Below are 71,384 nucleotides of genomic sequence, written 5' to 3' on the forward strand. Positions count from 1 at the left end.
TAGAAAAACAGGTAAAACGTATGATTCTAGTAAATATCGATAACTAGTGAATAGATCTAAATGGAACAACAGCGATACGCCCGAAGTTAAAGCTTAGAATGTATTCGGTAAACGGAACTTACAAGATTGGCCGGAGATCAGGTTGATGCAGCTTTGCCAACTCGTACGAACTCGTGAAAAGAGAAAGTATTTGGCGAAGTCGCCTGCTTGAAAGTAAGTACGAGGAAAAAGTAGTTGGTTGTATTGATTTGTTGATGATTACAGATTTACAAAGGTAGCTATTTATAGCCCCGTACAGATGACTCCTTAACTGACTAGAATTCTATCCCTAATTCAAATAGAAAACGAATATTTACAAGCACGATTCGTGCTAGGTTGGTTACTATACGCTTCATGGGTTGATCTCCCCCTTATCCTTCTGTTCCTTTCCAAGCCCATACAGGCCCAATTAAACCAACCTCCTAATCGGCCGATTCCTTATCGGCAAAAGGCAACCGATTGGGACCCCGACGCGTACGATCCGAAGCGAGGGAGAAGTCATCAGCCGATCTTGTACTGTAGCACCATTCGGCCGATTCCCAACTGTACTTTTCCAATTCCCTCTCTTCTTGGCGCCGATCTTACTAGTGACGAAATTTGGCGTCAACACATGCCCCCCAGTTTCAGAGTAAAACATAGTCTTTTACTTCGAAATTCTTTTTTAACCTCTCCTCCGAAATAGCCGCAATGAAAATATCCTTGCGTTTCGCGGTCTTCCAGCTGATGATTGCAATCTTTTCGAAACGGGCGCCCACGACAACCACTACTCCCGAAAAACTCGAAACGCCGGCGCGGTAAAAATTCCATTTTTACCCCTCTTCGGGCGCCCTTTAAATAGCGGTTCACCCCGCACTTCATCTTCAAGCTCACGTCTTTCTTCCTCAGCGCGCGCGCCTTCTTCTTTCCTTAGCACCTTTCCCTTGCCGCCGAAGCTTCCTAGTGCCATCCTCCTGTTACTTCTTCTCTCCCCCTCCAATGGCGGCTCCTTCTGGCAGCTCTCCAGCGCGCGATGCTCCGGAAGTAGCACCTCCGGTGGTAGTGGCGACGGCAGTTGCTCCATCGACAGAAGAAGGAGCTTCATCGGAGATCCCAATGGCGATCCCCATCGCGGCCTCATCGTCCGCATCTGCACCGGCGACCACGCCGACCACACGGAACTTCATCCCAGAGGTTATTACCGAATCCTTCTTCTATCGGCAATGCATTTACTTTAGATCTGTTTCTTACCTTTTTACACCCCCCTTTCCTTTTTTAGGCGGTTAGGCATCGCATTACTATCCATCTTACGGGAAATCCCGGCCTTATTTGCCTCGGACCTATGGGGAACCCAGATCCAATAGAACTTATCAATTTAGAAACCCACAGAATCCCCTTCAAACAATCCGGCATGGACCTGGATCACTGGTTGGGCACTTTCAGGTCCTGGCCAAATGAAACCCCAGGTTGGAGGGAGTGGTACCAACGGGTAGCCGCGTCGAAGAGTGTCTCATGGGATGAGCTCAAAATCGGTCAGTGTATCAACCTATCTTTATCCCAGATGGAGAGAAATGAGCCGTTGGTAATAGCGACTTCTTACTTTTGGTCTGATGCCCTCAATGCTTTCTTATTTGGTCATGGACCTATGACTCCAACACTGGCCGATGTGGTTCTGTTGACCGGCCTTGACATTTCTTCCCCGGACACACCTTTCCGTCTTTTAGCCGCAACGTCACATCGGCTGGACACAAGGGGAATCGGCGGGTGGAAAGGATTCATCAGATGTAATAAAAGAGCTGGGTCTGTTGAGAATAGGGAACACACGGCTTTCTTAATGATGTGGTTAGAAAAACACTTCTTTTGTGGAAGAGCAGCCGGCCCATCAACCAACACCCAGGCTTTAGCCGAAGCACTGTCCGGAGGAACCCGTGTTCCCCTTGGGAAACACTTGCTAGGGGCGGCGTACCACATGCTCCACCAAATCGGCATCAAACTATCAAAGGGAGAGCCGATCGGAAATACAGGCGGACCCTGGTGGTTCATCAACTTATGGCTGAACCTCTATATGAGCAAGATCACTCAGCAGAGGGTGGACCGTATGATGTTCCCCAACATCGAATCGGCAGAAGATCCTACCGATCGTCGCCGATGCATGTCTTTTGGTGAAGCAGCATCGGCCTTTCCAAGTTGCACGTATTCTGCTACAAAAGTAGCCGAGTACTTCCGATGCTTTTACAACGGCTTTAATGAAGATGCAACCGTTTGGTTTCCTTATCAGCGGGATGATCCAATCTTTGAACTCCCAACCTGCTTCGACTCAAGCACTGGCCGATTCGACGAAGAACTCAAAGATGAGTTAATCAAGCCAAGAATCTACAACCCCTCTGTTGCAGCACGTCAGTTCGGCATGGGTCAGCTGCCGATTCAAGTGTATTTTGCTGGCCGAGTCAAGTTCAGAGATGAGCTAACAACCGGTCTGGACTACAGTCGGGTACGAGACCGGATTCCGGACTCCAACACCATTGACCTGAACAACTGGATAGTAGCTCCCTTTGCTGTCCAGCCATTCAAACTCTGGTGGGCCGATTGGAAACAATTCCTCTTCTGCAATTCGGCATCGGCATACTGCAACCTCCTGGATCCAGCCAACATCGACCCGAATGCCGAGGTATTTTCCTTAGCCGATTTTTACTCATCTTAACGCGACTGAACACTAATGGTTTTACTATTTCTTCAGGCCGGGAATCGTACTCCTCCAACACACAGCCGGAGTGGTCGGCTAATAGAGAGTCATCATCCATACACCTCCTACCCTCTCATCGGCTATGATGCTCCGTCCGTGGACGTGATTGCCGGCCGATCGAAACAAGCTCAGAAGAGAATCGCCAAGAAGACCAGTCGCCGAGTCCGAGCCCATATAGAATCAGCGGATCCTCCTATGCTTGTACCGGCAGAGACTCCGGCCGCGCCACCCCCTCAGGCCACCAAAGATGACGATACTCAAGTCGTCGCACAAGCTGGGGCAGCCGCCGCGTCATTGTTGTTAGAAGCCGTTCAGGTAAACTTATTTTTTATTCCTCCCGATTGTTGTTCTGATATTAATCCTTCTTATCTTAGACTGCACAGAGCACTCCCATGGACACACAACAATCAGCAGCAACCCAATCGGCCATCGACGCGCCCCCGCTTCCATCCGTTGAGGTATAGCACTATTTCACCGATTTTCCCTGGTATTTGCATAGTATACTTATTCAACCTTCTGACACAGGTCATCGGCACGCCAAGCGCTCCTCAACCACTGGTCTTCTCTCATGGAGCTGGTCCAAGCACCGCGCCGATCATCGTGGAGTCTTCCTCTTCCGATGAACCCATGGTACAAGCCCCTGAGCAAGGCATGACGGCTTCCCAAATGCAACATGAAGAGATTCGCTTCAAAGTGGTAAGTTATATTCCGGTTTTATTTAGCCGATTTGCTTCCACTCTCAGCCGATTTATTTTTCCTCTTTATTATCTCCAGGAACAAGACACCCCCGACAACAGCCTCTTCTCTTTTGCGGTTGCCCTCTCCGACGATGAAGAAGTCGCCTCTCGTCAAATCGCCCTGAGCTCCATCCCTGACGATGTCCGAGCCAAGCTTACCTCCATCCGATCCCTTCTTCAAGGAGATATCGGCCGATTGGTAGAAGACGCTTTGCCGATTCGTCAGCTGTTTGGTGACGTCAGCGGACGAGTGCCCGAAGAAGCGGAGGAAGCATTGGCACCGGCCGCTTTTATTGAGTCCATGAGGATCCAAGTCTTCCGAGCCCTTCGTCACATGGCCGATCGCGCCAAGCTGGCCAAGACTCGTGAAGAGGAGGACGCTTTCAAATGTCAGGCTCAAGAGGTGCACCAGCGTATCCATTTTCTGGAAGACTCCCGCCCAGGGATCGTCGGTGAGATAGACCACCTCAAGCGCCGGAGGGCAGAGCTTGCCAAGGAAATGGAGCAAGTGACCAAGGCAATCAACGCCGAAGAGAAAAGGCTCCAAGAACTTCCTTCAGTCATTGCCGAATTGAAACAGGAGAGGCAGCACTTGGCCCACGAAGCCCTGAAGCTCCACCGTAGTGCGTCAGAAGTCCCTGGATTGGCGGATGAAGACCAACGGGTCCTGGACTCTGCCGATCAGATCCGGCGTCGGGCGATCGCGGCTATCGATACCCTTCTGGGTAATCTGTAAAAGCACTGACTATTTGTACGAACTTTTAATAACTGGTTTGACCGTCCTTCGCGACGCCTCCTTCACTTATTGCCTTTCCTATTTCCGACGGGACGCATCCTTACCAAATTTCCACGCCTCTTTTTCTTATAAGTACCGGCCTAGGCACTTCCTTCCGAGAGTACCAGTTTGGCTTCGGTTTTATTCTCTCACCCTTCTCGTCGGCGCGACCTTCTGTCATGTCTTCATCGGCTTCCTCCTCCTCTGTCAACCAGGTGAAACCTTGGCTTTGATTCCCCTTTCTCTTTTTAGCTTTCGGGAAGAGGATGCCCTTTTTTAATCTTTCTTTGTTTCAGCCTCGGCGTCTTAGCCCCGAGCTCGAACGCGCCATTGAGCTCATACACTCTGATGACCCGTTGTCGTCAGAGGATAAGGACCTGATCAGGGCTCATCGTGACGAACTTCAAGAACACATCACTGCGGAGGCCCGTGTGGTCTTGGACTTCCTGGAGAGCAACGGTCGCCGGCGACCTCCAACTGATAGGAGTCATCCGCTTCCCCCGCAAGTTGCCCTTGAAGACATGGCGGCAGGGACGTCACGTCTGGTGGTGGACCGAAGCCACCCTCTCCCCCGTCAAGTCGAAGCGGAGGCTTCCATGAAGGAAATAGAGGAAGAGTACCTTCGTCTTATGATAGAGTTGGGTCGAACTGAGAGGGAGCGCAAAAAGAAGAATAATTAGTTATTGTATATTTTTGTTCTAAGGGCGACTTGTATCTTGTCGGCCGTGTAATCCATCATCCGTACCGAATGAATACATCGGCCGATTTGGACGACTATGTGTTTGAACCGTTTTGTATCGGCTATGTGTGATTGTATTACGGTCAATCCCTTATGCTCTGACCCATATACTAGGGTAGTATCTTTTTAAGTACCTTCCGTTCAGAGCCCTAGTAAATTCTTCTCCCTCGATTGTTTCCAAAATATAAGCATTTCCTGGAGCACATCTGCCGATTTTATACGGCCCTTCCCATGTAGGGGACCACTTTCCGAACTTAGGATCTTTCGACCCAATCGGCAATACTAGCTTCCAAACCAAGTCCCCAGGGGAAAATTGTTTAACTCTGACCTTCTTATCATACCACCTGGCTACTCTCTTTTTGTTTTCCTCAATGCTTATCAAAGCTCTCAATCGCTGGCCAGCCAAGTCATCGAGTTCCCCCTTCATGAGCGATGAGTATTCATCGGCCGTTAACTAGTCCTGGAGCGAAATGCGCCTCGATCCCGCCCTTGATTCCCATGGTAGTACTGCATCGTGACCGTACACCAACTGATAAGGAGATAACTTAGTGGCCCCATAACAAGCCATCCTGTACGCCCATAAGGCCTCAGTCAAACATAGATGCCACTTCTTCGGCTGCTCTTCGATTTTCTTTTTGATTAACTTAATTATCCCTTTGTTGGAGGATTCGGCCTGACCATTAGCTTGGGCGTAATACAGAGAAGAATTCAACAATTTGATCCCCATATCGGTTGTAAATTCTTCGAATTCACCCGATGTGAACATTGTTCCCTGATCGGTCGTTATAGTCTGGGGAATACCGAATCGATAGACGATATGATCCCTTACGAAGTCGGCCATGATAGCCGATGTCACGGCTCTTAACGGAATTGCTTCCACCCACTTGGTAAAGTAATCAGTAGCCACCAAAATGAATTTGTGCCCTTTGCTTGATGGAGGGTAAATCTGGCCGATAAGGTCTATTCCCCATCCCCTGAACGGCCATGGCTTGATAATGGGATTCATGGCCGATGCGGGTGCACGCTGGACATTCCCGAATTTCTGACAATCCTGGCATCCCTTATAATATTTGAAACAGTCTTCGAGGATCGTTGGCCAGTAGTACCCATTGTTCCTGATCATCCATTTCATCTTATGGGCCGATTGGTGTGCTCCACATACTCCTTCATGGATTTCTCCCATTAGAGTTTTGGCCTCCTCTGTTCCCAGGCATTTGAGTAGGACACCGTCGATCATTCGGCAGAAGAGGTCGTCTTCGAGCAATACGTATTTAGTAGCATGAAAACGTACTCGTCGTTCCACCTTTTTAGCCGGGTCTTTCAGGTAGTCGGCAATTTGTTTCCGCCAGTCATCGGCCGTGAGTTTTAGAGCCATAGCGCCTAGAATTGGCCGATATCCAGATGCGTGCTGGGCAAGCTTGTTGGCATCCTCGTTGTGGTCCCTTGGGATGTGCTCGATTACCGCCGATTTAAATTCTTTTAAGAGCTGTAAGCAATCTTCGTAATAAATTCTTAATACGTCGTCCTTGCATTCGGACCTTCCGGTTAATTGATCTACGATAAGCATGGAATCCCCGAAGACTTCAACAGAATCGGCCTTTACTTCTCTTAATAGTTGTAGGCCCTTCAATACAGCTCGGTACTCCGCTTGATTGTTAGTAGCGGTGGCTTCTATCGGCAGAGAAAAATCATAGCTTGCCCCCCGAGGCGATATGAGAACGATGCCGATTCCTGATCCGACCCCACATGACGACCCATCAAAATATAAAGTCCAAGGTGCCGGCTCTACGAGGGTAATCTCCGGTCCGCAGTGTTGGGCGACGAAATCGGCCATGACCTGACCCTTGACGGCTTTTGCCGATTCATACCGCAGGTCAAACTCTGACAAAGCTAAGATCCATTTGCCGATTCATCCTTTCAAGATCGGCAGTGATAGCATGTATTTTACTACGTCGTCTTTGCATACGACCATGCATTCTGCCGACAGTAAATAGTACCTGAGTTTGGTGCATGAGAAGTAAAGACATAGGCACAACCGCTCCACCGGAGGATATCTTGTTTCAGCATCCAGAAGTCTTCTACTAACATAATAAATTACCCATTCCTTGCCTTCGAACTCCTGGACTAGAGCCGACCCAATAGCCTTTTCATCGGCTGATAAGTATAACTTAAACGGCTTACCAGTTTGAGGAGGAACCAATACCGGCGGTGAGACCAAGTATTGCTTGATATCTTCCAATGCTTTGCGCTGCTCCTCCCCCCATATAAATTCTTGGTCAGGCTTCAACTTCAACAGTGGTGTGAACGCCTGAATCCGCCCAGATAGATTAGATATGAATCTTCTGATGAAATTCACCTTGCCGATTAAAGACTGCAATTCGGTTTTGTTCTGCGGGGCCACGACTTTGTTGATGGCCGCTATGGTCTTTTGATTGATTTCAATCCCTCGTTCGTGCACCATGAATCCTAAGAACTGTCCGGCGGATACGACGAAAGCACACTTATTGGGGTTCATCTTAAGCCCGTGTTTCTTGGTGCACTCCAGGACTCTTCGCAAATCGGCCAGATGCTCTTCATGTCCTTTGGACTTGACTACGACCTCATCGATGTAGATCTCTACCAGAATGCCGATAAGTTTGTGAAATATGTAGTTCATGGCTCTCTGATATGTGGCGCCGGCGTTCTTCAAGCCAAAAGTCATCACCACCCACTCGAATAGACCAAGGTGCCCCGGGCATCTGAAGGCCGTTTTGGATATATCCTCTTCGGCCATAAGTATCTGATTGTATCCAGCGTTTCCGTCCATGAAGCTGATAATCTTGTGTCCCGCGGCAGCATCGATCAGCACATCGGCCGTTGGCATGGGGTAACCATCCATCGGTGTGGCCTGATTAAGATTCCTGAAATCAACGCAAACGCGTAGCTTTCCGTTCTTTTTGTACACCGGTACAATGTTGGAGATCCACTCGGCATAACGGCATTACCGAATAAATTTTGCTTCGATTAGCCGAGTTATTTCAGCTTTTATGTCTGGTAGAATTTTAGGATTGCAGCGCCGTGCAGGCTGTTGGTACGGCCGATACCTTGGTTTTATGGGTAGCCGATGTTCAACAATAGATCGATCTAAACCGGGCATCTCATGATACTCCCAAGCAAAACATGCCCTTAAATTCTCTTAACAAATTTGTCAATTTACATTTGTATTCTGGGTCTAAATTTGCACTAATATAAGTCGGCCTTGGTTTGGTACCATCGCCTAAGTCTATCATCTCTAATGAATCGGCCGACGTGAACCCGTACCCTAGCTTCCCATCTTCTCAGGTGAACTGATCCATCTATTCTGAGTCTTCGGAGCCGACTGCTCGGATCAGCTGCAGGCCAAAATCGGTGACCTTCAGGAAATCGGTCTCCCATACTCTGCCGGATATGCACCTGACGGTTTCGTAGCTCCACTGCTGCGTGTCGGCTGCCGCGATGCTGTATGCGGAATCGGCGTTGACTACCTCAATGTTGTTGCCGACCTATTGTACAAGACATTGATGCATTCTTGATGGAATGCAGCAATTTGCGTGTATCCAGTCCCGGCCGAGTAGCATGTTGTAGGATCCCTTGCCATTAATAATAAAGAAGGTGGTGGGAAGGGTCTTACTGTCGATGGTGAGGTCGACGCAGAGAGCGCCGCGAGCGTTTGACACGTCGCCTTCGAAGTCTTTGAGCATCATGTCTATCTTGGTCAAGTCATCATCGCTCTTCCCAAGCTTCCGGAGCACGGCATATGGCATGATATTGACTGCAGCTCCTCCATCTACCATTAATCTCGTGAGGGGGCGACCGTTGACATGTCCTTTGAGCAACAAAGCCTTCAGGTGTTGTCGTTTGTCATCCTCGGGCTTCTCGAACGTGGCCATCATTGGCTCCAAAGCCAACTGTGCCATCTTCTCTTCTACCGCCGACATATCCTGTCGATCGGCCGGAGTCATGAATTCCATCGGCAGTATGAAAACCACGCCGATATCGGCTGCCGATTCATCACCTGTCGATTCGTCGTCCCCTTTGTCGTTTCTTTTGGGGCGCCATACCCGAGGCCTCTCTTCCTTCTTGTCCGTCTTGTTCTGTTGTTCTTCTTCCTGTTGTTCCCATTGGCGGAGACGTTGGATCCTTCGTTTTTGAGATTTGGTCAATCCGTTGGGACACCATCTGGGGTTTATTGATTTGCCCCCTGACTTGGCGCGTTCCCACTCCGGTTCGCGCCCTAAAGGGTTCTCGTCCGTCACCCGAGCGTCGGCCATCTCTTCAAGCCGACTGTGAATGTTGGCCCTGTTTTCTGACCAGTCATATCGATCAGTCCTGCCCCCCTGCCTGTCATGGCGTCTATCTTCCGACCGATCATATCGGTCACTTCTGCCCCCCAGCCGATCACGCACGGGAGGGCGCTGGTCATCTTGGTTGCGCCAATTCCTGCTGATCGGTTCTGGCCTTCCGTCCCTAGAGCGAGACCTATTGAATGGCCGATTGCCACGATACGGACCGTTGCATTCTGAGCAATTATCGGCCGAAGGTAGCCTGAGGTTGTTTTCCCAACAGTGGATGAAGAACGGGCACCTCCAGTGATCTTCGTGCCGTCGCATCGCTTCTTCCCGGGATCTTGAGCGTTCATGCTGGCGCTGGTATTTCTGGAGCAGGAACTGGGAAGTAATGCGTGGCTCTTCCGATTCGCCATCGTCGTCCTCCATCCGCCGCTTCCCCTTGACATCTTCAGGCGTAGCTTGATTTCTGGGGTCGACGGCGCCACTCTTTTTAGCCGATTCGGACGTCAGCACCTTTGTTTGGAGTGAATTCTTCCCCGTATCAACCATGTTGGTGGGAAAGGGGTGCTGGTCGATCTTCATTGGTTTGGCCGATTTTGTCGGCACTTCAAATTTAAGTCTGTCTTGCTCAATGGCTGACTGTATCTGCTGCCTGAAGATTTTGCACTCATTAGTATCATGGGATGTGGCGTTGTGCCACTTGCAATATTTCATCTTTTTTAGTTGTTCGACAGAAGGTATTGTATGATAGGGCGAGAGGCCTGGAGGAGAAGGTCGAAGATTTTATCGACCTTTGTTGTGTCAAAACCGAATGCTTCTGGCTCCTTTCTACCGAACGGGCATGATATTGGCTTCTTTCCCTTGACCCATTCCGCAAGTCCGACTTCAACGTCCTCCTCATCCTCCATCTGTTCCAGGAATGCCACTTTCTTCTGGAAATTCCTTCGTGGATCGAAAGATCGTACCTCCTGTCCAGACAATCAGTGGACGATTTGGCTTAAACTCTCGAACTCCTGCGAGGCGTATTTTTCTTTGATGTGGGGCAGAAGGCCTTGAAAAGCTATATCGGCCAACTGCGCGTCGTTTAGAGCCAGGGAATAGCACTTGTTTCTGATTTCCCGAAACCTCTGTACATATGAGGATATCGGCTCGTCACTTCTCTGCCGGAGGCTGGTCAAATCGGACAGCTTCATCTCATGCACCCCGGCGTAGAAGTATTTGTGGAACTGTCTTTCTAAATCAGCCCACGTGATAATCGAGTTTGGCGGCAATGTCGTGAACCACTGAAAGGCCGAACCAGATAAAGATGATGAGAACAATCGCACCCGTAGAGCATCCTGCGTAGCTGCCTCTCCGCATTGGATGATGAATCTATTTACGTGCTCCACGGTTGAAGTATCATCCATCCCCGAGAACTTGGTGAAGTCAGGAACTTTATACCGATGGGGAAACGGCAGTAGGTCATATGTAGACGGGTATGGTGTCCTATAGGTGTAAGTTTGTACCTTCGGCTTTAAGCCGAATTGTTTCTGAATCACCTCCGCAATACGTGCCGACCAATCTGGCTGTTGCTGGTGAACCGTTGGCTGAGGCATTGGCACGTGCTGGTATACCGGAGGTGGAATAGCCTGATGTTGAGTGAAAGCAGGTGGCATCTGAGTGAAAGCCGGCTGTGTATTAAAAATCGGCTGTTTGAATGAGCCACTTGTTTCATCATACAGCATGAGCTCTGCTGTTTTATTCATCTCTGGTGCGACAGGCTGGTATGGCGGCACGGTCGGCCGAATGGCCGCTTGGAAAGATGCCTGGAATGGAGGGCTTCCTTGACTGGCCGATTGATTCTGACCGGCCGTGGCTGATGGTGCCCCCCAAGGTGATGGGCTAACTGGAGGGAATGGTGCAGAAGACAGTTGGATGGAGTTATACCCCATAGGAGCTGATGATGAGGAAGCACCTGAACCCCCGACAGAAAATTGGATCGGCTGAGAAACCGAATTCAAATAACTCTGGTTTGGTGGAATCGGCTGAGTATATGCCGGTCCCCTGTATCCTTGAGGTATCCCACCAGCGAAGGAGTTGACAACGGCGTTGTACACTGTATTTGAAAGTACCGGGGACTGATCAACGAAGGCGTGATAAACGGACTGTTGAACCATATCGGCCATTTTGGCCGAGTCCTCAGAAATCGTGATCTGGCGGGGAGTTGGAAACGGAGTCTTCTTGATCGTCTCCCCGCTTCTGGAGCGACTGAAAGACTGTAGGCAAGCTTTCCGGAACTGTGCTGTATGCTTATCCAGTTCTTCCTTCTGGTCGTCCTTTAGATCTGCTTCCGTCACTTCGATGACGTTATCTTCGGAGACTTCAGCAGCTTTCGACATGGTGGCGGTTGTATTAGTCCCACTGGGCGTGCTAAAAGTGTGTTGGCGCTAGAAATCGGTCAACCGAATCCCAGCGTCTGACACACGACCCGGGAGAATCTGCTTAACTCCTGTTCGGGTGATTGCCCTGGTGCGGTTCGCGCGGCGTGCCAGCCAATCTGACCTATTGATTGGCAAGGAAGAATACGTGTCAGGTCCAGAAATCACGATCGGCTAAATTTCCGATCTCGAGAGAGCTTATCAGCGAATCGGCCGATTTGCCGTAATAAAGAAATCGGCTATAAGACAGCCGATCACTGTAGCCTTGTAGATAGAAAACTACTGGAGTAATCGACACAATGCTATAATAACAACACTAGGAATAGATCTAATCGGCAATATGTAGAATAAATGAATTTAATAGCAGAACGTGAAGAAAGCCGAAACCACCGATTCCTAGCTGGATAACTGGTGATAAAACTAGAAAAACAGGTAAAACGTATGATTCTAGTAAATATCGATAACTAGTGAATAGATCTAAACGGAACAACATCGATACGCCCGAAGTTAAAGCTTAGAATGTATTCGGTAAACGGAACTTACAAGATTGGCCGGAGATCAGGTTGATGCAGCTTTGCCAACTCGTACGAACTCGTGAAAAGAGAAAGTATTTGCCGAAGTCGCCTGCTTGAAAGTAAGTACGAGGAAAAAGTAGTTGGTTGTATTGATTTGTTGATGATTACAGATTTACAAAGGTAGCTATTTATAGCCCCGTACAGATGACTCCTTAACTGACTAGAATTCTATCCCTAATTCAAATAGAAAACGAATATTTACAAGCACGATTCGTGCTAGGTTGGTTACTATACGCTTCATGGGCTGATCTCCCCCTTATCCTTCTGTTCCTTTCCAAGCCCATACAGGCCCAATTAAACCAACCTCCTAATCGGCCGATTCCTTATCGGCAAAAGGCAACCGATTGGGACCCCGGCGCGTACGATCCGAAGCGAGGGAGAAGTCATCAGCCGATCTTGTACTGTAGCACCATTCGGCCGATTCCCAACTGTACTTTTCCAATTCCCTCTCTTCTTGACGCCGATCTTACTAGTGACGAAATTTGGCGTCAACAACAACATAACAAAATATACGTAAAATAATAAAAAAAACAATATCATCTTGCCGAATCAGGACCATCACGCAGTGTCCAGTGGTTAGCGGCGGTCAAATCTTGGGCCAAACCGGTCTCTCAGGCATGGTTGGCCGACGGGATCCATAGCTTTTCGGGGTGGTTGTATTGGCAGGGTTGATTTAATTTCGATAATGTTGGAAGAAGCCATGAGCAAGAAGATGATTGTATGTGGGTTCTAAGTGGGCCTGTGAGGAACGAGCAGAGCAGATTGACGGTTATTCATAGGAGTGGGATGGACAAGCTAAAGCAAAGTTAGCTACAATTTTGCACTTACCTCCTCATGTAATTTGGTTGACCATGATTTGGATAATGCCCATCCTCATCTTCATCTATAGTAAAATTTTTAGAATGTCTGCAAACTCTTTTGCACTCCAGCACTGTCCTAAAAAGAGTTTCAATTGCACCCAAGAATCTGTCGATACAGTAGTTTTTCCCCCTTTGGACGAAAAAAGAGAGGCACTGCTCTCCCGGCACAAAAACAATAATTATGCACTCATAATCGCAACCCACAGTTTCTTTTTTCTTTGTACTGCCAGTCAACAAATAAATCACTGACCAATTTCACCATACACCTGTTGGATCATCGTCGATCCCAACTGCGTGGAAGACTGAAGGCTAGTACTCTTTGCTGAGGAGGAGGTCGTAGTGCACCTTGGGCTTGCGGTGCTCCCTGGCGCAGGCCTCCTGCGTGGCGTAGGCGAGGTGCAGCAGCGTCGCCTCCGACCATGGCCTGCCGATGAACTGCAGCCCGACGGGGAGCCCTCCCGTGTCGTACCCCACCGGCACGGTGATCGCCGGCAGCCCCAGGAAGTTGCCCGCGATCGAGTACCGCACCAGCGCAGCTGCACGCAACCAAGAATTAATCATCGATGATCATGACCAAGAACTTTCCCAACAACAATGGCAGCTGATTCTTTCACTCCATGGTGAATCATTTTCTTCAATTATTCCTCGTGTTCGATCAGGACATTACCTCCGTTGATGTAGTCGAGCTCCCCGGTGCCCAGCGCGTCCTCCTGCAGCGGGTACGCCGTCACCCTGCAATGCAAGCGCAACGAGTCAGGTGACGAACTGAGTAACTGGCAGCGGCAGCCATGGCGTCACAGAGCAAGGCAATGACTTTTTTTTTTGCAGACTCAGAGATCACGACGGACGAACCCTGTCATCGGCGTCACGATCGCGTCGGCGGTCTCGAAGATCTTGTTGTGGAAGAACATCTGACGGTTCCTGCAAAAATCAAAACATGAATGTGTTGCAGAATCAGATTCAGATACATTTGTTGTTCGTCTGAGGGATCAGACAATGGTGGCTTTGAGTACCGGAGGCGCTGCGCGTTGAGGTAGTCCCTGCTGCTGAAGGATCGGTAGGCGCTCAGGCCGATCCGCACGTCCCACCCGATCTCAGACTTGCTCCTGCCACACACACATGGATCACTGATGAATCACTTGATCGATCGATCGACGACTGATTGATCTGCCAACTGCTTACATGTTGTCGAGGTATTTAGCGAGGGAGGCCGTGCACTCGGAGCCCATCGTCACGTAGTGCGCCAGACGCATCTCTTCGATCTCAGGGACAGTCACGTCCACACACTTTTGCAATGAAAAAAAGTTCAGAAAGTAAAAATTTCCTCTGTCAGATTGTGCGTAGCTGAGAAATAAAATAGCATTGATTCTCTGGAACTGTACAGTTCTTTTATGCCATCCGGCTCTATACACACTCTACTCCTACAAGGACTTCACTCTAGAAGCTTTAATTTGTTTGTTGCAATAATTTTATCTAAAATACTAGTAATATCATCCAATGACATGCCACTTCATACATTCTACTTGCAGACAGGCCAACGTGATTAAAACGAGTTCTATTGCGCATTCCAAGCTTTGCCATGGAGCGGAGCAATAGACTCTTACAATGTCTCGATTTCTCTAGAGCATTCTCAAGTATACACATATTATACTCAGGTCACCTCCTCACCGCTTCCATAAACACATTATACTCGAGTCTTAGTCCATTAATGATGGTCCTTCTCATACGACCGATCAAGCTGTGATATCTCACGGCATATAATCTTTACCTTAGAAAAATATTGATTAATACTCAAAGTTTGTTGGGAGATACTCTTTTTCTAGGAGCTAGGAGCTAGAGGCGCACTTCATTTGTTTTCACAACGTGCATTGCTGAGAAACTAGAGCCACAGATTGTTTGTTGTCAGATTATGCATTGTTGAGAAAATGCCGGCCTGGTTATTTTATAGAACCTATACTCACATTACTTTGAGAGGGTCTTCACTTTAACACCAACACATGAGAACACCTCCCTATGTGTGGCTAGCTACAAATCTTTTCTGCTCACACAATCCAATCACTCTAGGACTCTCTACATCCACCATGGCATGGAAGGCTGGCATGCCTTTATATAGACCTTAGGCGAGGTATGGCAATATAACAAGTGTCCATGCTCTAGAAATTTCCTAGGTTCCACATTATTCTAAACTTGCCATGAAAACATGTTCTAGTGCATTCCTAGCTTTTGCCATGATACATGGCAGCAAGACTCATCCAAGATCTCAATTTCTCCATAATGTTCTCAAGCACGCATTGCTATTTCCACCGGTTTTGTTTTTCACAAGCATTCAGCCTGTTCGCTTCAGCTTATTCAGCCGGCTTATCAGCCACCAAATAGTATTTTCCTCTCAAAATAAATCAGCCGTTTCAGCTTTTCAGCCGACTTATAAGCTAAAGCGAACATGTCTCTTATTACAGCATTATTGCTATCATGAGCCTGTGTTGCTGAATCATGCTTACCTCCCAACCGTACTGCGTTCGCAGCATCTGGAGGGCCTTGCCGCAGAGGCTCCTGATGTCCTCGGAGCAATCGTCAAACCACTGTTCATTTGCCGCAACGATTTCAGTACAATGTTCAGGGACCATAACAACATTCTCGATCGGAATTCAGAGACTGACCTTTGCGTATTTGGCTAGCCTGATGTTAGGCATGGATCTCGTACACGTCAGCATTGGCAGGTTCAGTTCAGGCTGATGCAGGGTAAAATCGTCAACCAACAAGTCAGTCAGTCAGTCAATCTTCACTGAACACTGGAGTAGCTCAAATTGGCGTGAGCAGAAAGAAGAAACAAAAGTGATCAGACCCTTTTTTATCACCTGTAAATGACTTGGTTTAGACTGATCAACAATGGCCGCATAACTGAAACATCAAAGACAAGGCAACACGTGTGTTCAGCACTTTCATTACGCAACGTGAAAAGATTAACTTTGGTAAACAAATGCTTTTCTGTGGATGATTTTTTGGTAAACAAATGTGGCACCGACGCGATGAGCGCATCCTCGACGGTTGCTGCCAGGATCCCCGGCATGCCGACCGTCCAGTTCAGAGGAAGCAGCCTGAAAGAGCAGTACGTGTCACTTGTGAGCTGTGGCGGAGATTTGGCACAATTGGCTCTGAACAGAGATGGATACGCACCCGGAGTTGGAGAGCCTGCCGGCGGTGGGCTTGAATCCGACGACGCCGCAGAGCGCCGCTGGCATGCGCACGGACCCTGCACGAACGGGACGGTGACAGTGTCAGCACTGCACAAATATCCCGGTGGTTGACGACATCCTGATTCTTACCGCCTCCGTCGGCGCCGAGGGCGACGGGGCATAGCCCTGCGCAGACTGCGGCGGCGGATCCGCCCGATGAACCGCCGGAGACCCTGGCGAGGCAGTAGGGGTTCCTGGTGGCGCCGTGGTGCGGGTTGATGCCGCTGGTCCCGGCGCCGAGCTCGTGCATGTTGGCCTTCCCCGCCATGACGGCGCCGCATGCCCGCAGCTGCGCCACGCACGCAGCGTCGCCCGCGCCGCACGGCCGCCGCGCCGCCGCCAGCCACCGCGTCCCGCCCGTGGTCGGGTACGGCGCGCAGTCCAGCTCGTCCTTCACCGCCACCAGCACCCCGTCCATGGCCGACAGCGGCGCCCCTGCATGCAGATGCAGGAAGCAGTGATTCACCAGAACACCATTGCATCATCGAAATCCAATCACTGGTTTTCAGTCGATCGCAGTAACAATCCTACAATAAACTCTGCATATACGATACAGTAAGTGCCAGTGCAGGTGACAGCGATCTCTCATCTCTCTCCGGCCTTCATTTTCCTACAGATCAGCAGCTGGCGGCCGACATGGACAAGGAGTCTTGGCCCTGCATTTGGCCACATGCGTCGACATGGAGCGGTAATGAATGGCGCCGTCCGTTCCAGGGATCCAGGACCATTTTTCAGCACGGATTCAGAGCCGATCCATGCCGTTCCAGCAAAAATCTTCAGCAAGACCAGAAGAGACGATTCAGAGAGCACGGCGGCTTCTACCTGTAAAGGAGCCGATGCTGCTGGCACTGTTCATCGAGCTGGTGGCATACTTGTCCTCACCACTTCTCTGGGCCCTGCTGCGAATGGCAGGCAGCGGCATGCCTCACTGGCATAGCAACTGTTTCCTGACGCACCGATCTGCCATGCATGGTGGCCAAGCTAGCTACAACTGCGCATGCAGTAAAAAAGCTAAAACTGGTGCCGGGTTTCGACATGTGACAGCTTCTAGAAGCCAAACGCCCAAACCTACTGGTGGCCTAATAATGAATGAATGGCTGAATGTCAATGGCGATCAAGGGCTCAAGGCAAGACAGAGAGGCAAATAGGAGTACTGGCTACTGATAAGCACTGTTGAGTACTGTGCGATCACCATGAATTCCTACGATGATCCATTGGTTTGTGCCTAGCTGTTTAATAGTACACCGCGCGGAATGCGATCTTTTCGGTCATGACCGAAATCAATCATTGTTCATCTGAAATATGGCACTGCTCATGAAAGATCTACCTTTTTAACTCAAATTTCGCTCGTTCCGATGGAGACCCAAGAAAATGCCGAAATTTAAACTTAAAACCCTGATTAGTAGTACTAGGATTAGTACCTTGCTGGTATCTGCGTGTGGAGTCCTCGGCCTGCCGCATCACGTCGGCGGCGTCGCAGCTGATGAACAAGGCCATGTTCACCTCCGGGCCGGAGCACTCCTTCACCGCCGCCAAGAACCTCCGCGCCACCTGCGTGCATGCATGCGCCGGCAAACGAACACGGATTATTGTTGCTTTTTTTTTCAACGGGAATTGTTGCTACTCATGGATTGCCGTTCTTTTTTTTTCTCCCAGGGATTGTATATAATAATAAAAAATAAAAATAATATCTGGATCCAATAATTCGTCAGGACCAGCAACAGTTCGCGGCCACCTAGATCCGATCGCTGCATTCAACATTCTGTTTGTCATATATATAGAGGAAAAACTGGTTTTACTGCCTCCCAAATCTTGGTGCAAGGTTTACAAATTCTAAATTTTGGTGTAAAGGTTTTGCTTTGAACATCAGAATAACCTACCATGTTCATTTTTCAGATAAAAACAGAGGCTTTACCATGACAGGGGTCGTCTGCCCCGAGCTGTAGGCCTCGTGGAAGTCCCGTACCGTCCAGCGCCTGAACCCCGGCGACGGATCAGCGAGCGCCGCCGCCGGCTCCGGCAGGGGAGCAGTGAGGCAGACGACGGCCTCCTGGACGCGCTCCGGCGGCGGCAGGCCGGGCTTCGTCAGCCTGACGTTCTGCTCCGGGATGTCTGCATCGGCATTCACAAGGGTTTCAGAGTTCAGACTGTGACCAAGAGCGAAATTTCTTGCTGAATGCATATTAGCGTGGCATGAACGCAGGTGAGAAGAGAAGATGACCTTGCCAGGTGTGGGTGGCCGTGAACAGCGGCGGCTCCGGGATCTCGGCGTCGGAGACGAGCTGCAGAGACGATGACAAATTGACAAGTTTCAGGCTAAGCACTAAGCACAAACCATTCGAAGCAGAGACTGCAGGGTGACTACAAGTTTTTGAGCAGGCAACCTTGTAGACGAGGTTGTCGCGTTTGAGGACGGAGAGCACGATCCAGCCGACGACGGGCATCTCCAGCACCCAGGCCAGCAGCTTCACCAGGAGCCCTGCGACGCGAGGAGCTGCCGATGAAAGAGGCATTGTCAGAAGAAAAAAAAATCTCAGACGCAAATGCAGAAGCCACACTTCCAAGAACTGATCAATTCTGATTTCTGAATGCCAAGCTCCGAGCTTGAATTCTGCGTATGATGCAACAATGCAAAGCGAGTTAGCAACCTTTGACGTTGGGGCTGATGTAGTGCTCGTCGCTGTCCGGGCCGAGGTCGACGTCGGCCGCCGGCTTGTAGACCTTGGCCGGCGAGCTGAAGAGGCCCATGGATGGATGGGATGGACGAGCGAAGCAGAGCTGGGTGCAGGAAGAATGGTGACGTTATCTCAAAGCTCTGCTTCTGTGGCTGCCTGCCTAGCAACGCCAAGATCGTGAGCTGCTGCTTATAAGCAGCCAGCAGGGATGAACCAAGAATGGTTTCAGTTCAGAGAGAGAAGCTGGCCGGCCTGCCTGCAGTTTTGCCTGAGAGTTCGACCGGGGGTTAGCTGGTGGTGAATCTGTAACCATGTGGGCAGCAGTCTTTTACTTCAATGCTATTTACTGGTAATTGTCCCGGGCCCACTTTCTCAAGGACAGTGAGCCCCGAAAAAAGTCACCTCGGTTTAATTTTTCATCATCCGATATTAATTCTCCCTAACATGATTCACGTACCTTACAAATAAAGACCACATGCCACATTATGCTCCTTTTATTTTCACGGTGGTTTTGTTTTGTAGTCATTTGCTTGGTCGAGTTTCAGTCATTTCAGTATTGACATCTATTGAAACAACACAAAATCAGGAGAATTTTTTATAAAAAAAGAAAACATTTCACTAGATTTGGTGCAAACATGCGGTACTCAAACTACAAGCAGACGGTGAAACTGAATGGTAAAAGAGATTGAAGATGGACAAAATAAAGGATGGAAATGGATGGCGCAAATGCAAGGACTCCTACTAGCGATTATTAAAGGAAGGTGCCATGGAAGGTGCTTAGACACTGGTGCTTAAATAGAAGAACATTGCAAATCGTTGCGCGCCTATTAGAAGTTAATCACCCCACTGCAACACAAAGTGATTAAATAGATTCATTCAACAAGCACACCTAAGAGCATGACAGAGAAAATTCTTCATTGCATAATCTGTCATGGATCCAAAAAGATATCAGAACCCAGAAACAGATTTGGCCCAATTGGTGAGAAGAAGCAGGTCCACTTCCATTAGCCCATCATTCATTGCCTTGATGCCTTCTCTGAAGTACGGAAGGCCTGTAAGCGTGTATTCAGCCGTGGACTTGTTTCAGTCATTTCATTTCCTTAGCTTGAAAAAAGAAAACGTTTTTTTCACTTCACTTACATTTTCCTGGTCTTTCCTTCATTCCTAGAGCTTGAAATGAACGGATCAGTTAGTGAAACTAGCTAGCGCAACACAGAATTGAGGGACATCTCATAAAGACAAAATTTGCGGCACACGCACCAAGCAGCATGAACACAAAGAAAACTGACAACACAAACGAAGAAGAATAGATGAAACAAAAACGTAAGCAACCATCAGGTTCTGTAAATGTACACCAGATCTACCATTAAGTAACAACTGACGTCATCCGTGAACCGTCAAATAATTTATGCACAATCCTCTCATCACATTTTGATTCACTTTTTTGTTTTGCTCAGGTAGCTACTAAGAGACGTCAGATTCCCTGAGAACACCGGCGATCCCGAGGGTGGGGACGAGGATGGATTCGGCCGAATCGGTGAGAAGCAGCTCCCATTTCTCTTAGGAAGACCCAGTTCGTGCAGACCGTCAGCCATGTCTGCAGAAAGCAGGCCATCGTCGCCATCTCTGAAGTCAAGGTGTGTGTCCTTGGGTTCCAGATCTTCATGATCCGTCACAACACCATCGATGTCAGTTAGTGATTTCAGCTGGCGACCAAGGTTAGCAATGGTCTTCTGGCACTCCGCAAGCTTCCCAGCAGCACCGCTTAGCTCTTTCTCCTGTGACATCGTTAAGAACCAGCAATTAGGAAGCTTCGAGTTGTCAGGTTTAATTAAAATTGTAAGCCTAGAGCCCAGAAGATTTGTGTGGGTTTGGGATGATATATTCAGAGTTCAGAATAGATGCACTGAAACAGAGGCAGCTTTATACCTGCTTGACCTTCAGGTCGCCGTTTGAGTTAGAGAGACGCCAAAGCTTCGCCTCTCGGCTGTCCCTGGACAGCTGAGCCTCCAGCTTGCGGCATTTTGCTTCGTACTCTTCTGACAGAAGCTTCTCCTGCTCAACCTTCCCTTGTAGCAGGCTGATCCTGTTTCTCAGTTTTGTGAGTTCCAGATTTGCTGCTTCAAGTTGACCCTCCATTGCCTTTCTCCGGGACACTGCGTCCTCTGATTTAGCAGTAAATTCTACAAGCAACGAGGTCTGGTCCTTAAGCCTTACTTCCAACAACGAAACCTTCTCCCGGAGCTTCATGGTCTCCTGGTGTGAAGACTCAAGTTCAGACTCCAACACCTTCCTGATGCCTTCCACTGCCTCTAGTTGCATCTGGAGGTCTGAGGAATATGCCTTCTCTTTTGCTGCATCACACTCCAGCGCATTCACTGTCCCATGCAGTTTTGCAACTTCTGAGTTCACTACCTGCAATTGCGCCTCTAATGACTCTTTGGTAGACGCTGAAGCAAGTGATCTCTTTGATTCAATCTTCATGGTCTCTATCTGTTCCAAAAGTTCTTCACGAGACGCCTTCTCTTTCTGCACCTCACTCTCCAAAGTTTGCATGATCCCATTCAGTTTCCCAATTTCTGTGTTTGCAGACCGCAGCTGTGCCTCCATTGATTCTTTAGAGGCCTCTGCCATGTCTGCATTTGCTTTGTGCTGCATCGAAAGAATTCTCTCCGCATCAATCTGCTCTTCCAAGGAAGTCACTGTCTTGCGAAGATCTGCAGCCTCCGCAGAAATCAACTCTAACTGCAATTCCAACTCCTTCCTGTCTAACTTTTCTTCCAGTGACGCCACCATCAGCTGAAGCTCCTCAACTTGTGCAGACTTAGACTCCAATTGCAATGCCAAATCTTTCCTCTCACCATTCAGTCGTTCAGCTTGTCCTAAAGCAGCATGTTTGGACTCGTTTGCCAAGTCCAACTGCATCTGCAACTCGACCAACTTGTTGTTGGCCACCATTAGAGCTTCACATGATGTGCCAAGCTGATCTTTGGCATCTGCAAGGGCCATTTCAAGGTCCCTTTTCTCAACTTCAATTTTGTCAACCTTTCCGTGCAAATCTGCCACCTGACGCATCAATGACTCAGTTTCGACTTTTGATGACTTATCTGTAGTCACACCTTGGTCAGAATCAGTTTCAGCTCCGAAGCTAGAGCTTACACGGTCTGATTCAGGTAATGCAGCCAGCCTTTCCATCTCGAGGAAATCATCCATCAGGTCAATCTCAACAGGATTGTTCACGAGATTTATTGCGCCAGAGTTGCCATTCTTGAATTGATCAAGTTCAGCTATCAGAGCTGATGCCCACGAATCGGAATTTTTCATTTCATCATCAACAACTAGCATGCGCTCCCCACTGTCAGATTGACTGTCAGTCTGAGATTCCATGCAAGCACTGTTGGCTATAGGCCTTGAATCATTGGCCAAGGATGTTCGCCGTGTTAGATGACGCAACTTAAGGCATTCTGCCTCAACTCTTGTAATCTTTTTCACACTTTCCAGGTGAAGTTTGCTTGCTGTCTCTGCTGCCTGGTTGCTCAGGTCTCTTTCCCGTGCAAGTATCTTCAGGTCCTTGGACAGTGTGAGGAGCTCAACCTTGAGGTCTTTGTTTTCTTTCTCCACTATCTGAAGCTTTTCCTGCAGATCGCGCTGAACCTGCATGGCAGTAGCTTCTACTTTGGTGGCTTCCAGCTGCTTACTCAGTTCGGCAATATGGTTCTGGAGCTCAGACTTCTCTGACTCCAATTCTTTTGACTTCTTGGCAACTGAATCACGTATTTTCTTGTCTTGTTCTTCTCGTGCCTGGCGAAGCTGCCTTACACATTCTTTAAGGGCATCATCTAGGTGGCTGACCTGATCCTCCAGGGAGGTATTCTTCTGAGATGCAGTTTCAAGTAGCTGCTTCAGGGAAGCAACTTCAGCTTCAGCTTGTTCCCAACCTACAAATAAAGAAAAATACAATATAAATTCAGTAGAGTACTAGAACTTGCTTTCTTAAATAAAAAAAAACTTGTTGGTAGCATTTTAAACTTCTGAAGAAGGTGCTGAACAAATTAGTCAAATGAATTGATCTTTTTTAATCAAGTTGACTTCATCACATGTGAAATCGGTTTTGCTTTCCTAGAGAATGAAAGGTGACTATCAATCAAGTAAACCTATGCATGGACTCACTCAAACCGCAAAATTTATGAAGTCCAACTGGAAAGAAAAAATTACCTGCAACAGCCTCTTCTGCAACTCTTGTGTGCTGCTTTACCAAGTCCTCTTTAGCATTGATAGTCAGAAGAGCAGCAGACAGTTTCTCATTCAAACTCTTTACAGAATCCGGGATATCATCATCCCTGACCTTTGCGGACACTTTTTCATTCAAACTCTTTACAGAATCCTGGACATCATCATCCCTGACCTTTGGGGACAATTTCTCATTCAAACTCTTTACAGAATCCTGGACAACTGGGGATACCTCTGGTTGTGGTGACTGGCACACCTCTGGCTGTGGTGACTGGCCATGCTGTGGAGAAGAATCATTTAAGATAGTTGCCAACAATAGCTTCTCATTCAATGATTTTGTTGTTCCAGCTTCTTGAGTCTCATCATCGGTCATCATCCTTGAAGAAACTTCAGGTGAATGACTATGATTTGGGGAAGAAATACTGGAAACAGGTTTGACTTCCTGATTTTCCAGAACAAACAAAATGAAAATGTTTTGAGCAAAGCAGTTGTCAAATAATCTAAAAATATTTTATAGTCTACAAAGGAAGCAAGTGACATAGTGAGTACATAGGATAAGCCAGGGTTTTTTTAAAAAAAAAATGAAATAGACAACTATAATAATCAGCCTAGCCCTGAAAACCCTAAGCCAAACTACCTGAATGCAAAATCAAGCTTGAGACCAATTAACATAAACAGTAAGGTACCAGATGATTTTGAATTTAGAAGTTTCTTTTTTTTACATATTTAGACAAATCATTGGACAGAATTCAAGTATACCATACTCTGTCGAAGTGCCAAACTTGGTTGTATATGTATTTTAAAGACAAGAAAGACAAATTGGATAAACATATACATCTGCACACAATTCAAGAGTCAAGACCTTAACGATCCAGTTAAATCCTTTCTTTCTGTATGCATTGTGGACCAAAACTTAAAACACTAAACTGAAATTCTAGAGTTAAGAAGCATGGCTATACTAAATTGAGAATCAACCAATCAACATGAACTCTGGGCAACGCATCTGCACATGACACAGTAATTCGGATGAGATTGCATGACAGAGTAACATATGAATGCTAGATTCATTCATAGGTTATTCACCATTCATGGCATAATATTTTTATCCATTTGCACCAGTTAAAAAAATGCCACAATATTCAGAGTAATGAAAAATTTGGAAACTTTATTTCAAGCACCTGAATGGATCCAGATTTTCACTTGGAGACAGAGCTAAAGGTAGGTTTTAACATTCTAATATGGCAAAAGTAGCACCAAAGGCAGAGCAAAAGCAAGAAGGAAGCTAGTGTATCAACTATACCTAACTCTTGCAAAAGCATCTAAACTCTTAGGAAGAGTCCAAAGTGCAGCCTATGTATCGTTTAAATGTCACAAATATGTCTCTTAAGAACATCAAGCTTTGCTCAACCCACCACCTATATTAGTCCTAGTGAGTGAAACAAAAGCCAGGTAAAGAGGTTAAAAACGAAAAGCATTGAAATTTCTAGTTTTATCAATATCCTCCTTGCTACCATATGACCATACTTGGGGAAAAAATTCATTTTCATGTGTTTTTAAGAGAAAATCTGTTGCAGTTGCCATATGAACAGGAAATGCCATACACAGATTCAATTCAACTGCAGCAAGATCTTCTTATATGACATTAAGTAAAATTTTGAAACCTCAAACACCATCACAAGCAAGCTAATAGGACAGTCCCAGGAAGCAAATAAGCAGTATCATTATCTAAAAAAGCCATGGGCAGTACAATATGAATTATGAACAATCTGTCCAAGGCAAGCAAAAATGACGTCTTGCCTAGAGATGCCAATAGTGACTCTACCGTTCATTTTAATTAAAAGGACCCAAATCATTTCATCAGAAAAGCTGCTGTCCCAAATCTGAAAAGAACGCCTGAACAACCCCCAAGTCATGATTTAAAAACTGCAGATAAGTCAGTATTTAATGTAACCAAGACATCACTAACATGCAGAGATTAAGAAACAAATTCCCTTCAAAAGAAAGTTAACAGATGGAGCAGAACCTGATCATCGAAGTAAGGCTCAGAATGTGACGACAATGAACCAGAGCTATCGCTCTCCCCAGGGCTCTTATCTGAGGACTTGCGCTTCCAGAGCCAACTCCTGCGATCCATCTCCCAACCACCAGACCATTCAAAGCAGCAACTGGAATTCTATTGGATCCTTCGCCACCACTAAAATGCCCAAAAGCAGGGTTCAGATATCAACACTGAAAAAGTGAAAATAGAGAGAAACCTGGTCAACAAACACCGCATTGCATAGTAGTAATACCGTAAGCTGAACATCACACCTTAAAATAATCAGTCAAGAAGATTAGGTTTTAAGGATCCAATTACCAAACTCCTTAGAGCAACTCCAAGAGCATCTTAAGAAATTCTTCCCCAAAACTATGTATTGGGGGTTCTTCCAAAAAAAATTTCCCCCAAAAACATATCAGTTCACAGCAGATCGCTAATAAATACCCCCAATATTTCAAACACAGGCCATGTCATCGTATTGGGCCCATCGGAAGGGACTGGCGGGCGTGCGGGGAATCAGGATTGGGGGAGGAACGCCAACGCTAAAATATACGTGGTGGCAGGCTGTTTTTTAGCGTCGCTAAAAAATTGGGGAAGGTTTAGGTGGATTGTTGGAGTTCATTTTTTCTCTCTTTCTTCCTAAAAAAGATATTGGGGGTAAGATTAGCAGCCTCTTGGAGTTGCTCTATAAGGCAACTCCTCACCAACACAAGACTGGATTTTTCTACTGTTTATAAAATACACGGTTCAGTACAGAATGCAATCAGGAACTTTTTTTTAGGGCAGAATGCAATCAGGAACTGAGTAGGATTGCTGGAACTGAGAAAATGTGCAGCTAAACATTATTGCTGCAAAACTCTGCAATGTCGAAATTTACCATAAATGGAAATCCGTTGTGCCTTTTACAAATCTCTGCGCTCTAGAAAAGAGAAAATAAATGGTTGAGTAGAAGAGCACTGAAGAGATCGAAACTAGGCTAGTACCAATCTTCACCTAAAACCCCTGAATCGTACAGCTCAGAAACTGCAAGAACCTACCAAATGCAGCAGAAGGATGGAACACTCAATCCCCAAAACCCACAGAAGATATCAAATCAAAACCACCTATTATGCGAAAAGAAGAAGGGAATCCCCCTGAAAATCCGGAGGAAGGAGCCGGATTGAGAGACAGCGGAAACCTGGGTCAATCCATCCGTCACCAAATCTCCTCAAAATCCCATATCGGAGACAGAATGCAGACCAGAACCCCAACGAAAATCCCCAAGAGGAAGGAGCAAGAGAACATCTCTACCCCCTTCCAAAAATCAGAAGTAAAAAAAAATATCCACCCAAGATTCAAGAGAACGAGGGCAATAAAACCGCAAACGGGGAGCATTAATACCTCCAACCACACAACCAATGCGGGGGGAACGGCGGCAGTCACAAGAACCGCGTGGAACCCCCAGACAAAAAGCTTTGGTTTTTACTGCTGCTCTGGTACTACCGCTACAGCTTCTTCCAATCTTTCTTCCCTTTTCCCCACTGTTTGTGGATGGAAATCAGATGGGACGCAAGAACAGCACCCACATTGCCCGCCCCAACCCCACAGCACGAACACGAGCACAGATCGAAGCGCGCGCACAAGAGGAGATAGACAGAGAACGCGTACCAGATTGGCGGCGGCGCCACCCCGGTGGATTGGAAGAAAGGCCGCGGCTTCGGCGGCGAGGAGCCTCGAGAGCAGAAAACCGGTCGCCCCCGCAAGAATCCAAAGCCGAGCCCGGGCTTTCTTTTTCCTCTTTTTGCTCTGCACTCGCACCAACTCGCTTTCTCTTTCCCGCCCAGGCAGCTCGAACAAGTCAGGGAGCCCCGTCCCTGTCTCTGCAGCGGCTCGTGGTGCCTTTGCCTACTGCCTCCCTCGTCTCCCCACCCGCACTAGAGATTACAGAAGCTCCAAAGCAATAGCCTTTTCTTTCACAGCTCACAGTGTCAAGTGTAGTGGGAATGCTGGTGTTGCCACTGTTAACTGTACTGCTAATCCTTGTGTCTTTGACCAGATGCAAATACTGCCAGTAGCAGCTGTATTTGATTTGATTCAATCCGCTAGAACAGTGTTTGAAAACGACGGATGGGGGCTTGAGAGTTTCTCGTTCTCCTGGGACTGATGCAATTGTCGTTGCAAGAAGACAAGCGTGGCTATTATTGTTTTTGTTGAGCGGACGGAGCCTCCTCCTCTCCTCGGCGAGGGTGAGGGGCTCAGATTTGTTTATTTTATTTTTCTTTTTGCTTCTTCCGATACTGTGGGGCCCGCCAGCGCGTTGGGACCCGCGAGATCACGCTGGCGCAGGTTTCCCGTTGGACTTGTATGGCGTACCGAGGAGCTTGGACACAGACATAGGGTCAGTTTGGCAGGGCTCCGGCTCCGGCTCCGTGCGTTTACCGAAGCACGGAGGAGCCGGAGCCGCACCAAACGGCATTGACCGCGGAGTCATTTTTTGGCACATTTGGGAGGAGCCGGAGCCGTTTTAGGTCTGCATGGAGGAGCCAAAAAAGTGGCTCCGCGGCTCCGGCTCCGCACGAGGAGCCCTGCCAAACTGGCCCATACTACTACCATGATGAAACTGAAGGTACACAAATTTCTTTGGCTGTTTAAATAATATATGTATTTCGAATTTAGAGTATTTTGTACTACATTGTAACAAAATCAACACCATGTCAAAACACTTTGGACACAAGAATCTATTGGTGCGGCTATTATACACTAAGCACACGTTTAGTATAGCTAATTGTCAATCGAAGCCTTCCAAGTTTGACTTTTTTTAAATAATAAATTTTTTAATAAGTTGAGGTCTGGAGCATGGAGCAACAGCGGCTAGGAATAGGGGAAATGCTTATCCTGAAAAAGACTAACTAGTGTAAAATCTTTGCTTGCTTGGTAGTCTCAAACTAAAAAAAATAAAGCTCCCAGTTCTTTGTTGTTTCTAAAAAAATATTAAGACAAATAAGTATCTTCTTATAAAGCAATCTATGAAGTTAAAAATAGCTATGAGAGTTCATCTTGTTTTCTTGTTGTCGTGAAACCACTACAAGAGGCCAAATAATTGTAGAGCACTGTGACTCAAAAGTCACTGTAGAGCACTATGACTCAAAAGTCAAAACCATACAGGACGGATGGAAATGCAACAACTTCTTCCACTGGACTCCTCTTGATCATAAGTATACGTTGTGTTACGTACATATAGTCGACATGTGTTAAACTTTCGACATGTTTAAACTTTGACCATCAATCTCTCTTAGAATATTTTTAAATGCTACAGGTAGTTTTTAAATATTATAGTAAGTTTCTCACATCTTTATAATCTCTTCTTAATTAGCTTCCATGTTCTGATGTTTGTGAGTTGTGACTAAGTACCATTTTAAGCATTTCATTTATACTTTTGTCTTCCTCCATATAACAAATGTACTCTTACTATTCCCTTCCCAATAATGCTAGAGATCTATTCCAAAAAAAAATAATGCTAGAGAAAAGTTTCCCCTACTTTTCTCACCAATATCAAAAGAAAAAAAAATAGACCAATGATGTAGCTGGTGGCTTGGCCTGCAGCCAGTTGCACGAACACTGATCAACACGCTCATCACCCTTTTTCCCGGCAGTGACACAACAGAGAGGGTACAAGAAACAGTTGGCTTCTGGCAAAATGCTGACCAAACAGGTTGTAGTACCAGCCACCAGTACCGGCCCTCCGGTACACAAAGCATTCAACCTCCGCACTGCGATCCCCGGGGGTTTTGTCGATGTGCCGGATGCCCACCAGGCCCCATCTCAAGCTGTGGCCTCAGCTGTGGTGTGGGCCTGCTAGCTTTTGTCACTTGAAGCTCACTCATTCACTCCGCTCAGCTGCCCATGCGCACCCCAACTAGGAATAGTATCCATCAAACATCAAACCACCCCTTGAATTTTTTGACACCAGGTCATTACCGAAAAGTGAGTCACCTAAAAAAGCTGGATTTACCGGACATATGGTGATTTGTTGTACCTAAATGTTTTGCTGTCGAGCAGAGTGCCAGAACATGGTTATGTACCTCAGATTGTATTATGTTTTTTTTAACAAATTGGCAGGAGCTCTGCCTTTCATTGTAGGTAGAAAGAAGAGTTTTTCAGAGTGCCAGAAGAGTATTATGGTTAAATATATGCTTTAATTTGATGAAGAAGAGAGCATGGACAAAAGGAGATCAGCTCACCACAATTTTCTCCACCGTGGTTCAATAAGTGAGGCATCATTAGGGCATACATCCTGCATCATCATTACAAAGTGGAGTCAAGTGAAACACTGAGCAAAATCCATGTGTTAGATCGGGGCGTTTTCTTCCCGTGTCTTATTTTTAGCACGTGTCACATCGAATGTTTAGATACTAATTAGGAGTAGTAAACGTAGACTATTTACAAAACCAATTACATAAGTGGAATCTAAACGGCGAGACGAATCTATTAAGCCTAATTAAGCCTAATTAATCCATCATTAGCAAATATTTACTGTAGCAACACATTGTCAAATCATGGACTAATTAGGCTTAATAGATTCGTCTCGCCGTTTAGATTCGTCTTATGTAATGGGTTTTATAAATAGTCTACGTTTAATACTCCTAATTAGTATCTAAACATTCGATGTGACGGGTGCTAAAAGTTTAGCAAGTGAAAGAAAACAGGCCCGTCCTGCACAACAATCAGGAAGCGAATCTGAGGATTGCCTTTCAAGTTACTCATCACAAAACCGTAGCGGTTGCACAAGATAAACAAAAAGAATCCATCATGAGATTCCATACTGTCTAGCTGGGCCATTACATCCAGATATACTAACAATTAACAATATATAAAAAGCTTACACAAAAGCTTCACTTGCAGTACATGCAACCCATGAGAGGCAGACACCTGACCTCTTTTTATGAGTTTTTTTCATAGTGCACTCATCAACTTCCATCACCATGCATGGATTGCTGGTGTCATTATCGGCCAATCAATCACATCAGAAAAGGGTTGCAAGTCCTTGTAATGGGGACAACACGAATGCAAAACCTTTGGGGAAAATGAGGAGCAAGCTAAGAGAATGGATAAAGGTGACAGGATGTAGCATGGCCGCATGGGAAAGTAAAGGTGACAGGATGTAGCATGGCCGCATGGGAAGCTAGGTGAGCACCTTAAAATTGACAGTTTACCGGCTCACGCACAGCAATGCATTGCTGCACACCATATTTGTCTTGCTGTTTTCAAAGGAAAAAGGATAGCTTGTCTTCTTCACGGGTTGTCGGCAGATCTGAATTTTGTTTGTTCTTTTGCAAGGTTGATTTTGATATACCTCCTGCTGAGGCAAAGGGAATGCAGCAAGATCTCGTGTCTCCAGAGTCCAACATTACTGTCATGATTGACTGACGGTCCCAGAGATCAGATCAGAGGTAGATTGGGGGTGTTTGGTTTCCCGAGCTAAAGTTTAGTCCGTGTCACATCAAATATTCGGAGGCTAATTAGGAGAAAATATAAGTTAATTATAAAACTAATTGCACATATAGAGGCTAAACGACAAGATGAATCTATTAAACCTAATTAATCCATCATTAGCAAATGTTTACTGTAGCAACACATTGTCAAATCATGAACTAATTAGTCTTAATAGATTCGTCTCACCGTTTAGCCTCCACTTATGTAATGGATTTTGTAAATAGTCTACGTTTAATACTTTTAATGTAAAGGGGGAGGAACCAAACACCCTCGAAATGTAAAGACTCTGTGAGTTTCATAACCCCTAAACAAATACACCGTGAGTTCATAGGGTTCAATTTCTCGCACAATCCTATCAATGGATACATTTAACGGACAAATTTAGAGACTTGGGGCAATGGATTCTAACCGAAACAAAACATTTAGTCAAGACATTTGATGGGCAAATTTATGTTCAAGGAAATATCAAAGCAATGAATGTTTGTATGAAAACAAAAAAGAATCTACTTTTAAAAAGATGATCTTTTTAAGAAGTAGGAAGGGGAAAATCCCCACTGGTTAATACCTATTAATATATAAGAAGAATTATATTTCAAATGGGAGGGCAGAAAAAAAAAGATTGATTTTCCAGGTTCCAGCCATTGTTGGTTGATGGAAATAATTATCTTTTTTCCTCTATGGACACAAAACAATGTCTACCTTGATTGGTTTCCTTTCCTGATAATAGATGACAAGTTAAACCAATTTAATTAAAACATAAGTAGGAGTACTACGAAAATTATTGTTGGCGGGGAAAATGTGCCTACACAATCTAACAAGAGGAGATTAAATCTCAACAATAAAGTTTGAGCTTTTTTACGGTACACAATACCTGTTAGTACATAGTATATATAAGATTTAACTGTTCATTATCATGGATAATTTAGTAATTATTACATTGTAAAATGTGATATTTCAAATGGAATAATCTTTTAGACTTTATGTTAGTTAAAAAAATATTATACGAAGCCATTTGTGTTTTTTTACCATGATACCATTATACTACTTACTTTACACGTGTATACTATCCATACCACAGGTGAAGTTTTTAGTAGTATATAATTAATTTGACTTTCGAATGATTTTATACCGTTACTTTTCGAACACTAGTATAACCTATTATTGTCTACCGTAAAAGAGCTCGTTTGTTTAGCATTGAGATGACTAGAATTTGCCTTTTATTTTGCAACTTTGAGGCCCGTTTGGTTCCCAGGACTAGTCACATCGAATGTTTAGATCCTAATTAGGAGTATTAAACATAGATTAATTACAAAACTAATTGCACATATGGAGGCTAATTCGCGAGACGAATCTATTAAGTCTAATTAGTCCATGATTTGACAATGTGATGCTACAGTAAATATGTGCTAATCATGAATTAATTAGGCTTAATAGATTCATCTCGCAAATTAGGCTCCATCTGTGTAATTAGTTTTATAATTAACTCATGTTTACCTCTAAAGATTCGATGTGATATGGACTAAACTTTACCTCAAGGATTCAAACACGATCGAGTGTTTCTTCAGCTACATCGTGGAATCCGCTGAGTGCAGTGGCCGTGGATTTAGGGCCTGTTTGGATACACACTCCTAAAGATTAGGACTCCCCTTTTAGGACACTTTTAGGACCTGTGCATCCAAATATGGGTCCTAAAAGTGCACTCATAACCTTTAGGAGGGTTATTTTCATTAGGAGGGCCAAGGCATCCTAATGGGTCCTTTTTCTCCTAAAAGTGGTCCCCAAACCCCCCTTTACCCCTGTTGCCCTCCCCAAGCATTTAATGGCGTGAACAGTAGAGGAGCAATTGGGGGTAAAAAAGTTATTTTCCCTCTAACATTCTAAATATTAGGATTCCATCCAAACAACCCTCTTCTAAATTTTAGGATTAACAATTTCTAAATCCTAAACTTCATGATAATCCTAAACTTTAGGAATTTGTATCAAACAGCCCTTAGCTGCGATGGCTGCATCGCTGCGTACGCATTCCGTTGTCTGATGGACAGGATCGATGTTCCTTTCCTTACTATAGGTATCTGTGCCGTCTTGTAGCTTGTACCATACTCCTCTTCGTCTTGCAAGCAAAGGAAAAGGCCGATTACCTCTCTCTCTCTTTCTGCTCTCGAGCAAAGAGAAATCCAAATTTCAAAGTAGTAGGTCCATCTATATCCATACAAAAAAAAAAGAAAATGGTATAGCTTACCCCTTTTTTCTAGAGAAAACCAACGAAATATCTCAGCATTGGATACCGGTAGAAGCATTGCGTCCTTGGTCGAAGTCCGGCTCAGAGTTTCCATTAAATATGTGCCTGAGCAGATGATTTGAAATTCATACCCAATTTTAGAGCTTCTACTACTTACCCTTTCAGTTTTTTTTTTGTTATTTGATATATTGTGGAATTTTTCACATTTTCGAGGTTTGTTAGTCTTTTACTTATTTACAGTTTTTACTATCATCATAAAATAAAATCATAATAAATCATAGTATTGTCGCCTTCCAAAAAAAATATATTTCAGAAAATGTCAAAAAAAAAAAATGCAGCCCACGGTTGCGTCAACCTGATTGGAGTCGCCGGTCTACATGTCAATCAATGCCAATGGCATGGCAAAGGTACGCTATCTCTTTTTGCATGTATGTGGGCATGTACGAGTACTGCGTTACATCCTGCCATCCTGGAGCAATAATCGACGACGACACGACCCATGCATCTTTTTGCAGCACGTATAGTCGCGTCAGTACGTGCATACGGTACCAGTGGCGGATCTGCAGGGGGTGCTGGGGGAGCAGCACCCCTGCAGGCCATGCACGTCCATGTACTATTAGCCTTTTAATTCTCAATTTTCGTACATAAAACATGAGGTTAAGGAGGTGTTTAAACTTTAGTTCCTATCTTACCGAATATTTAGATACTAATTAGAAGTATTAAATATAAATTATTATAAAATCCATTGCACAGATGGAGGCTAAACGGCGAGACAAATCTATTAAGCCTAATTAGTTCATGATTTGACAATGTGCTGCTACAGTAACATTTGTTAATGATGGATTAATTAGACTTAATAGATTCATCTCGCCGTTTAGCCTCCATATGTGCAATTAGTTTTATAATTAACTTATATTTAGTCCTTCTAATTAGCCTCCGAATATTCGACATGATACGGACTAAAATTTAGCCTAGGATCCAAACACGCTCTAAGTGCGAGCACCTCCTTTGAGGGATTCTCGCTCCGCCCCTGTACGGCACTACTCACTTCACTCATCATGGCTGGAGGAGAGTGAGCCGGTGAAAAAGCAGCTGCATTGCATTCCTGCTCACCTTGGTTAGGAACTGACAGTCTCTAATGTGGATGGTTAAAGATAACTTCACCGCTATTCAAGAGCATTCTACGCACGGTGATTTTTTTTCGCTACAGCTTCCTCCAGATCGTATAAAATTCACTTTCTTTCATGGGACCTCATATTAAAAAAAACATGAAGAAATCATAGGACCCAATTTTCGGCCTGCAATGTGGGGCAACATGCAGCAGCATTGACCATAGTGGGTAAAATAAAAGGGAACCCTAGCTTTTCAATCTTGTCCGCCACTACACAGGCTTTCGCAGGCCACGGTGAATAGTGCCTGCACTTGGATCCACTGCCTATCAGTATCTCACCCTGTGCGCCAGTCAAGACGAACAGTGCACGTGATCTTCAGCATTCAGGTTTTGTTTGTTTCATTGGCACTTTCAGAGTTTTCAGGCTCCAGTGCAAGCAACGCTAGCGTGTTGATCTTCAGATTGGATCAGTAAATCTAGCACACAAGCAGAATATTCTTCGGAGTTTAATTTTGCAGTAGCAGGTTGTCATGGAATAAACAGCAGGACAATAAAGATCAATGTTAAACAACCAGACATCTAAACTAAATTAACCTCACATCATCCACTGAGACAAAAACTGTTCTCAACATTAGGATCGAACACCACACAGGAGATTCATTCTTGGTTTCACTCTCACAGATGCATATACATGGTTATACAGCAAGTCAAATAAGAGTACTTGCAGCATCATATCACCACCAAATTCATGGTGACCAAGAAAGTAGTAAGAAACACAGGTTTCACGCAATTCGTGAAAACTATGAATTCCTGTGAAAAAAAAATGAATCTCGACCTTTGGGATCTGATTCCTACACAGGAGAGATTCAGCACTGGTTTTCTTACTCAGATGTATATACATGGTTATAGAGATTACTCGAGACATCACCGAATTCGTGGTGACCAAGAAATAGTCGTAAAAGGTACATGTTTCACTGTATATGCGATAGTGTGAATTCCCGTGAAATATAAACGGGAAGATACCATAGTTATAGGCTTCCTTCCCACCAAGTCTGAGCCAATTGGAAAACTTGACAGTCAGCTGATCCGTTTTGGGCCACCAATGCACTCAGTGCACTGTTGATGACCCTTCATTTCTTCACTCTTAGCCTTCTCAATGAGCCAAGGCGTGCAATCCTTCTAACTATGCATATTAGCTTTATACATCCCTCTTGAAATTTATGCTTTCGAGTGTCTCAAGTAAACCATCACAGCTACTCCTGTTAGAGCAATCGTGCAAGCCATCAGACCATAATGAACGTGCATCAATTGACTTCCATGGGACGATGCCAGCTCTGGCAATGGCTGTGTCACTTCCTTGTTGGGATCTGAGTCGTCAATATGCAACCTCAAGGCCTGAAATTGCAAATTTCATTTCAACTGTGAGGTAATGTGGTAAACAAATGCTAACTAGTAGACTGTTACTAAGCAGTCTGGCCCAATTTTTCCAGACTCTGAGTAAGTTCTAAGTTGGGCTTGTTACTTGGGGTCACTAGCCCACGGCAATTTATTCCAAATGTAGGTGTAAATAATATTTTATGTTTGCACATACATGGGATTGATATTTTTCTATATGGAAAACTGATAAACCTTAATATTCTTCAGAGAACAAATAAACTTAATATTTCTGTCCTCCCGGCTTCAATTTCGAGGCAGGCACAGCCAATCGTGCATATGGCTAGGTCATCCCCTATTTTGCAAAAGCATGAAAAGCAAATTGCAACTGTGTATGATAAATGCTCAAATGGCAGTACTTCAAGCAGACAAAAGGGATCCACATCAGAAAAGAAAGACCTTCAATCCAGATGATTTAGCATTGAACACAGCACCGGCAAGATCAGAATCTGTGGTCAGCAGCACCTTATCACCTTCATCATCTTCATACTGCATAGATCAACACCAAATTTTAGCTGGTACAATTGTAGTGTACACAACATTCCAGAAAAGCTGAGAGATTCAATTCAACAGTGCTTGACAATAACAGGATATCCAATGAAATACAAAATCTTTCATAAAGATTAAGTACAGTATCTAAAATTTGAACATCTGACATGGAACACCTAATTCTTCCCTTCTATATACCTATGCAAAGTTGGAAACATAGGGATGTCAAATTAGTCAAGCTTACCAAAAGTTGAACCGTGCTCTTTTCACTACCGATGCCTAACCTTTGCATTACAGAAGATATCAACTCATCTAAACTCTCAGACCCTGGAAGTGGAACAACTAAGCTGTTAGCTGAAGCAATCAACCACAGTTACCATTCACTAATGTCAAAGCCAGCACCTACCACAAGTAAATCTGTGCATACGTCCCTTTTGATCTTGAAGTTTAAAGGCAAATGAATTACCAACAGCAGGAGGATAAATACTACTCCTGCCATCCCCAGCTTCTGATGGCATCACTAAAGATAATTCACTGAACAAAGCAAAACTTCAGGTAAGCATTGCATTTCGGAGGAAAAAAAGAACACAGTAAATATTAACTAGACCTGTGACTATCAAAATCCTCATCTGGAGGCTCTAGAGCAAGAGCGGAGTCCCAGAATTTCTGCATTATTGTGTTTGCCGCATCATTTGCAGTCCCCGGACCTCCTTCAACCTTATATAAGATAAAAAACAGTTAGATGGACCAAGACTACTAGGAAAATTCATACAAAAGGGAGGGAGAGCATGGGCCATTGAGAGAGAGACCATTGAAATGGCTGCATGGGTAAGTTGTAGAACATCTAAGCAAGCAGCGACCCGCCCATCTGTTCACAGGGGGAAAAGAAATCAGATACTCAATATAAATACCAAAGGAGGAAACTTTAGACTGAGAAGCATACGTGCTGACCTCCATCAAGAACAGGAATATGCAAAAATTTGCCATCATGCATGATATGTAGAGCATCAAGGATTGTCGTGTCTAATGTAGCACAGTCAGGGTGTGCAGTCATTACCTGGAACAGAATGGTAACATACACTGAGTATACAATGAATACGAGCTCCAACACCTTTTGAAATAAAGAATCATAGATCTATAGAAGAAACCTTTTCTACTAGAGTTAACTCAGGAGAAAGTTTTTGCGCCACAACCCGCATAAGCACATCCTTTGAGCTGAGATTCACAACAATATATCCATGAGTAACTTGGGAAAAAATCTAAAAAAATGGCAACATCAAACTTAAGAAAAATACAATAAGTGGAATACTTACGTAAAGATTCCTTGCAGGGAATTTCCGGCAGTGATAACCACTGAATTAACTCGTAACTCACGCATTTTCTGGGTTGCTACATAAACAGGATCTGAAGGTGAAACAGTTGCTACTCTGCAAGCAAATATATAGATGTAAGCACCTTTTGCTAAAAATCTACAGAAGGATGACAAATCAGAGAAAAGTAATCATATACTTTGTATTCTCCGTGATAATGGTTGATAAAGAAGGTTTAAACATCCGCTCTCTCAGAGTTTCTATGAGATTTTGTGAAGCTGCATCCAAAAACAGTTAATTCACTGGAGAAGTACTTTTAAAAAGCTAGTTAAGTACAACTAATTGGAAAATACATATACAATATACATTGTAATATTCAAGTTCATATTAAAAGGCTTTATTTCAGGTGATTATAAAGGTCAAACATTTTAATTTTGGAACAGCTTGATTGTATTACCTACTGATTTGTGTACGGCTAAAATATGCATGCTCACATGTTCATCTAATTCTTACTTGCGCATTGATGCACATCTAGTGAGAAAGAATAATAAAGCAATAGCTGGTATGTATGTATGTATGTATGTATGTATGTGCATGTTCTCGTGTTAAAGCTAATGTGTACTTGTGCATTGATGCACATCTGGTGAGAAACAAGAAGAGGCATGAATAAAGCAATAACTGACACAACAATATACATACCTGAGATATTGCCCCCTAACTGACGCTCAACCCCTTCTACAGCAGCCGCTAGTGCACTTCCTTGCTCTGCTGCCTTTTCCAGTCTTGATATCGCATCATAGAGGCATTTTGCAATGTCCAGCATCGCAATAACCTCACCATTTTCCACAACTGGAAGGTGTCTAAATTTCCCTAAAACAAGAAAAGACCATATTAACTTTAGTGAGAGGAACGACGTATCTTGAAATAAGTTTATTCAAAGAACATGAAAACAATCAGCACTCGCATATGCAGCACTAAAATGTCCTCTTTGTCCTTATAAAATGCAGGAGCAATGCAAGTTCTGTCATTACAACCTGCCCCACCCATCTAGAGTAATATAGCAGCTAAGATACAGGATAATCTGCTAAAGTAAGCCCCAAGTCATTTGCAATAAGTATGAACTGAACTATGAATTTCTACTAGTAAGAAAATTAGGTTTATTCAACTTCCTGTAACAATAAACATGGCAATTTCTAGATTTTCATTATTTCCTTTCTAAATTGTAAAGATAAGTTCACAGCAATCAATGTATAAAGATAACATAGGGCTCTTCATTTCAAAATATTTTCTGGATTTCTTTTAGGTATCTGAGCTAAACATAAATATCACTAGGGGGATGCAATAACTTGAGGGAAGGTCACATATACCTTGGACCATTTTCTGCAGCGCCTCAATAGCAAGTGTGTCAGACATGACATACAAAGGGTCCCTTGTCATGATCTTGGAGATGATAGTTTGCTCAACCCGCAGGCCCTCGGCAATCACCCTCGTGGCTATGTCCTATATCACAGTTCAAAAGAAAAGAATGAAAAGAGAAAGTACATACTTTTAGTAGTAGCTACATACTGCTGGATGCCTGGATTAGTGTCAGATTTGTCCAAAACAAACACAGATGAAAGCATAACTAGTCAAATGCACTAAATGCAATGATCCAAGCAGTGACATTCGAACAATACACCAGCTAGCGATATTTAACCCAAATGTACCAAGGTTCAGCTCCAAAACAGTATGAACATGAAAAGTGGCATCAGTTTCAAATTTCAAGTTCAAGCACCATAACTTAAAACAAGAAAAAAGGAACAAATAAAGAAAGTCAGAATCTAAAGTTGCAATGGTGCATAGTGTCCAACACTAAAGAATTGCTTTATCTGAAGGCACTTGATTGAGACACAAGCAAGCTTTTTATGGGACCAAGTGGAGTACAATCAAAGCAGCTACTACTATGCAATGACATTTTAATCTAAAAAGCTCCAACCTTTTAAGCTCCAAACCACTTACCAGCCAATCATAATACCAAGCACCGTAAACTGGAAACAGATTCAACTGAAGGAACAGGATACCTTGTCCGTTACGATGCCGGAGAGCAGGCCGTTGGCGTCGGTGAGCAGCACGGCGTCGACCCGCCTCGCCGCCATCCGCCTGCACGCCTCCGAGACCGTCGTCCCCTCCGGAATCGTCAGCGCTTTGGACAGCCGAAGCTTCTTGACCGTCCTCTCCCCTCTGACGAAACCCACCAAACATATCAGTGACAGCTGAAGCGTAGAGCGGACAATCCGAGGAAGTGGAAAGCTTTGAGGGATTTACGAGGCATGGTCGGGGGAGGCGGACTTGGCAGAGACATTTCCGTTGCCGTTGGCGGCGGCGGCGGCGGCGGCGGCGGTGGGATCATCGGACCTGCGGGAGGACGCGACCGACGGCGGCCGGCTTCGCGTGCGGCGGTTCAGTCCCACAGCGGCGGCGGAGCTCATGACTGGGGGCGGCGGATGCTCGACGGGGTAAGGACGCGGGGGCGGCGGCGGCGGCGGCCTGGAATATTGGAGGGGAACGATCGCCGGTTCTTTGGGCTTCTTGCCCTCCTCGCTTGTGGGGTCCTTTTTACATTTCGGTCCCTCGCATACTAAAAAATATAAACAATTTCCCTCCAGCCTTTGCATCGCATGGGAAACATATGGGTCCATTTGAACATCAGGAAACCCGAAATGATTTTAAATTCATATGATAGCATTCTATATTCTTGCAGTAGAATAAAAATACTAAATTTAAATAAGAAATCCTTGATATTCGAATTGGAGTTTTCAACATTAGTGCATGAGCTGACAAGAGTTTGTCTTCTTGAATAACTCTTGTGGTAGAAGAAAAACTCAAATTTAACAAGAAATTTTTTGGTATTCGAATTGGAGTTTCCAATGTTTATAAATATGTTAGTCAATGATATTTGTTTCTCTACCATGTGTTTGTGGGGACAACAGTTTGTTTTCTTCGATAACAGACCCAAATTTTGCAAGATTTCTTTTCTTTGCAAGAAATTGAGCAAGATTTGGCAAGACAATAACATGCCTAAAGCTCGATGAATTATTGACCAACTTATGGTACATGTGCCTAGGGCCTACATTAATTTTGAGAAACAATCGATGATGCTCACTTGGCTCTTTAAGTTTTGGTATGGATGCAAAACCATTATAAAATGCTATGGCTAGTTACCCACTAACAAAGTCTAGAACTGATGCAATTTATTGCATCAATGCTTGCTTGAGCGAGAATTGTGGAATATGAGCATAGTTTGTGGTTAAGGTATGCTATGGATCCGAGGAAGTGGGACTAGGGAATAGAATTTATATTCGGTTTATAGTTTTTGTATGTACTTCATACATGTTCCCTCCATGAAACAACTTATACCGAACTCAATACATATAAAAGGTAAAAGTGAATATATTGTCTTTGATACATGATACCCTAGTCTTAACTTAAAAGATTGTAGTAAAGCAGTAAGCGATAGTTTGGATGGTTATACCCTCAGCCCACCAGGGATCAAGCCTAACACATTCAACGAGAAATTTGAATTTTTGCCATTCCAAATAATGAGCTTCGCAAAATTGCCACACAAATATGGAGTTTGGATAGAAAAGTTGTTCTCGCTCGAAATGGAACGAGAATTTGAACAGAGAGGACTCAGCTCGAAATAGCATCATAACCGATGGGGGATTAAGCGAAATGTCGCGCGATGCGTCCTCCCAGTTTTCTTTCAATGTTGACCGCAATGCGTCGACCGACGTGGAGCTCGCGCCATTGTTAGGTGGACTAGGCCCTGCTCGCGTGTGGGGCCCAGGGGTTGGCTGGAGGCGCCTGGTCGCTCGTGCGCTAGCCGTTCCGACTTCCCGGTGGCCCGACTGTCGAATCTTCCGTTGCGCGGTGAAAAGAAAAAGATGTCCAACCAAAAACCCTCGACATCCACGTGCGTGTGTGCATGGCAAGGGGAGACCGTGACGTCGCGTTGTTGCCACGTAGGATGCGGCAACCAATGAAAGAAGCGGGTGGTGAAAAGGCTGTTGAAAATTGCAACCCGCTCACTACTCACTATGGCGGGCCCGTGTTCACCCCACTGATGGGCCCTATCTAGCCCAACATGACCTCCGAAATTCTCTATCCATTTCACAGTACACCAACTCATATCACACCAGACAGAGAATTTCCGAAATCATAACAGGAACAAATGAGCGACGCCGACGAGGTATGAGAACTAAGGAAAAAGAATAGGCAAAATGCAGCAAAAGTTCAATTTCCAGCTGATGTTGCTCTTCTACAGTTCTACTGCATCAGAAACAAACGAACAGAACAGAAAATCAGACACAGCATACAAATAAGGGCGATCAGTTACTGGGCAGCGCTCTTCATTGTTGCTGATGTCGTTTTTCGTGATCCTTTTTGATCTTCTTCAGTTTGGACACCACACTACTCATTGACATCCTTTGTTCAGGCGAGTCACTTGAGCAGAGCAATCCCAGCTCTAATATTGGCAAAAGAGAATCATTCAGGTTGCAGGTAGAAGAAGCTTCCCGCAGGAGCTGGTCATCTAGAACAGATGCAAGTTCAGATGGAAATGCCTGATGAACCCACTGCCTGATGCTCAGTTCTCCATCAAACATCGGATCCGTGGGTCTCTTTCCGATGAAAACTTCAAGGAGCATGATCCCGTAGCTGAACACGTCACTCTTGCGTGATGCCTTTCCTAGAGATCCATACTCTGCTCAAGAGATTCAAAAAATGGAGATTTAGCATGATCGATCGCCACCTGGATTAGCAAGAATACAAAATGGTTTCGTACCTGGTGCCATGTACCCAAGTGTTCCAGGCATGGTTGCGGTGATCATGGAGTTTTCATCACCCAATAGAAATCTCGCTATTCCAAAGTCCGCTACATGCGCTGTCATGTCATCATCAAATAGCACATTGGTAGGCTTCAAGTCACAGTGCAGGACCACCTCGTGGTGCTCATGGTGTAGATACTCCATCGCCATCGACACATCTAGCATGATATCGAGCCTCTTGAGGAACCCCAAGTGCCTTCTGCCTTCAGCGTGAAGGACCGTATCCAGGCTTCCATTGGGCATGTACTCAAGCACCAATATTCTAAGATCCAGGTTGGAGCAGGTGTTTAGAATCTTTATCAGATTCCTGTGTCGAGCCATGCGAAGCACACGGCACTCAGCATCGAAGCTTCTAATTGCTTGTTCCTTCTGCATGTCAAGAACTTTTATTGCAACCACCAAACCGGTGCTCAGTTGGCCCTTGAAAACTTTTCCAAAGCTACCAGTCCCCAACAGGTTATTGTCAGAAAAATTATCACTGGCGCGAACAAGCTCATGGTAGGAGATTAACCTATGTCTCATGACATCACTTGGATCAGCAACAGAGGCATGGACTCTCTTGTTTTTGAGTTTCCTTTTGATCATTAGGTAAACACAGAGAACAATAGAAACAGATGCTATGGTGGCAGCAGGGAGTAGAAATTTTAGCAAATGTCTGTCAGTTGAGTCATACTTCTCAAGACATGGTGAAAATCCTAGACGAGGAGAACCACATAGGCCAGCATTCCCAATCAGTGATGTCAAGGTGATGTTTGAGAAAATGCCTCCCTCTGGTATCTTGCCTTCTAGCTTATTGAAGGAGAGATTCAAGGTCGTCAAGGAGGTGAAATTGGCAAGAAACATGGGAATGGTACCAGATAGATTGTTGGAGGAGATATTGAGTGATGCTAAGCTGGTCAGCTCTTGGAACGAATCTGGGATCGTGCCCTCAAATGAGTTGTGTGATAAATCTAGCTGAGCGAGCATCCTAAGCTGTCCAAATGAATCAGGAATTTTTCCAGTCAAAATGTTGGAAGATATTTCAATTTGATTTACCAGTTTTAGTCCACTAACATCAGCTGGTAATGCTCCAGAAAAATAATTGTTAGAAAGATACAGTCCGACAAGTTTATCCAGGTGGAATAAGCTAGCCGGTATTGTTGAATTTAAGTGGTTATTGGACACCGCTAAATATTGTAGCTTGGTAAGGTTGCCAATGCTATTGGGTATAGAGCCAAACAATTTGTTTCCATGGAGATACACCCTTTGTAAGCTTCTCATCATACCAATTTGTGTTGGGATAGGGCCTGACATGTCATTGCCCAAAATATTAAGGTGCACAAGATTTTGCATCGACGTGATCGATTCTGGTATTGCTCCCGTGAGTAGGTTTTTGCGAAGATTAACGCTGTCAAGACCACTTAAGTTTGCCAAGGTTGATGGAAGCACACCTGTTATCTTATTGTTGTTCGCATAAAACATACGTAATTTTGTAGACAGGTTTCCCACATGGTCAGGGAGTCCCCCACTGAAAGAATTTGAAGTTATGTCAAGCACCTGGAGTTGTCTACAGTTGGAAAGGGAGGACAGGAAGTCAAGGTTTCCGTTCAAATTATTATCTGACAGTTCAAGTGTGTTCAGAGCTCGGATGTTCCCAAATGTTGCTGGTACTGGTCCAGACAACTGATTTTTTTGCAGAATAAGGTCAGACATCTTAGATAAATTTGTGAGACTGGTTGGTATTGGACCTGCTAGCTGGTTGTTTCCGAGATGCAGAATCGAGAGTTCTCTCATTAGGCCTAATTCAGTTGGAATGTCACCGGTCAGGTTGCAGAAAGAGAGGTCTAGTTTAGTAAGACCGGTAAGGTTGCTAAGAACAGCTGGGATAGATCCAACAAGGTGATTTCTTCCCAAGAAAATAGTTTTGAGCTGTGACAGTTCAGCCAACCACGTTGGCACAGTATCACAGAAAGAATTGTGGGTCAAAGAGAGAGTTTGCAAGCGCTGGCACGCTGAAAGCTCTAGTGGTATCCCACCTGCAAAGTTGTTTTGTTCCAAGATTAACTTCCGAAGCACCGGTAGGCTAAAACTTTGATTGCTAGGAATCGACCCAGTTAGATTGTTATGTCCGAGTGACATGAATTGCAGCAGTGACATGTTGAAAATGGTACTAGGAATGGCGCCTGAGAGGCCATTTTTATGGAGATCTAGTTTCCGAAGCCGAGACAGCCTACCAAGATCGGCGGGAATTGTGCCGGAGAGGCTGGTGTTTATGAGGTTGAGCTGCATGAGGAAAGAGAGGTTACCGAGATGTGGGCTGAGCTCTCCTTGCAATGGCACACTTCTCAGCGACAGCGCAGTAACGCGCTGCTGAAGCTGACTGCATGACACGCCGATCCAGCGACAGAAGGACACGTTGGTTGTCCAGTTTCTGGCAAGGATGCCGAGAGGATCCGAGAGCTGAGCTTTGAAAGCCAGCAGCGCGGCGAGGTCAGTGTCGCTCCCGTTGATGTTGGGAGTTGGACTTGGGCCTGGGGAAGAAGAAGAAGCAGAAGCGACACCAGTAACTAGAACGGACAGTGAGATGGCCAACAATTGCACCAGGATGAACGAGCTGCTTGCAGTGGCCATCGGATGATTGGAGCGTGCCAGGCTTATTTAGTTGTTCAACGAGAGTGTGTTGTGGTTCATATCTATGACCAGCTACGCAGCAACGTTTTATAGGAAAGTAGCTTGACTATATTATTTTTCCCTAGTTAATTTCCAAATTTCAGCTTTCCTTGAAAAAAAAACAAATGTCAGATGACCATATTGGACGCTTGCCATCTGGGCGTGTTTGGCTAATATGTTGACTAATTACCTGTTGCCGGCTATAAAGGAATGAAGAAAGAAAGACTTGTTCTGGTATAGCAGTACTTCCTGACACCTGGCTACTCGTAATGCCTCTAGGTCTGCATCGAGATAGACGTGCCCGTACTTAATTCCAGGTCAGTCAAAGTCTTCAAGGGTCCAACAAAAGATATATGTAAGAGCCTGCAGATTCTCACCTAATACGAACAGCAGGATGAGTGTGCACCTTTGATTAAGCCCTTGTTCTCTTACCTCCAAACTCCCAACTTTGGCACTATGCAAAAAGAAGATTCCCCATCACATCAAACTTGCGGTACATGTATGGAGTACTAAATGTAGATGAAATTAAAAACTAATTGCACGGTTTTGTTATACTTTGCGAGACGAATCTTTTAAGCCTAATTAGTCAATGTTTGGACAATAATTCACAAATACAAACGAAACGCTACAGTGTTGCTACAGTATTTTGGCACCTCCCAAATTCGCCGGCTGCAGTAGCTGTCGATCCTCAAGCACCAGCAGCATGAAGCTTGAAGGCAAATGAATTACCAGCAGGCTGTCGCACTCTAAAAATTTTAAATTTTAGAATGTGATTAAAAAGAATAAATAAACAACGAATTTCTCGTAATTTTAAAATTTTTTCCCAACATTTATTTTTTTACAGAAAATTTAGTATAGAAAAATAATTGATTATTTCTAAATTAAATAATGTTGTTCTGTATCTGTGCATTCATGCCGATGCATCATAGTGTGTTTTGAGTGGAAATATTTTAATACGTTTAGACGATATTCAGACCCTTCTGAGAATTTTCCAGCTTTTTTTTGAAATTTATTCTCCTTTTTCTAGAGCTAAATTCAATTTTTGGAAGGCTCTAGAGTCCTTTTCACGAGTTCCAAGTATTTTATTTGGACTCCTCGTGTCCCAATCTATCTCTAGAATTTTTCCTAAAATTTTTGGACTATTTTTCGTGAATCAAAGAATTATCTGGAACTTCTAGATTTTTTTGTTCACGGGAAATATATTCCTATCAGTTTGGGTCGAGCCCATGGGCTCGACCCGCGATGGCCCTCTAAAGCCCATCTGGGCCCAAGAGCTGCCGCACCTAGTAATAATTCAGACAAGCATTGGGCTTGAGAGGGAAAACAAAAAAAAGGAATACAAAGGAAACATTAACTAAACCTCTGTCTATGAAAACCCTCGTGTGTATGCTCTAGAGCAAGAGTAGAGTCCCAGAATTTCTGCATTATTGTGTTTGCCACATCATTTGCAATCCAGGAGGCCCTTCGATCTTCGGGGAAAAAACAATTTTTGATGGACTGAGATGACTAAGGGAAAAAACATTTTTTGCAGTTTAGAGCTTCTTTGTAGAATTTTAAAAAAGTTTTGTAATGGTAAGACTGTCTAGGAATTTTCTTCCCCAGACCTCACCTTGTGTGGGAGCTTTCGCGTTGGTGTTATTTTGAGGTTACTAGGGATTGCGGAAATCCACATGAAAGGGAGGGAGGACCTCGATCATAGATAAGGAGACCATTGAAATGGCAGCATGGGTAAGTTCCGAGCATCCAAGGAAGTACAGCTGTTCAAGGATAGAAGTATCAAAGGAGGCGACCTTAGGCTAGAAAAATCAGAATTTACCTCCATCAAGAATAGGAATAGACAAGAATTTACCATCCTGTATGATATGTAGTGCATCAGGGATTGTCGTGTCTAATGCAGCGCGGTCAGGGTCTACCGTCGTTACCAGGACCAAAATGGTAACAGACATTGAGAGTCTAAAACAATACAAAAATTCAACAGCTTTTGGAACGATGAATCATAAATAAGTAGAAGAAGCCTTTTCTACTAGAGTTAACTCAGGAGAAAGATTTCGCGCCACAACACACATCAGCACATCCTTTGAGCTGATATTTTACTACCGTAAATCCATTACTAATATGAAAAAAATCTAAAGAATGACAACAATAAAAAAAACCAAGGTTGGAATGCCTATGTAAAGATCCCATTAGAGATGGAATTCGGATCGGATTCGCATGGAATCGGATCCAGATAACACTTTTTACCACATTTTAAGTCGAATACGAATATGAATTCGGATCTTCTTGAATATGAATACAAAACAAATATCTCAGATTCGGATATCCATTGGATATTTACTCAGTTTGAAGATAACATTTACCTATTTTGTTTGTTGTTGGTTTTTTTAATAACAAAATCTTTATACAAGGAGAGACTAAAGTATGAGTTGCAAACAAAAATCGCTCATGAAAATATTACATTAATTAATAATTATTTGAAATAGTGCACTTTATGAACAAAATAATATATGGATAAATACATATTTTAAATATAAACATTTATCAATAAATAATAAACATTGTATAAAAATGATTTTATTAATAAATAGATAAATTAGGGTATTTAAAATTAAATTTAATATTCACATATATTTATTATTAAATTTAATGACATTGGTCACTCAAATTAGAGATAAAATTAAATAGTTTGATGGGTACAATATTACTAATAATAAAACAAAATCATTAATTATTAGTTATAAAGAGAAATTTTGAATAGTTTCAATGATATAATGTCATTATTAATATTCGAAGTAACATCATTTATTATAAGTTATAGAGATAACTAATAGTTTTATATGGTTGGGTACGGTTGGGTATGGATAGTGTCGGATATTGTCGAATACGAATGTGGAATCGGATAGAGAAAATCAAGATAAACGAATTCGGATGTATCCATTTTAGTACCACATTAAATTTGGATACGAATACAAATATTCATATTTGTTGTTTTAGCGGATATGGATTCGGATAATTCGGATATCCATTTCCACATTTCCATCCCTAGATCCCATGCAGAAAATTTCCAGCAATAATCATGAAAAAAACTAGATGGGAAGGACCTGAGAGCAGGGTGTGTATGGAACTCCAAGGACAGAGCCACCAAGCTCCACACATATGTGGCCATGGCTCAACGTTGACGGTCAGCCGTGGGCCCCATGCTAGTCAATGGGCCCGGCCCATGCCACGTGGCTCCACGTAGCCACTCTATCCTACGTGGCACTATCCTACGTGGCACTGCCACATGGTGCTCGTGTGGTGCATACGTGGCCGCACAGGGTTAGCCTAGAATCCGGTGTGCCGGGTGGATCATGTGCACCATGCTCGTGTGGCCGAGCGTGCGGCACGCGGTGATTGGCCGCGGGCGAAGCGGCGGCGCACACGACAGCGTGGTGGCGGGCGTATAGTGACTGCACCTCTGACGTCGCAGCGGCCAGATTATGGCACGGGGCTGTGGCCCGACCAAAGGCTTTGCCTTTGGACGTGGCGAGGCTGTGGCGCAGGATTTTCCCCTGCCCGTGGTTCGGCCGCAGCAGCACGCGGGGCACCGGCGTTCCGGGCCCGCGGTAGCTGGCGGTGAGCGGCGGCGGCTCCTGCATGCGGCGCGCGGCACGACGGCCGGTCAGGCAGCGCAACACGGCAGCGAGGCTCGGCAAGGCATTTTGGTGTTAATGTCACACTAGCAGTGTTCTACACAGGACGAAGGTAACCAATATATTGTGGGGCGCTACATGAACATCAAGTCTGCAGTCTGCTGTAGGCCATTTTGGCTGTTTCGAAGGTCCTGAATTTCGTACGGTCTGATGTGTTATAATTCTACCTGACCAATTAGGCATCTAGAAGATTTCCCTTTGCTTGCTCAATCCTTTAATTTGAGACGAGGATTGGGTGGTCCGTCGCTAGAATCCCCATCCGGAGCAGCGGGAGGACCAGGCTGGCACTCCCGTGCGTCGGAGCGCGGCCCTCAGGCTCCTCCTGCAGTACATCTCCGGCGAACTGGCAGCATCAGTGGGCGGCCACGCCGACCTGCCCCAGCTTCAAACGCGCCGCTGCTCGCTTGTCTCGTACGATTCGTCGAATCCGGCGCGCCAACTCCGCTTCATTGCTGCAAGATCCGGGGAGTGGACGGGATGGATAGCAGATGGGGTTTCGCGCTTCCGCCCGGGGCGGCATCTCCTCGGCTGGGCGAGAGAGAGAGGCTAAACCTGGACGTGGGAAGAGTCGTCCAATCGTCGGCGGGCGATCTTCCCGGCCGTCACCTGCGCCACCACCGTTTTTTTTTTGAAACGTTCTGCGCCACCACCGTCCCTCCCCCCTCTTCAGATAGATACAGAGTGAGCAGCTGCCGCCGTTCATCTCTGTTACTGTCACTGATGGAAATGTTCAGATAGATACAGAGAGAGCAGCGATGGAAATGGAAGCGCAATTGCTGGCGACACATGTTGAATTGAACTGAAATTCAGCAAATAACAAAACACGCTGCTGTGAATGCGAATATATGATCTCTGAATAATGCATTGGGTTAATCTCACATTAAAAGGGTTTGAAGGAGCATCGCATCGATTCTGATAGCATGTACATTTGACATGTTCATGCCCGGCAAATGTCGCTGCGTTCTTGACGACAATTTATGACGACGGCGACGCGCTTTGTCGTCAGAAATCACGTCCTCTGCTGTAGGGAATCAAGCTTTAATTTCATCGTGCAAAAAACTTGGAGCCACTTGACCGTTCCGGTACTGGTGAGATGTGCGACACTTCACACTTGGACGTCTTCTTTGCTACGACATCAGCGTGATGTACTGTCAACGTCATATACACCTTTAGACCTTGAAAATTGAGTCCTTTTTTAGTGAGATTAAAGATGTTCACGTTTGACTAATTATTTTAAAAAAAATAATATTCCATACAGGATGAACGCATCCAGGCCATAACAACTGAAGTTGCAGCATTCCACCAACATGGTAGTTCAAGAATGTGAATGGCGCAAAGCTTATCATTTTCGTTTTGAAATATTTACAATATACAAAGAGGCAATAAGGTATCTATGAGATCTTTCCTCATAGTTTCTTTCATTCATTAATGCCCCCGCGTCGTCCTATCCTCGGCGACTCGGGTGGCTCCCTCGCCTCCCTGCCGCCAGCCCCTTCTTGCCTGCTCCCCGCCTCCACCGCCACCAGAGCTACCAGCCAGAAGCCCGGCGAGCAGTGAGGAGGGTGGCGGCGAGGCTCTAGCTTGGTTTTCCCTTCCTTTTTCCTCCCTGTACATGATCTGGTTTTGGGTAAAGTCCAACCCAAGCTGTGAGCGTGAGGGAGTCTACTCAGTGGTTTAGAAACCGACGGGTTGGACGGTTTCCATGGTTTACTAGGATTCCCCGGCAGGGTCAGGGGCAGCGGCATGTTTTCTTCGTTCTTTCCGGAGACTGCGTGTCACACCTACCACTACGGGACACATGAAAATTGTCGAGTGCCTCCGGCACTCGGCGAAGGGTAAAAAACACTCGACGAATTATACAAATAGGGCACTGTAAGACGCTTTATACATTTCCTTTGATGCACGAAGTTTGTTAGAAGAAAAAACATACGTTTCACATCAATAGTCAGATCTATGTTCTTTTTTTCTTCACCTTGTATTCATCTTTCTGCTGCCAGAATTTCCTACGCTGCTATTACGACTAGAGTAAAATGAATCTGAACCTTGGAGTTCTGTACACAAGTCTAGTGAATAGAGATGAATCTGTTTTATGACCCAGAGCCAATTGATTGCTATTGATGCCTAAATTCATCGTATAAATGTTTAGTGACCCAGAGCCAATTGCTTTAAACCGATTGTATTTGAACACCAATACGAAGCAATTGACCCTGGGGCACTAAACAAATTCATCTCAATTGACTAAGCATCTGAACGTATTGATGCATACCTCTTCTGCTGAAGATGTGTTCTAAGGTTGTCAACGACCTCTTGCACGGGGAGAAGCCTCCTTGCATCAGGCACCCTTGACGCCCGCACAAAGGCTCGACGCTCGAACTGCGCTCCAATTTCACGGTACACTTCTTGGGCAAGCGTACTCTTACCAACACCAGCAGGTCCAAGAATGGATGCTACTTTCAGCCGCCCTCTGTCGTCATCGACGTTACTGAAGAGCGGCTTGAGCCACTTGACGAGTTCGCCCTTCGATTCACTGATACCAAATAGCTCTGTCCCATTGACCCTACTGTTCATACAGCTAGGAAAAGGATTGGATGGCCAACGTGAAAGCTCGTACCTCTCATGCCGTTCACGGGCCTGCTTAATGAGATTCCTGAATTGTTTGACCACAGAGAGGATCCCTTTGTTCGTCTTGCGGCTAGCCATCATGTTGGAGCTAATCACACTGTCAATGAAATCTTAATGTCGTAGGACAGTTCGCGCACCTCATTCATCCAGCGCTTGTCCATGGCGTTGGGACGTCCCAACCCTGACAGATCCTTCCATGAAGCTATTTAGTTCTTCTAGATCTTGTTTCAGATGCAGGATCCCGTCCTTCAGTGATCCGGGCAGCTCATGCTCCGGGGAGAAAAGCTGTGTATGGAGCTTCCCAAGAAGGGGACCCATGGCGCCCAACGACGAACTCATCATCTGTAGTGCCTCCATGTCTACTTGGAAGAAACCAAATCATCAAGATTGGAGATCAGGAGGGGCCTAGTCACTCACCCACACCATCCTGTCTTGGATTGGCACCACAGGTGCAGAGATCTGAGGGCTCGAAGCGAAGTGATAGGAGAAATGTGAGGGCAAGGCGAAAATAATTGGGGATGACAATGCCTTGCCTAACAATGTTTGGGGGTTAGGAGTATGTGAAGACAGGTGACACCAGCTGTGCTAATATATATAATATGTTTTCTGATGGTTAGGAATTATACCCAATTCAGTCACAAGTGGCGTTTTCATATTGTAAGTCGGCTAACAAATTTTACTTTACTGGTACATCAGTCGTTGCTCCTAGTAATTTTAAGAGACACAAGTGTTAGAATTTAGAATCTTGTGATAAGATTGGCCTCGATCTATTTGCCAAATAATTAGTTCATGTTTTAATATAATACTCACATATATACTTTGCAAACTTTATTCGATTATGACAGACTTTAGTGCCCGTTACTCTATATGATCTTTTTATTCTGATTCATAGTTCCCCCTTTACATGACACCTCCACGTGTGTATGCATGCGTTTAAAAGTTAGAATAGACCCGATGGTCATTAAGAGTCCATCCAACTGATAGTCGGATGTTTTTATGAAAATTTATTATAGAATTTATCTCTTTTTTTCTAACATGTTTTGGATGATTAGCGTGCCGGCTCCAAAATGATTCTCTAATTATCGGTGATACTAGTCCGTCAATTCTGCCTTGCAGTTGCAGTACTTCCTCCGTTTTTATTTATAAGGTTCACATGCATATTAAGATTCAAATTTTTAAATATTTTACCAATGATTTGACTATTAATTTTTTATTTTTATAATGTAAACTTTATAAGGTTGGATTCGTAATCAAATATACTCTACAATGATTATACTACAATGATTATAAGTTTATAACCATAAATATAAGATAAGATATATGAATGGTCAAAATATTATTTGGAATACCGTGCCAAGTCATACCATGCCTTATAAAGATGGATGGAGGGATTAATAAAAGAGACATAATTGTTAAAAGTTCACATAAATATGGAACCCACAAGTAATGACGTTTCTTATCTTTGTTGTCTCTCATTAGTTCATGTTCTAACACAATACTTATCTCTCTATGTCACACCCGGTTTTGAAGGCAAAACCACATGAATAAATTACATGTGCGCCAGGATTAAGTTTCACACCTGCAACGACTTCAGTAAATACCATAGACAGCGCCAAAACATAAAGAGAGTATTAAATTTATTACATGATGGAGTCTTTAATTCGAATAACAAAATGAGTCTTTATTCTAGCAGCGGATCTCCAACGATGATGACGACTCCACAGGCAGTCGACTGGTAGCACATGTACGCCTAGAACTCTTCAAAATCTTCAAGAACCTCCTCAAAGTAGACTTGGTCTGAGCAGTGGTTTTAGCAAGGGTGAGTACACTTATGGTTGGTACTCAGCAAGAATGGGGAATGTGTAGTATAAGGCTATTCAAGGATAATTAATAGTTTAATAGTATTTCAGTATTTTAATTGGTTGGTCAAATTTTCTTAACCATTACCAAGTATAAATTTATGCCACCCACGTTAAGCATGAACATAAATAAAGATAACAACAATAAATAACATCAATTTAATTCAACTTCTGATAAATTAATCATGTGAGGGTCCAGGCCGCTCTTGACCGTGAGCATTGCTGTTATAACAGTTTTACACTCTGCAGAGGTTGTACACTTTCATCACAAGTTGCATAAAAGTTCAAAAGAAATATGGATCCAACCATGTTGTATGGGCTAGGCATAATACCACACTTTCGACTTGTGATTGCGTAGCGACGCTACGAGACCTTTACAAAGATTCCCTAATAAGTGGTAACCCGCTAAAGTTTCGGTGTTTGGCATGCATAAACCTCCCTAGTGGGCATAGTATCTTAGCAAAGCTCACTTCCCAAGAGGACCGGGTTATACAACAACTTAGTCCCCCCTTCTTGCCCTCAGTAAGAATACCCTAAACTAGAATCTCTAATTACTTAGACTAGAGCCATATAGTTCTTGTGGTTGCATTATTTTCCTGGGTAGTTCTCCATGTTTCAATTAAGCATAGTAATCTTGTATTAATGAAAGGTATAGAATAAATAAAATATGCTTAATTATTGGTTCATTAATACCACCATATCTAAATAGACCAACTAAGCCAGAACTACCCAACATGATATAAACCCAAGTTGATCAAGGTATAGGGGTAAAACTAGGCAAATCTTATACAGGACCCATCATGTTTATAAACATAAAGTGCATAGCATATGTATTGAACATAAAAGTAAAGGTTGCATAGGATCAAATTGCAATAAAGGGCACGACTTACCTTCCTGAACTTGCTCTTGCTGCTCAAAGTCATCAAAGCCTTGCTAACTTACCTACCTGAACTTGTTCTTGCTGCTCAAAGTCATCAAAGCCTTGCTCTTCGAATCCCTCGAACTGTAGTCCTTCTATACGCATCAAACAAATGCATACAAGCAAACAAAGGACTAAATAAAAAATATATCAATCAATAGCAAAAGATCAAAATAGGATCATAAAAATAATCTATGCATCAACACGAACTCATAGGCGCAAGAATCGCTTAAAACGGATTTAAAACACTAACTGTACGAGTTAAACAAGATTCAGGGGCTTAACTACGAGGAAACTAAACTTCCAGGGGATAACTTTAAAGAAATCGAGGGCTAAAACCTAATTAAACATATAAACAGAAGGTCTAACGTGTAAAAGAGTAGATCTAGGATGGCAGGCGATATTTTGTAAAAGGGCAGGGGCCTAAATAGAGGAAAAAGGATCTAAATCTAATTACTTTTGAACTAGATGATCTCGGGTGCAAAAAGAGAAAAAGGAAGTAGCCTTTTAGCAAAAGTGGTGCAGGCAGCTCGGGTTGACCGGTACGCTGACCGGTTGACTCCGGTTAGATCCAATTTGAGCCGTTGGCTCGCGATCGGGTGGCTGGCGACTGCGGCGTGGGGCGGTGACGAGCGGCGGCGCTACATAGGACCTCGCCGAAATCGAGCGTAGCTCGAGTGACGGTTCATGGCTTTCGACGGGGACTTGCTTGGGGCGAAGCTGGGGCATGGCGAACCGATTTAGGTGGTTCTCGTGGTGGCCTAGTTGAGGACGGCGCAAGGCGATGCGGCAGAGCGCCTCGGCGTGGCGACGGTAACTCCGGCGAGCTCGTCCGCGCGAAAGACGGCATGGGAGTGCACAAAATCTTCACGTGAAGCTTCCTCACCATGATGCGAACCTCCAAGCGGTGATCTTGTCGACAGCAAGGTGGCGACAGTGGAGATCAAGCACGACAGGTGTGTTCTAGGGTTCGAGCTCGGGCGGCGGCGCTGGGTGCGAGGCGAGGGTGCTAGGGTTTGATGGGGGCTTCGGAGGCATGGTAGTGGCTTATATAGGTCAGGGAGATGACCTTGGTGTGCGCGCCACAAAGCGGAGACGGATGCGGGGCGGTCGGGACTAGAGCTCAAGTCCAGCTCGGGTGCGGCGCGAGGACAGGGATGATGGGTGGGGGCCACCTGTCAGCAGCACGTGGGCTGGGCTGGCGTGGGAGCGGGCTGGTGTGGGGGAGGCGCTGCTTGGCTAGCCTGCTGGGCTGGCTCCTACGGGGCAGGGCTAAAATAAAAAGTGGGCCAAAAGGAGAAAGAGAAAGAGAAAGAGAAAGGTTTTTCCTATTTTTGCAAAGGGATTCAAACAAATGAATTCAAATACAAATTTGAATTCAATCAAACAAAATCAATGCACCAGCATGAATGCAACAATGAAACACTATAATTCATTAATTTATTTTGAAAAAGATTTAAATGCCTCATAAAATTAAATGCAACCTTAGAAAACCTTAAATCCTTAAACACAAGCAATTAATTTCTAGAAAATTCTAACAAATTTTATTCATTTGCAAAAGTTGAAAATTAGGGTGTTACACTCTATAAGGTTATGATAGACTTTAGCCATGAATTACTCTTTATGCTTTTCCATTTCATCTATAGATGTTCCATTTGCATCACAACTCCATGGTTAAAACCTTTCCTCGAACTATGTGTTTTGACCTGGAAGTTGATAGGCTTGTTTTTCGTGGTGTGCATGATGACACACATCATGCTAGTATACTTTGAGTTAGTTTTTTTCTTTGTAAAAAAAATAGAAAAGTGGGTAATTTAGATGATAGTGCATGTATGTAGGATAATTTTGGAACATTTTTATAATAATAGAGATAGGAAACCTGTTTAATGGACTTTATTTTAATAATGACATGGGTTGGTATTAGATGCATAGTTAAAGAGTTACTTTTGATAAATTTTTATAATAGCGTAGGTAAGTAATATGGATGAAGATTAAGAGTTACTTTAGATTATTTGTGCGAAGGATACATATGTTGCTACACCAAACTTAGACTCTACTATAGTTCAAGATCTCAGAGTTAGAGAGACATAAGACCAAGGTATATGTCACACCCGGTTTTAAAACCAAGTACTACCTATATGTATGGTAGGATGTAGTTTCATACATATAGTAAGATCATTAGTGAATAACAATAATAGTATCACGTAAAGAAATATAAATAAAGACTTATAGGTCTATCTGTGTTATACAACTTAATCCTGAAAACGTAGGCTCCAAACTTCACATGCAATTAACTGGAGTTGCGTATGCCTAGAATTCAGCATTATCTTTGGAAAACTTCACACACCTTTCTCTTCCGAGCAGCAGTAAGCAAGGGTGAGTACTCTTATGGTTGGTACTCAGTAAGGCCATATGAAATAACCAGAATACCGATTTAAGTCCATCTTAAAGTTTAATTAATCATGTGAGGGTCCAAGCCGCTCTTGACCATGAGCACGGCTGATCGATCATTTTTACACTCTGCAGAGGTTGTACATCTTTACCCACAAGTTGCGTAAAAGTTCATAAGAACTTTAGACCCAACCATGTTGTGAGGGCCAGGCACAATACCACACTACCGAGGTGTGATTGCATAGGAACGCTACGAGGTCTTTACAAAAATTCCCTAATAAGTGGTAACCCGCTAAGGTTTCTGGATCAGTAGCAAAGTCTAAACCTCCCTAGGGGGCATAAGGTCTTAGCAAAACTCCCTTCCCGAGAGGACAGGGTTATACCCCATCTACCGCCGCCCCTCTTGCCTTTTCGGTAAGATCACCTCAAACTAAGGTCTCTAATTAATTAGCCAAGACTAGTGCCATTTAGTTCTTGTGGTTGCACTGTTTTCCTAGGTGGTTCTCCATGTTCCAATTAACATCATCATGGCATTAGAAATAAGCATAGACAAAAGGATGGTTAGGGACACTTGCCTTTCTCCAACAAAAAGTTACTCTTACTACTCTTCAGATCTTGCTCTTTTGAAACTCTTAATCTTCAAATCTTTCAAATAGCGATCCTTCTACTCGAAGCAATCACCGGCACAAATATACAAGCAAATAAACAAGTACAACTAAGAACAATACACCAAAATAAAAGAAAATCTTTAAAAGAGCGTACTAAAGGATAGGGCTTGATCTAGGATCACGCAAATGCAGGAAATGCTGAGAACGGAACTATGGTCGACAAGGCAAAATTATCGTGAGGTTTGATTTATAAAAGAAAGAGAAATGACTACGTGCTTCATATATTTTAATAAGCAAAAATATGTAAAGATATTTTAGAGAAACATCCTTAGCAAGTTATATTTATATATGAAAAGATGATGTAGAGCTTAGTCAAATTTTATTTATAAACATTCAAGTACAATTTATGCAAATTAAATATTTAATTTAAAAATAAAGTACATGTAAACATCTAAGCGCATAGCTTTATGATTCGGGTTGAACTAACTGAATCATAATTCAAAACCATATGTATATTTTTATTAGTCAAATAAAAATTTAATTATTAAAATTTGAGATATATCTTATTTAGCTTTTATTTAGAAAACAAATTGAATACACATTAATTAGTTTAAGTTTGACTATGAAAACCAAGGTATAACTCTAGTTAGCTTTTAATTGGAAGAAAAGTAAGCATTAATCAATTTGATGTTTATTGTGAAAAGAAGTGTATAACTAAGTAGCTTTTATTTAGAGAAGACACATGTTTATCAGGCATTAATCAAATTAATAACAAATTTATTTTCAAAAATATGGATGAAGTAAAACATCACCACTAACATATAATTTATGTTACCATGAACCTAACACAATTTGAATGGATAGAAATGGAGCTAAAACATGTAATCTATAGATTAAACAAGGTTCGGGGGACCTATCATGATTAACTATAGACTTCAGGGGTTAGCAGTGAAGAAACTCTAGACTTAGTTAATAGTCACTGCGAATAGACGAATCCTCAGGGTTAGATCTGTGAGATTCTAGGACTTGGCTTAGATTGGAATGATCTGGATTTTCTAGGAGTTTTTCTATATGAAATACAAGACTCGGAAGAAAGGTGAAGAATTACATATTTTTAGGGGCCAAAGTGCAAAACATCCTCACCTTCAACCTCCGGTCGGCCTTATCTGTCGACCATACATGCTCGGACCCACCAGAAGGTCTGTACGGACCCACTCAAGGGGACGTACTCGAGATGTATCAGGACATGAAGACTACGCTACAGGGCAACATAGACTACATGGAACTCCGAAGGGCTAGTCGGAATATAAGGAAACTACTCTGCCAAGTTAGAGTAGGACTCTATAGTCTTATCTGACTAGTACTCTTGTACTCAAAGCTACCCTGTAACCCTGCTCCCCGGATATATTAGGGCGGGCAGGGATCCCCTCCAAACAAGTTCAATCGGATATAAGCATACAACACACAGGACGTAGGGTTTTATGCGATCTAGCGGCTTGAACCTGTCTAAATCATGTCCCTGCGTCACCATCGGCTCCTTGAAATTTGGTGACACCCACCAACCAAAACTCTATCTTGGGTACTCCCTTGATATGTTGCCGGGTTAAAACACTGATAGCTAGCGCGCTAGGTAGGGGAAGTCGCCGAAATTCTCCGCATGAGATCGATGGCTTCAGTCATCATCAAGCCTGCGTTCGTGTTCAAGCAGGCGCAATGTTTGTTTTTGGCTCCTGGCTCTGCATCGCTGACAGCATTGGAGGTTTCCAACATCGCGTCATCGAAGAACCGGAGAAAAAGTATCTCGGCGGAAACTCTCGTTGACATGAGGAGAAAGATTTCGTCGAGGAATTATCCACTCGGCCGGCCAGGCATGCCGGCGGCATCGGCCGGGGCTGGGGTGGCTCGCGCAGCAAGCTCGAGAGGTGGCATTCGGACAAACGGTGGCGCAGGGGTGTCAGTGCGGGAGGCGCGGGCAGTGATGGCGGCGGCACGCAGGGGTTTTGGCGCGACGGCTCATGCGGTGGGCGGCCGGCGGCCTGGCCAGGCGAGGGCGGCTGGCGGGGTGCAGGTGGCTAGGCGCGCAGGGGTCCGGCGGCTGCGGCGGGCACGAGCGCCGGTGGTAGCAGCGGCTGGCGGCGAGCGGTGGTGGTGGCACGGCCAGCGCATGCGAGTGGTGGTGGCGGCAGCGCAGCGCGGGTCGAGCGCGTGGGATAGCGGTGGCGGCGCGTTTTATAGGCGCGCTCACCTAGGTTGATCGGCGGTAGCTAGACCCAGATGGGCCTGACGAGCTTGCGGCTGGGTCGGTCAGAGCAGGTCGGGCCCACGGGCTCGGCTGGTAGGATAGGTTAGATTTATTTTTGTTAGAAATCATTTCCCGTGTCAATAAAAAAATCTAGATAATTCATTTAAGCCAAAAAATGCTCTGAAAATTCCAAAAATTCTAGGAAAATTCCTAGAGATAATTGGGACACGATCAATTCAAATAAAATACTTGGACCACATGAAAAGGAGTCTAGAGCCTTTCAAAAATTGGATTTAGCTCTTAGAAAATGAGGGTAAATTCCAAGAAATTCTGGAAAATTTTTGGAAGAACCTAAACATCGTATGAACACATTTTTGAAACTTTTACACTCATGAAACACCAAGATGTATCAGTATGAATGCAACACACAAAAAACATTATTTAATTTAGAAAGAACAAACAATTATTTTTCCTATACTAAATTTTCTGTGAAGAAAAATAAATGTTGGGAAATTTTTTAAAATTATGTTAAAATTATTGTTTATTTATTCCTTTTTAATTATATCCTGAAATTAAAAAATCTCAGCGTGGGACAATATAGCTCACAAAAATAAACAAAGGTAGTATAACCTAATATTACTTGCAGGCATGCATTGAAAGCGACACATGCAATGCATGGCGCATGGCCCTCAGCCCCTAGTCCTACGACCCCACCCCGCCAGCACAGATCCACCCATCAGTGCTAGCGGGTGCTTGCATCGCCCGCCAGCACAGTAATCACTGTGCTGGCGGGCGTTCCCCCGCCGGCTCAAGGAACCACTGTGGTGGCGGGTATTCCCCCGCCGGCTCAAGGAACCACTGTGCCAATCACGCCCTCCAACATGGTAATTTTCATGTGCCAGCATAAATTATTTCTGGCGTAGTGTTGTACCGTTATTAGGTACCTACATGCATATACAGTTAGGAGTTCATCCGTTTGTTATCATTGCCATAAGCTTTTAGCCTTTTACCATCAAATAGAGGAAGCTCCCGATAACAAGTGGGTTGTCGCACAGATAAACCATGTCTTTTGTCTAAGAAATGCGCAGATTGTGTCCCATCTCTATCTTCATGATCCACGCAATTAATGACCTGCAGATAAAATCCAAACGTCAATGGAAAATGATTCACGTGTAGAAAAAAAAAGAGTTCGCCGTCTGCTACATACACCCTCAGCATCATCAGTTCATCACCATGCAAGCTATGCAGCAGAGCGGCACCACGAGCCAAGTCAACCTGCCAGCGCACCATGAAAGTTTTTTATACTTAAGGACTCGATTATATTAAATATTAATGAGTTAAATGCACCGGCGGCCCTTGAATTTGTGCCGATGTGTTATCTAGGTACACGAACTTTGAAAATGCATTTTTAGGTCCCCAAACTTGGTAATTGTGCCAAATAAGTCTAAATCCTAGCAATTTGCATTAAAACGCTGATTACACTATAATTAGCCCCTCTCTCTCTCCATCTCTCTCTCTCTCCCACCGCCCCCTCCATCCCTCCCTACTCTGGCCCCCTCTTGTCTTCCCAGTGGCGCCCCTCCCCGGTCGCATCCTCCCTTCCCGCGCCAGCCGTCGCCCTCTCCCTCCCTTCCTGAGCAGACCGCCACTCCTCCCTCTCCCCGCGCCGCCAACCACCGGTCCCTCACCCCGCACCGCCAGCCGCCCATGAGCCCCGAGTCCGCGCGTGTCGGGCATACACCCCAGGTCCACGAGTAGGCCTCGGACGGCCCATCAAGGGACGCACTCGGAAAAGATCAGAACAAGGATGGGCGTATCCTACTCGGACTAGTTTTGTATGTTTATGGAAAGCTACTCGGGTCATTACTGAGTAGAACTCTGTAATAGTACCCGACTAGGACTCAGACTTGTAACCCTGCCCTCCCGTGTATATAAGCCCGGGCAGGGACCCCCTTAAACAGACCCCGAACAGAGAGACATCATCTCAACATACATCAATACAAACCAACACACAGGACGTAGGGTATTACGCGATCTAGCGGCCCGAACCTGTCTAAATCGTGTTCCTTGCGTCACCATTGATTCCTTGATTCTCGACGACCCTTACCGCACAAAAGACCACCTAGGGTACCCCCTAGGCGGGTTGCCGGTCTAAAACACCAACAGCGCGGCCTCGTGGCCACCCTGCAGAGCGTCGTGCAACGCTTGTCCATGTCCCGGGCCAGTGCGCGTAGGGAGGAGGACGAGGTGGAGGAGGAGCAACGCGAGGTCCGCGTGCCCGCCCGTGGCCGCAACGTGGAGGAGCGTGTTGCCCCCACCGTGGTGGCCGACTCGAGGTCTGGGGTGGCAGGGTCCGCCAGGAGCGCCTTAACGAGCCGGCACTCGTCGCCACTGCGCGTCGTGCGGAGCAGCACGGGGCCCGTGGTCGCTAGCGCGGCAGTAGCAGACAGCGGGCACGGGGTTTGTGGTGGAGGGTCAAGAAAGCAAGGTGTGTAAATTGTTGAAGTCGTTGTATGGCCTGAAATAAGCACCTAAGCAATGGCATGATAAGTTTGATAGAACTTTAACTTCTGCGAGCTTTGTCATTAACGAGGCTGATAGATATGTGTACTATCGCCATGGTGGGGTGAAGGAGTTATACTGTGCTGGTATGTGGATGACATACTGATCTTTGGCACAAACATTGATGTGATCAATGAGGTCAAGTCTTTTCTATCATAGAACTTTGATATGAAAGATTTGGAAGAAGCTGATGTTATTCTGAACATCAAGCTGATTAAGGATGATAATGAGATTACTCTTTCGCAATCCCATTATGTGGAGAAGGTCTTGAACCGTTTTGGTTATATGGACAGCAAGCCTTCTCCAACACCTTATGATCCCAGCGTGATACTTAGACAGAACAAGAAAACTGTGAAAGACCAACTGTGATACTCTCAGATTATCGGCTCACTCATGTACTTAGCTAGCGCAACGAGACCTGACATATCTTTTGCTGTGAGCAAATTGAGCAGGTTCATGTCAAACTCGGGCATTGATCATTGGCATACAATTGAAAGGGTTATGCGCTACTTGGTGGGTACTATGAGTTATGGGATTTACTATTCCAGGCACCCTGCTGTGCTGGAGGGATATAGTGATTCGAACTGGATTTCTGACGCTGATGACCTATATGCCACGAGTGGGTATGTGTTTACCCTTGGAGGTGGTGCAATATCATGGAGGTCTTGCAAACAAACCATTCTGATGAGGTCAACCATGGAAGCAGAACTTACTGCTTTGGAAACAATCACTGTTGAGGTAGAGTGGCTTTGTGAGCTCTTAATGGACTTGCCTGTGGTTGATAAACCAGTGCCGGCAATCCTTATGAATGGTGATAGTCAAAGTGAACAATGCTAAGGATAATGCGAAGGTATTAAGACATGTCAAGAGAGGACTAAAGTTTGTCAGGAAGTTGAGAAACTCCGTAGTAATAAGTGTGACTTACATTCAAACAGACAAAAACCTGGTAGATCTCTATACAAAAGGGCTATCACAGAATGTGATAGACTGTGCATCGAGGGAGATGGGTATAAGACCCGTTTGAGTTGCCGTAGTAGTCACCCAACCTATGTGATCGAAGATCCCGTGAATTAGGATCTGGGAAATACAAGCTATCGATTGACTGAGGAGAGTAATTATTAAACCCTCTTTATGTGAAGATGCAATACTCTCAAATGCTGTAAGGCAGGTTAGCAATATGCTTTAATGTGCTTCTATTGGCTTGATTAAGCAAAGATGCTGTTCTACAGAGCATTCTTGAAAGAACACACCTATATGAGCCCGACTGTAAAACATTGCAGTCTATGAGACTTGGGTGATCTCTAGTAATCTCACAAAGAGACCAAGGAGTATGACAAATATGCTCCACCCGCGGGGTAGGCTACTGGCAGCTAGGTACTAGTTCCGACTTTGAGTGAAACTTGTTCGCACAAAACTTGCAATTCAAGGCTTGGTCCATTGTTCAAGTTGTGGATGAATGTAGCTTGAAGCTCTAGGCGAGAGTTCAACTTAACAGTCCTTGCTGGAACACTAGTATATCAAACAGTACTGAATAAAACGCAAAACACCTAAATGGGTATTTGAGATCTGGTGGGGGATTGTTAGATATATGGGCTTAGCCATTTAAATAATCCTTAATAAATCTCAAAGGCCCATTAGCGTTAAGAGGGGGTACACCATCTGTTAGTTCCGTATTGCTAATAGACGAGGGTGTGGGGTTTTCCTCCCTATATATACGGACCACCTCCCTCATGGAAAAGATGCACCATAGACTACTATAAGGGAAGGTCCCCAGGTTAGGGTATCCCTAAGATGGTCTATATGAGTTAGGTTTTGCCTCTTCTCGCTGCTACGCCGCCACCATAGTCAACTTCATCCTGAACGCCAGCGTGCACCGGTGAACAGGAGAGCAGGTTTCCGAAACCTCTTGCTCTTGTGATCCTACACCGGGAGGGGGCGAATAAGATTTTTGGAAAGCGCTCCGCATGACTACTCAAGCTCTTCACCACGGCCCGTCTTCCGTCCAAGTCCGGCGTTGCGGTGTCCCATCGTCTTCGATATCGTCAACTGCGCTCCGTCCGCAACATCGTTGTCATTCCTTTAGCACCACTTGTCATCGCGGCTGCACCTACTAAGTACGTATGTCATGATCCGATTTGTTATTTCAGCATGTTTTCTGAGATAACGAAGTCGTGCTTGCTATTGCCTAGTATGTTAGAGAATTGCATGCTAGGTTTTATTCTTGTCATGATAAATCTAGTTTGGAATTTAATCATGGAGTTGTCTAATTTTTCAACACTACTCTTGTTGCATTCATTGGAAGGAGGTTTGTATGAGCATCTAGTCCAACTTTTCTTTGGAGTTCGGATAGGAAAGTTGTTCTCGCTCGAAATGGAACGTGAATTTGAACATAGAGGACTCAGCTCGTAATAGCATCGTAACCAATAGGGGGATTAAGCAAAATGTCATGTGATGCGTTCTCCCTATTTTCTTTCAATGTTGACCGCGATGCGTCGGCTGATGTGGAGCTCACGCCACTGTTAGGTGGACCTGGCCCCGTTCGCGTGTGGGACCCAGGGGTTGGCTAGAGGCGCCTGGTCGCTCGTGCGCTGGCCATTCCGACTTCCCAGTGGGGCTTGAACCGTGGAATCTTCTGCTGCGCGGTGAAAAGAAAAAGATGTCCGACCAAAAACCCTCAACATCCACATGCGTGCGTGCACGGCGAGGGGACATCATGACATTGCACCGTTGCCACATAGGATGCGGCAACCAATGAAAGAAGCGGGTGGTAAAAAGGCCGCCGACAATTGCAGCCTGCTCACCTCTCACTACAGCAGATCCATGTTGACCCCACCGATGGGCCCTATCTAGCCCAACATGACCTCCCCGAAATTCTCTATCCATTTCACAGTACACCAACTCATATCACACCAGATAGAGAATTCCCGAAATCATAACAGGAACAGATGAGCGACGCCGATGAGGTATGAGAATAGGGAAAAAGAATAGGACAAATGCAGCAAGAGTTCAATTTCCAGCTGTTTCTCTTCTACAGTTCTACTGCATCAGAAACAAGCGAACAGAACAGAAAATCAGATACAGTATACAAATAAGGGCGATCAGTTACTGGGCAGCGCTATTCATTGTTGCTGATGTCATTTTTCGAGATCCTTTTTGATCTTCTTCAGTTTGGACACCACACTGCTCATTGACATCCTTTGTTCAGGCGAGTCACTTGAGCAGAGCAATCCCAGCTCTAATATTGGCAAAAGAGAATCATTCAGGTTGCAGGTAGAAGAAGCTTCCTGCAGGAGCTGGTCATCCAGAACAGATTCAAGTTCAGATGGAAATGCCTGATGAACCCACTGCCTGATGCTCAGTTCTCCATCAAACATCGGATCTGTGGGTCTCTTTCCAGTGAAAACTTCAAGGAGCATGATCCCGTAGCTGAACACGTCACTCTTGCGTGATGCCTTTCCTAGAGATCCATACTCTGCTCAAGAGATTCACAAAACGGAGATTTAGCATGATCGATCGCCACAGTTAACAAATTATAAACTAGGATTAGCAAGAGTACAAAATGGTTTCGTACCTGGTGCTATGTACCCTAGTGTTCCAGGCATGGTTGCGGTGATCATGGAGTTGTCATCACCCAATAGAAACTTTGCTATTCCAAAGTCAGCTACATGTGCCGTCATGTCATCATCAAATAGCACGTTGGTAGGCTTCAAGTCACAGTGCAGGACTACCTCGTGGTGCTCATGATGTAGATACTCCATCGCCATCGACACATCCAGCATGATATTGAGTCTCTTGAGGAACCCCAAGTGCCTTCTTGCTTCAGAGTGTAGGAGTGTATCCAGGCTTCCATTGGGCATGTACTCAAGCACCAATATTCTGAGATCCAGGTTGGAGCAGGTGTTCAGAATCTTTATCAGATTTCGGTGTCGAACCATGTGAAGCACACGACACTCAGCATCAAAGCTTCTAATTGCTTGTTCCAGCTGCATGTCTAGAACTTTTATTGCAACCACCAAACCGGTGTTCAGTTGGCCCTTGAAAACTTTTGCAAAGCTCCCCATCCCCAAAAGGTTATTGTCACAAAAATTATCAGTGGCACGGACAAGCTCATGGTAGGAGAGTAACCTATGGCTCGTGACATCACTTGGGTCAGCAACAGAGGGGTGGGCACTCTTGTTTTTGAGTTTCCTTTTGATCATTAGGTAAACACAGAGAACAATAGAAACAAATGCTATGGTGGCAGCAGGGAGTAGAAGTTTTAGCAAATGTCTGTCAGTTGAGTCAGACTTCTCAAGACATGGTGAAAATCCTAGACGAGGAGAACCACATAGGTCAGCATTCCCAATCAGTGATGTCAATGTGATGTTTGAGAAAATGCCTCCCTCTGGTATCTTTCCTTCTAGCTTATTGAAGGAGAGATTCAAGGTTGTCAAAGAGGTGAAATTGGCAAGGAACTTGGGAATGGCACCAGAGAGATTGTTGGAGGAGATATCCAATAATGCTAAGCTGGTCAGCTCTTGAAACGATTCTGGGATCGTGCCCTCAAATGAGTTGTGTGATAGATCTAGCTGAGCGAGCATCCTAAGCTGTCCAAACGATTCTGGAATTTTTCCAGTCAAAATGTTGGAAGATATTTCAATTTGATCCGCCAGTTTTAGTCCACTAACATCAGCTGGTAGGGCACCAGAAAAATAATTGTGAGAAAGAGATAGTTCGACAAGTTTATCCAGGTGGAATAAGCTAGCCGGTATTGTTGAATTGAAGTGGTTGTTGCGCATCACGAGGTATTCTAGCTTGGTAAGGTTGCCAATGCTATTGGGTATAGAGCCAAAAAATTTGTTTCCACGGAGATACAACCTTTGTAAGCTTTTCATCATACCGATTTGCGTTGGGATAGGGCCTGACATGTCATTGCCTGAGACATTAAGGTACACAAGATTTTTCATCGACGTGATCGATTCTGGTATTGCTCCCGTGAGTAGGTTTTTGCGAAGATTAACCGTGTCAAGACCACTTAAGTTTGCCAAGGTTGATGGAAGCACACCTGTTATCTTATTGTGGCCTGCATCAAACTTACGTAATTTTATAGACAGGTTTCCCACATGGTCAGGGAGTTCCCCACTGAAAGAATTTGAATTTATTTCAAGCTTCTGGAGTTGTTTACAGTTGGAAAGGGAGGACAGGAAGTCAAGATGTCCATTTAAATTATTATGTTGCAGATGAAGCTTCTTCAGAGCTCGGATGTTCCCAAGTGTGGCTGGTACTGATCCAGACAAGGTCAGACATCTTAGATAAATTTGTGAGACTGGTTGGTATTGGACCTGCTAGCTGGTTGGATCCGAGATGCAGATACGAGAGTTCTCTCATTAGGCCTAATTCAGTTGGAATGTCACCGGTCAGGTTGCAGAAAGAGAGGTCTAGTTTAGTAAGACCGGTGAGGTTGCTAAGAACAGCTGGGATAGATCCAACAAGGTGATTTCTTCCCAAGAAAATAGTTTTGAGCTGTGACAGTTCAGCCAACCACGTTGGCACAGTATCACAGAAAGAATTGTGGGCCAAAGAGAGAGTTTGCAAGCGCTGGCACGCTGAAAGCTCTAGTGGTATCCCACCTGCAAAGTTGTTTTGTTCCAAGATTAACTTCCGAAGCACCGGTAGGCTAAAACTTTGATTGCTAGGAATCGACCCAGTTAGATTGTTATGTCCGAGTGACATGAATTGCAGCAGTGACATGTTGAAAATGGTACTAGGAATGGCGCCTGAGAGGCCATTTTCATGGAGATCTAGTTTCCGAAGCCGAGACAGCCTACCAAGATCGGAGGGAATTGTGCCCGAGAGGCTGGTGTTTATGAGGTTGAGCTGCATGAGGAAAGAGAGGTTACCGTGATGTGGGCTGAGCTCTCCTTGCAATGGCACACTTCTCAGCGACAGCGCAGTAACGCGCTGCTGAGGCTGACTGCATGACACGCCGATCCAGCGACAGAAGGACACGTTGGTTGTCCAGTTTCTGGCAAGGATGCCGAGAGGATCCGAGAGCTGAGCTTTGAAAGCCAGCAGCGCGGCGAGGTCAGTGTCGCTCCCGTTGATGTTGGGAGTTGGACTTGGGCCTGGGGAAGAAGAAGAAGCAGAAGCGACACCAGTAACTAGAACGGACAGTGAGATGGCCACCAATTGCACCAGGATGAACGAGCTGCTTGCAGTGGCCATTGCAGCGTGCCAGGCTTATTTAGTTGTTCAACGAGACACTCACAAAAGATGACCAGCTACGCAGCAACGTTTTGTAGGAAAGTAGCTTGACTATATTATTTTTCCCTAGTTAATTTCCAAATTTCAGCTTTCCTTGAAAAAAAATACCAAATGTCAGATGACCATATTGGACGCTTGCCATCTGGGCGTGTCTGGCTAATATGTTGACTAATTACCCGTTGCCGGCTATAAAGGAATGAAGAAAGAAAGACTTGTTCTGGTATAGCAGTAGTTTCTGACACCTGGCTACTCGTAATGCCTCTAGGTCTGCATCGAGATAGACGTGCCCGTCCTTAAGTCCAGGTCAGTCAAAGTCTTCATGGGTCCAACAAACATCGGGCGATCATGATGGAAAAGATATATGTAAGAGCCTGCAGATTCTCACCTAATACGAACAGCAGGATGAGTGTGCACCTTTGATTAAGTTACTCATTTAATTCTTCTTCGCCGGCTGCAGTAGCTGTCGATCCTCCAGCAGCATGAAGCCTGAAGGCAAATGAATTACCAACAGCGGGAGGGTAAACAGTACTCCTGCCAGCCCAAGCCTCTGATGGCATCACTGAAGATAATTCACTGAACTATGTAATAATTCAGACAAGCATTGCGCTTGAGAGGGAAAACAAAATAAAAGTAATACAAAGGAAACATTAACTAAACCTCTGTCTATGAAAACCCTCGTCTGTATGCTCTAGAGCAAGAGCAGAGTCCCAGAATTTCTGCATTATTGTGTTCGCCACATCATTTGCAGTCCAGGAGGCCCTTTATCCTTCGGGAAAAAAAACAATTTTTGATGGACTGAGATTACTTGGGGAAAAAAACATTTTTTGCATTCCAGAGCCTCTTTGCAGAATTTTTAAAAGAATTTTGTAAGGGTAAAACTGTCTAGAAATTCCTCTCTCCAAACCCTACCTTGTGTGGAAACTAAATTTCCAGCAGTAATCATGAAAAAAAAACTAGATAGGAATGGAAGGACCAGATAGCAGGGTCTGTACGGGGCTCCAAGGACCAGAGCCACCAAGCTCCACACATCATTTGGCCATGGAGCCTATTTCGCCATGGCTCAACGTTGACCGGTCTGCGGTCAATTGGGCCCCACGGTCAGCCGGTGGGGTCCATGCCAGTCAATGGACCCATGTGGGGGCCCGCCCATGCCATGTTAGCGCCACGTGACTCCACGTGGCCACCGTATCCTACGGGGCACTGCCACGTGGCACCCACGTGGCCGCACAGGGGTTAGCTTGGGATCCGGTATGCCAGCCGGATCCCTTGCGCCACGATTGTGGGGTCGAGCATGCACTGCACGATGATTGGCTGCGGGCGAAGCTGCAGCGCACGCGACGTCGCGGTGGCGGGCGCGCGGTGACTGCGCCCACGACGTCGCGGCAACGAGATTGCAGCGCGGGGCTACGGCCCGACCCAAGGCAAAGCCTTCGGTCGCGGTGAGGCTGCGGCGCAGCAGCGCGTGGCACTGGCGTTTCGAGCCCGCGGTTGCTGGCGGCGAGTGGTGGCGGCTCCTGTAGGCGGCACGCAACACGACAGCTGGTCAGGCAGCACAACACAACAGCGAGGCTTGGCAAGGCTCTAGGCGGCTTGTGGTCCCGTAGCTCAATACGGCCGTGACGGTTGGATGGAGCGGTGCGACGGCCGGGCAGACAGAGCAAGGAAGGGGCGACACAACGACGCTCACTGAGAGGTGGAGGAGAAGTGGGATGCCGGCGTGGTAAAGGCTAGCGGAATGATGATGGCTTCTTCCCGACGACGCACGGCTACAGCCTCCCTTCCTCCTAGTGCGGTCGCTCCTCCGGCGTGGCCTTCCCCTCTTCCTCGCCTCCTCTCCTCTCCCTCTTCCTCTTGGGCTGGTGGCGGCGATGAAGGGGAAAAACCCCAGAGCTTAGATGGTGAGAGGCCGGGGTTCAGCCTCCTTATATAGCGGCGAGCAGGCGGTTGTGATGCGGCGGTGGCAAAGCAAGGTGGCGTGGTGGCCATCCGCGGCCTCCAGCGCAAAAGCGGAGGAGCGGGGGAGGATCACGGGCGCACGCGCGGGCGCGGTAGTGCACGCTAGTGAGGACGTAGCCGGCGAGCCCATCCCATCGCCCCTGCATGTGCCGCGCGCGTGAGGCGTACGACGCGAGGTGGAAGAAGGAGCAATAAGGCGGCTGACAGGCGAGCTCCACTTGGCGGTGGGGGAAAAGAGAGTGAGAGCGGGAGCGGTGGCCTGGCATGCTAACTGGGCTGGCTAAGCCAGGTCGGCCTGTTGGGCTGCGTGCGGGTGAGGGAAAGGTGGGCTAGGCGGGTTGGTTTACAGGCCGGCCTGGTGGGTTAGTTTAGGTTAGATTAGGTTTGTTTTGTTTCAAAATTCAAACACACTCATATTTGAGATCCAAATAAAATCCAAAAAGAACCAAATCAAACCACGCAAGTTTGAATTTAAATTGAGATTTAATTTGTTAGGGAATTTCTAGAAGAGCGTAGAATTTGTCTGCATTTTTAAATGAACACACAATTCAAACAATTTTTTTAAATTTTGGAAATTTTACTCAAGTTAATATTTCAACTTTTTGGAATATTACAAGCAGGATAACCATTGGTATTAAAAAGGGAGCTTTTGCATGTACGTGTGCATGCGTGCTGGCTCTGGGATTGCTAATGTGTGTTGGGGCTACGTGATTGGTTACATGGCAAGCTTGACAGAAAGTCGTGTGTCACGGTGGAGCTGCACAGGAGACGGCGTGAACCTGCAGGGTTGTGCAAGGGTACTTCGACGACGACATGTAGGTTCTGTGATGAACCGAGGGAGACAGTCTGCGGTTAGTGTGGATAGTCTGACGATCGAGCCACGTCGGTCGAATTAGTATATGGCGATGAGGTGTGTCGTGTGTGGCAGGGTTGTGTGTACAGTGGAGCTAAAGGGAACGACATGACGTCGCGGAAGCTGACAGAGAATTGCAACAAGTGATAGAGGAGAGGTAGTGATTGGCACACCAGACCTCATGCCTATTGTGGGCTCGTTGGCAACGAACGAAGGCTATCGATGGTGTTCAGTTGTGTTGCGCAAGACAACTGATTGGAGTTCGATGGCGGTTCAGTGGGTGGTCAAGAGAGGTGGAGTCAGGTTGCAAGTTGACATGGTCGAGGTGTGGAGCAGCTCATTGGTGGTCTACCTTTGATGGATAGATTGGGCTGAACAGTTCGCAGGGCACATGGCGGACAATTTAGGATGGCTGGCGGACAGTTCACTTGGAGGGTGAACATACCGTGGTGCATGGTGGAGAGACTGGCAGCGACAGGCTAGTCAGACCGCGGTCAGAGGCAATGACAGGATCAGCGATGACGACA

The 71,384-nt window shown here is 45.1% G+C and overlaps 3 protein-coding genes and 1 pseudogene across 3 annotated transcripts; all 4 read right to left on the bottom strand.

Moving 5' to 3' along the window:
- Nucleotides 1-13,240: 13,240 nt before the first annotated feature.
- LOC101762259 (filament-like plant protein 6) lies at nt 13,241-27,261 on the bottom strand. Its single transcript, XM_022829452.1, has 21 exons — nt 26,992-27,261; nt 25,330-25,535; nt 23,292-23,748; nt 21,006-23,014; nt 20,517-20,854; nt 19,050-19,201; nt 18,786-18,895; nt 18,623-18,683; nt 18,317-18,513; nt 17,823-17,952; nt 16,492-16,836; nt 16,343-16,418; nt 16,192-16,263; nt 16,024-16,066; nt 15,826-15,897; nt 15,667-15,747; nt 14,351-14,454; nt 14,182-14,274; nt 14,021-14,089; nt 13,836-13,900; nt 13,241-13,704 (listed from the first exon to the last, which is right to left on the bottom strand). The coding sequence occupies exons 2-21, from the start codon at nt 25,438-25,440 to the stop codon at nt 13,478-13,480; spliced, it is 4,812 nt and encodes a 1,603-aa protein (XP_022685187.1). The 5' UTR covers nt 25,441-25,535; nt 26,992-27,261; the 3' UTR covers nt 13,241-13,477.
- Nucleotides 27,262-34,774: 7,513 nt separating this feature from the next.
- On the bottom strand, nt 34,775-39,988 carry LOC101764424 (CBS domain-containing protein CBSCBSPB3). The gene is made up of 14 exons (XM_004978751.4): nt 39,704-39,988; nt 39,460-39,619; nt 38,767-38,899; nt 38,099-38,269; nt 37,599-37,677; nt 37,403-37,516; nt 37,238-37,304; nt 37,041-37,146; nt 36,899-36,957; nt 36,697-36,806; nt 36,496-36,623; nt 36,334-36,416; nt 36,000-36,089; nt 34,775-35,561 (listed from the first exon to the last, which is right to left on the bottom strand). Exons 1-14 carry the CDS (start codon nt 39,865-39,867, stop codon nt 35,385-35,387), a joined length of 1,641 nt encoding a protein of 546 aa, XP_004978808.1. The 5' UTR covers nt 39,868-39,988; the 3' UTR covers nt 34,775-35,384.
- Nucleotides 39,989-41,620: 1,632 nt separating this feature from the next.
- Nucleotides 41,621-44,874, bottom strand: LOC101776319 (probable LRR receptor-like serine/threonine-protein kinase At3g47570). The gene is made up of 3 exons (XM_022829453.1): nt 43,760-44,874; nt 42,222-43,333; nt 41,621-42,140 (listed from the first exon to the last, which is right to left on the bottom strand). The coding sequence occupies exons 1-3, from the start codon at nt 44,872-44,874 to the stop codon at nt 41,788-41,790; spliced, it is 2,580 nt and encodes an 859-aa protein (XP_022685188.1). The 3' UTR covers nt 41,621-41,787.
- Nucleotides 44,875-64,907: 20,033 nt separating this feature from the next.
- LOC101777547 lies at nt 64,908-68,009 on the bottom strand (annotated as a pseudogene).
- Nucleotides 68,010-71,384: the final 3,375 nt, after the last annotated feature.

The sequence above is a fragment of the Setaria italica genome, chromosome VIII, assembly GCF_000263155.2.
Source record: "Setaria italica strain Yugu1 chromosome VIII, Setaria_italica_v2.0, whole genome shotgun sequence".
Classification (NCBI taxonomy): Eukaryota; Viridiplantae; Streptophyta; class Magnoliopsida; order Poales; family Poaceae; genus Setaria; species Setaria italica.

What these genes read in the sequence shown, in the direction of transcription:
- LOC101762259 (XM_022829452.1), bottom strand. Translation starts at nt 25,440, where the DNA reads ATGGATCGCAGGAGTTGGCTCTGGAAGCGCAAGTCCTCAGATAAGAGC. An exon ending in GGCCACCCACACCTGGCAAG is followed by an intron (nt 18,514 to 18,622) that starts GTCATCTTCTCT and finishes ATGCCGATGCAG; the next exon opens with ACATCCCGGAGCAGAACGTC. An exon ending in CCTCGGCGCCGACGGAGGCG is followed by an intron (nt 16,419 to 16,491) that starts GTAAGAATCAGG and finishes CCGTTCGTGCAG; the next exon opens with GGTCCGTGCGCATGCCAGCG.
- LOC101764424 (XM_004978751.4), bottom strand. Translation starts at nt 39,867, where the DNA reads ATGAGCTCCGCCGCCGCTGTGGGACTGAACCGCCGCACGCGAAGCCGG. An exon ending in ATTATCACGGAGAATACAAA is followed by an intron (nt 37,517 to 37,598) that starts GTATATGATTAC and finishes ATTTGCTTGCAG; the next exon opens with AGTAGCAACTGTTTCACCTT. An exon ending in CTAAATCATCTGGATTGAAG is followed by an intron (nt 35,562 to 35,999) that starts GTCTTTCTTTTC and finishes TTGCAATTTCAG; the next exon opens with GCCTTGAGGTTGCATATTGA.
- LOC101776319 (XM_022829453.1), bottom strand. Translation starts at nt 44,874, where the DNA reads ATGGCCACTGCAAGCAGCTCGTTCATCCTGGTGCAATTGTTGGCCATC. An exon ending in TCTTTCAGTGGGGGACTCCC is followed by an intron (nt 43,334 to 43,759) that starts TGACCATGTGGG and finishes TTATTTTTCTGG; the next exon opens with AGCATTACCAGCTGATGTTA. An exon ending in ACTTGGGTACATGGCACCAG is followed by an intron (nt 42,141 to 42,221) that starts GTACGAAACCAT and finishes TCTCTTGAGCAG; the next exon opens with AGTATGGATCTCTAGGAAAG.